Here is a 72,089-nt window from a genome sequence, read left to right as displayed (position 1 = left end):
TATTTAAAAAGTGTGATTGAAATTAATATTTATTTTCTAAAAAAAAAAAGATTATTTATATTTTATTAATTTTGAAAATTTCTATTTTGTATTGAAATAAACCTCTATTTTGTGTTGTCATGATTTTTTTTTAAATATTTGAATTCAGTAAATGTGGAAGGAAAATTTTCTAAAAAAACACAACACACGCATTTGAAAACTTTAGAATTTTTGTTCGAAATTAATATTTTTTTTATCTAATCAATGAATGAATAAAAAGAAAAGATATATCGAAATGTCTTCGTCTTATTCCTTTACAAAAAACAAACAGACAAAAAACAAAAAAAAACAAGGAGAAATAATTAATAGAAAAAGAGAAACGTCATTTAAAGTAAAGGAAAAACTATTTAGAGAAAAGAAAATTATTTAAAGGCAACAGAAGTAATAATTTAATTTAAAGAAAAATAACATTATCAAATATATATATTATTCCTTAATTGGAAATTTATTTTGAGATGAGCATTATATGTTAATTTTATTTTGGACTATTAGTCTCATCTTTATTAGTTGTTGTTTTTTTTAATCTTTTTATTGGTTCACAACGTTTCGGCCAACTTCCTCTGGCCTTCGTCAGGTGGTAACCGCGACGGATAGGAACTTCGAATCTCCTAACAGCATTCTCAGCCATCACTGCCATCCGTAGTTGTTGTCGTCTCACCACATTTTTGACCAATTACCTCTGGCACGCTTTGGGTGGGATTGAAACCGCTATCTTCAGACAATGTTCATCTGGAACTGTAGAGATTCAACGTCTCTATCAACTGCGCCACGGGCCCCGAAGGGCGATCAAGGTTGGATTCTTTGATCTTATAAATCCACATTTATTTATTATCTGATCTTCCATAGTCGGGTCCGTACCGATTGGTATATATATATATTATTCCTTAATTGGAAATTTATTTTGAGATGAGCATTATATGTTAATTTTATTTTTATTTCGGACTATTAGTCTCATCTTTATTAGTTGTTGTTTTTTTAATCTTTTTATTGGAAGTTGGCCGAAACGTTTTTTTAATCTTTTTATTGGAAGTTGGCCGAAACGTTGTGAACCAATAAAAAGATTAAAATTAACATTATTAAAGTTAGGATAGACTATAAATATTTCCAATTCCAGAATCTCGAGCAATATTTACGTATTACTTGGTAAAAAAGAAGAAAGAAGAAAAGAAACGAAGGAACCTGACATTAGCCCAAGTAAGCTTTTCTATCAAAACTGTACTTAGAAGAAATTAATTTTATGTGAGCATTTTTTTTTTTTTTTTTTTTTTTTTACAAAGGCATCACCACATTATCAAGGCCCAGAGGCCACTCAAGGATAAGGGTTAAAGAGTGTACAGTAGAAGTTGGTCAATATAGTAATCATTAGTAATGAAAATTTGGTAAATTTAATAACTTATATGGAACGGCTCATCAAGAACTTATTTACTTTAGACTTGAACAAAACCATATTGTAGTCAGCCGGAAAGCAGGAAAACGGAAGACAATTCCACAGGCGTGCAGTTCTAAGAAAGAAGCTTTGTTCATGGAATCTACGTTTAGGTTTAGGCACAGATAAAGAGTGGGGGAAATTATTGATAGTGTTTACAGCTAGACGAGTGTTTCTTGTGAAAGTTTGGCGAGGGGGGACCATAGATTGAAGCTCAGTTGAACACTTTCCATGAAAATAACGATACATCAGAGACAAACTCGCAACATCTCTTCTGTGAGATAGAGGTTGCAAGGAGGAGAAAAGGACATCTCCTACGAGGCTACGAAGTCTATTTTGAACTCTATCAAGGCAGGACAAGTTCTTTCTAGCAGCTCCTGCCCAGATGTGGCAACAGTATTCCATCCTTGGACGTACCTGGCTCTTATATAGATAGAGAATAGCATCAGCAGTGAGATATCTACTGGATCGATAGAAAGATCCCACCATTTTTCCAGCGGTCTTGGCAACAGATTTGATATACGTGTTCCATTTAAGATCAGGAGTAATGGTCAAGCCCAGAAGCTTGTCAAAACTTGAGGCCTCCTGAAGACGAGAGCCATTCATTTCAATTGATGACAAATGTGGATTAGAATGTTGATGATGTAAAGAGAGAAGCTTGGTTTTAGATGCATTAAAAGTAACCAGCCACTCCTTTCCCCATTGTACTACGTACTCAAGATCAGAGGAGAGAGAATTGGAGAGAACTTGCTCGTTTACTGTCTTAGATGTGGTACCATAAATGGTAGTGTCGTCAGCATAAATGTCTACAAATGATGTAAGGATATGATTTGGAAGATCATTAATGTAGATCAGGAAAAGAGTTGGGCCCAGGATGGATCCCTGAGGGACACCGGCATTAATATTGTGAGCTTCTGATTTTTGCCCCTCAACTACTACTCTTATGAATCTATCAGAAAGAAATGATTTAATAATTGAGAAGACTTTTCCAGCTATACCATAGCTAGCGATCTTATGAAGTAAACCTTTATGCCATACCCTATCAAAGGCTTTAGATATGTCAAGAGCAATTGCCCTAGAAAGATTGCCACCGTCGAGAGATTTGCTAATCCTATGCGATATAACTGTAAGGACATCTGCTGTAGATCTAGCAGAACGGAAACCATATTGAGTGTCACTAAGAAGGTTATTTTTGTTGAGATGTTTGATTACTTCTGTATTTAATACAGATTCTAGCAACTTACTCATGACGCACAGGAGACTTATTGGCCTGTACTGAGAGGGGGATGAGCGATCACCTGAATTCTTAAATACAGGGCATACTGATGAGATTTTCCAGGGAGATGGGAAACTATTCTCCTTAAGACAACGTTTAAACAGTTTTGTAAGTATGGGCGCTAGTTCAGGTTGAAGTTTTTTGAGTACTATAATTGGAATACCATCAGGGCCAGTTGCTTTACTGGAATCAAGGTTTTTGATTAGCTTGGCAACATCACGTACAGATATACGTATATCACATAGCGTGTTTTCTGATACAAGAGGAAATATTGGGGGTTGGCGGTCTTGGTCGCAAAGGGTAGAATTAGCTGCAAAGTTCTTGACAAAGAGTTTGGCTTTGTCTGATGCTGACGAGATTACCTCAGATCCATTGATAATAGTTGGGATGGAGCACACGCTTCTGTTCAGGATTCTGTTTGCTATTTGCCAAAACTGGTGGGAACCAAGCCGCTGCTCAGCTACTTTGGACTTAACAGATTGAGCATACAACTCTCTTGCGTTCCTTATTACTTTCTTACAATGGTTGCTGGCAGTCCTGAAAACGGCTTTAGTTTCCATACATCTATTACGTTTGAAGCAGTGGAAAAAGTGATTTCTGTGCGCAATGGCAGCAGCACATTCTGGAGAGAACCATGGCTGGCTGTTAGGTTTTTGCTGAAATTTTTTAGAGGGTATGAAATGGTCAATACCTACAATTAACCATTCAGTTAGGTCTAATACTATAGAGGACACATCCTTTTTAAACATGGAATGCAGAGGTAGATCAGATATAAATGTACGGAAGCTATCCCAGTCAGCCTTAGTGTATCGATATACTGTACGATGAAGAGGTACGTCTGCATGCGCAGAAAGAAGTAAAAACATGAATGAACATTTCGCGTTTCAACTTGCCGATAGATATCTGTACGCGTTATTTATAAACCCAATAATTTTACTCGTTATGAACCATCCTTGTTGTATGATTACTACTTCCTGTTAATTTCAGTGTTATGTGATCAGTAGTTTAAGAGTTTATCTGTTAAATATTTACACACACACATACGTCTACTGTTTTATTTAGATAGATAGATGACTAGATTAAACCATTTATTGATATTCCTCCGGGCAACGCCGGAACAAGAGTAATGAATAAAACAAATATTTAAAAAAGATGACAACCGCCGGATGCCGAAACCCGGGATTGAACCAGGGACCTTTAGATCTTCAGTCTAACGCTCTCCCAACTGAGCTATTTCGGCCGTCGAATATGTCATTTTCTGAAACCTTTATAAAACTATTTTGTGCTCGCATGTCCTGGCTATTTTATAATCAGTTAACTGTAACTTGATTCTGTCTATTGACAATCGCGCTCTTTCTCTATTCTCTCTCACCATCCTCTTTATCTCTTTCTATTCTTCTCTCTTTTAAGTAGAATATATATATAAAAAAAAAGAACAACTAAAAACAAATGTGACACGTTGAGTCAACTGTTTAGCACGAGTTGGAAAAATATGGAATAAATGAGTTAATAAGCCATACAATAAAAATACAAAGTAAAAAATTTGACATTCTGTTAGCAGTATGCTTCTCTCTTCTTGTCCCCCTCTCTTTCTCTCTCTCTCTCTCTTTATATATATATATATATATATATATATATATATATATATATATTACACACACACACACACACACACACACACACACATATATATATCTTTCTTTTATAATGTACTAGAAACTTTGCTTCTGTGTGTGTGAGTTCGTTCCCTATGGACTTCGAAACAGCTGGTCCGAGCGGCGATTTTTATGAAATTTCACACAAATGTACTTTATGTATCTGGCAGTGTGCTTAGATAGTTTTTTTTTTATCAGAATGTCTTCGATATATATATATATATATATATATATATATATATATATATATATATATATATATATTATATCTTCTACTTTTATATATAAGGAACTTCGTGTGTGTGCGTGTGCGTGCGTGTGTGTGTGCGTGTGCACGTGCGTGTGTGTGTGTGTGCATGAGTTCGTTCCGTATGGACTTCAAAATGACTGGGCCAATTTTTATGAAATTTCACACGAAGGTGCTTAATGGGACTGGAAGTATTCTTGGATAGTGTTTTTTTTTTATCAGAATATCTTTGATAAGTATTGATAAGCGATAATCCAAATAAGCTGATGATTTTGACCAAAGTTAATATTTTACACAGCCGCAGCCGCATATCATCAACATCACTAGTGCATTCAAGAAATTTTATTACCACACAAACCGAAAGGCCCGACATATAAAATCAACAGTAGGTTCTTTGATATGACAGTGGTGCGTTTGAAATGAGTGTTTCTGTTTAAAGCACAATTGCATAATCATACTTGCTTTTTGCATTTTAAACTTTAAGTCATCATATAAAAAGTAATTTTATAAAAAGAACAGTAGGTTCTCTACAGTGCAATATAAACTACAATGTATTGTGGTGTAAGTCACAGGAGGCATGCGAACATTCCTGCCGTTGCACTGCGATGGGTCCCCAACTAGAGCAGGTAATCAATTGATTTGATTGGAGAATGGGTGATATCACTGATGTCGATGACAATAAAAATATGGGAGTGTGAAACATTCGTTGATCATCATTTAATCTCGGGCAACGTCAGTTCTCTCTGCTAGTATATATATATATATATATATATATATATATATATATATATATATATATATATATATATATATTACTTGAAATATATTAATAGTATTATAAAAAAACAAATTATTTTTTCAAAAGTGCCCAACACGTTTGTGGAGCTTTTATAAATAAAATTATATAAACGTTAAGCACGTCTTCCCAGACGCGTAGGTTCGTCCTAATACTTATAAGAAAAAGGGGTCAACTTTTGCGAAAATGCAACATTTCAGATAATGGAACATTAGTGTCTGTAGGTATAAAAAGAATTGTTTATATATATATATATATATATATATATATATATATATATACTAGCAGGCAGCCCGGTATTACCCGGTCATAAAATACGCTTAAATATGATATTTTGATTAATGCAGATTTTGTATTTATTATTATGCTAGCAGTTCAGCCCGGCTTTGCTCGAGCTCTGTGTACTGTTCATAACTGTATGGCATATGTATATAATAAAAAGTGTGAATATGTACGGTAATGCATTTTTATATAATAGACTTCCTTAACTACCATAGAGAAAAGTTAGTAGAGATTGCAGAAGTTAAAAAATTTAAAACTCTGACCCCAATTTTGACCCCTTAACATTTATTATTTTGGGCTCCAATCAAATTTAGATGTTTGACCTATATCCACGTAACCTACATCTAAAATTTCAAATGTTTAGACCAAAAATTGGGGAGGAGATTGGTAGAGTCTGCAAAGGTCAACTATTTCAACCATGACCTCTTGACATCGAAACTTCCGCCCCAAAACTGATTAAATTGCATGTCTGAGTACCCTTTATGTAAAGTTTCAAATGTTTAGACTAAAAATTGGCTTTATAGTTTGCTAGAGATCGCAAAGGTCAAATCTTTTGAACTTTGACCTCTTGCCATCAATCTTTTCGGTCAAAAACCGATTAAAAAGCTTACCCTATGTCTGAATACACTTTATGTAAAATTTCAAATGTTGAAACCGAAAATCAACTGAGTAATTTCGTAGAGACCGCAAAGATCAAACCGTTGAACTTTGACCTCTTAACAGCAAAATTTCTGGCCGAAACACAATTAAAAAGATTTTCCCAAATCTCAATACCCCTTTTGTCAAATTTCGAGCCTGTAGACCAAAAATTGACGGAGTTATTTGGTAGGGAAATGTACACAGACAGACAGACATATGCACACAGCGACATTTTCACTTTTATAGATATACTAGCATGGGTGCCCAGCGTTGCCCGGGTGTTTGGAGGTATGTGTTGAGCAAAAAGAAAAAAAAGTGGTAGTAGGAAGTCAGGCTCAAACTCGTACCACGAAGGCGGAAAAGAATGGGGAAAAACGTGACGTCTTTGCTGTTACGACCACCAGAAATGACGTAGGTTTAAGGCTAGACAATCGAAAAGAGGGGATGACTTTCGAAAATATCGGCGAAAAAAGCGACCCCTCCCTGTAGAAAAGTGCCCAGTTGAGGGTGAAGAAATTACTGTTTTTAGCCAATTTTTTGGTATTTGTCGAGCATCAAAATGATACTGATCTTGTGAAAATCCGTCACCTCTGTCGAAAGTTTTAGGCAGACATGAAAACATACATACATACATTTATATATTGGTAGCTCAAACTGATTAAAAAGCTTGCCCTTTCTCTGAATACCTTTTATGTAAAATTTCAAAATGTTTAGACCAGAAATTGTCTGAGTAATTTGGTAGAGAACACAGAGGTGAAATATTTTTAACTTTGACCCCTATTATGATCCCTAACATTTATTATTTGGGCTCAAATCAAGTTATTAAGTTAGATCCATATCTAAAATTCCAAGTGTTTAGACCCAAAATTGTCGGAGGAAGACACACAGACAGACACTTTCACTTGTATATATATACTAGCATGGGTGCCCGGCGTTGCCCGGGTGTTTGGAGGTGTATGCTGAGCAAAAAAAAAAAAAAGGGTAAATTTTTTTAACTGTGACCCCTATTATGACCTCTTAAAATTTATTGTTTTGGGTTCAAATCGAGTTATTAAGTCCAAGGAACCTATATCTAAAATTTCAAGTGTTTAAACCCAAAATTGTCGGAGGAGTTTGGTAGAGTTCTCAAAGGTCAAATTGTTGAACTTTGGCCCCTTAACAGCGAAATTTCTGGCCGAAAACCGATCACATAGATTTTCCTGAATCTCAGTACCCTGTATATCAAATTTCGTGTCTGTAGAATTAACAGTTATTGTTTCGGAAAATGTACACAGACACACAGACAGGCAGACACACACACACACACACACGTTCACTTTTATAGATATATAGATAGATTATATTGGACCCAAATATAAAGTAGTGATTAAAAAAGTTATAAAAAAAATGAGACTTGTGTGCCACCATCGAGAATCGAAACGTTTAGCTCATAATTTATTTTTTCCTTTGACGTTAATCCCTGACCTATGAAGACGTCTTTGCTGCATGAACCAATAGCTATTACGTTACACATATGTATATTCGTAATGCCATCGTTCGACCTTCACCTGGCAAATTTCATTTTTTTAATTTTCACACTTTTGTACCAATTTTCCCCGGCTAAGACACAAATATAAAGTTTCGTATGAGTTTGAATACCCTATGTATTACGTTTCATGTCTGTAGACAAAAACTGACAGAGGAGTTTGGTAGGCATAAATTTTAAACAAATATATATACGCATACATAAATATATATAGAAAGAGGTTTGTGTTTACTAAAAGCTTTTTACATAAATATGACGCAAATATAAATCATGTAGAATATCTGTATGAATATAATTACACATAATAGTTAACTAAAGATGATCATTCCATAAGAAAACCGAAAAAAACTAATAGGGAATTGGTCCTGGATATGACCTAAAACTATATCCGATGGTGAGGCCCCACCTTGCGGGCCTTGGGGAGTGTGGAGCCACCCTTTAATTGCCATTGCTCCCAGGTCCACTCTGACCCGGAGTGGTAGTACCTGTTAGGGTCCCAACTAGGGGTTAAATAGAATCTGACCTAAAAATATATATATATTCCATTAAAAATCGTTCCTCAAAATAACCAGATTCGGCATTTAATAACCTGAAAAAGGTTGATATGCCGTAAAACAAAACCAACCAATCAACTAATAGGGAATTAATTAAAATGAATGTTTAAAAGAATATGCAAATTAGCTAGATTTTTTGCAGATGAATGTATGAATGTAGTTCCACGAACCATATACAACAAAGTCGTATTTATTTTTTTAAATAAATAGAAAAAGATTTTTAATATGAATATCAATACACACAAAAAATTTATAGGAGTATATATATATATATATATATGTGTGTGTGTGTGTGTGTGTGTGTGTGTGTGTGTGTGTGTGTGTGTGTGTGTGTGTGTAATTTAATTACTTGGGGTTGTGATTACAAATGAATAAATGATATAAGTTCTAATTTAGATAGCTTGATAGTGCAATACTACAGCTATATATTTTTTCTTTAAACGTTAATAGGGATAGATACACAATTATTTATTCGTTTTCAGAAACTTTTTCTTTATTGGTCACAACATTGCTTACAAGTGTTTCAGTCCCCTTTCCAAAAATGAATAAATACGTGTGTGTCTATCTATATTTACGCGGGATCTTTAAAGAAAAAAAAAATAATATATATATATATATATATATATACTAGCAAGACCAGTTAACCGGTGTTGCCCGGGGGAAGCCTGCCTCCCTCTCGCAAAAAAGTAAACTATGGTTGTTGTTGGTGGCTACTGCCGTTCCTGAACAATTGCGGACACTGGCGATTAGTGATGGTTTTGGGGCGATAACATGCAGGTAGTGTTTGAATTTTAAAAAAATTAAGGAATACATAAATCAGTATAAATTAATAAAAGTACGAAAAATGGTCCATTAGAATAATAATAATGGAAAGTAAAGTTATAATAACACCCTAGATTTAATCATATGAATTTCATCGTCATCATCATCATCATCATCATCATCATCATCATCATCATCGCAAGTGACCTGCCCCTGGAGGTGTGGTGGGCGTTTTCCCTTTCTTTTAATTTATTTTACATTTAAACGGAATAAAATAAAATAAAACAAACGAAAAATATTATTAAACAAGATTTGAACAAAATAAAATTAAAAAACAAACGAAAACATTATTAAACATTTATTTTACATTTGTACGGAATAGAATAAATTTCTTTTACATATGAACGGAATAAAATAGACAAAAATCCAAGGGCAGGTCACTCTCGAAGAAAAGAAAAATGGACCAATCAGATTAAAGGGTCACTTTATGAGGAAGGAGAGGCCTCCATTTTTATTTTTCAATTTATATGACGGCGATAAGGTAAACAAAATGACTGGCTTCGATATTTTATTTCACGCTTACAATGGTTAATTTTTTAAACAAAAAATACTATTTAGCGCAAAATAATTCGTTTGGCAATAGTGCTCATCCTCAAATTATTCTCTTGAATTTGTAACGCTAAACCTGGATTCCACCCTGTTGCGTCTCCTATTGAGCTCAGGCTAAGTTGTTGAAACCCCAAATTTTATTTTCTATTGGTTATATACTTTACTTCCTTCCCACGTTCCCTCTTCATCCTTATTGATACATACAAATGTATACTTTTCTCTTCAGCTATGATTTAAATAGTATTAATACTGTAGGGATATTCTTTGTTTATTGTTGGAATTAATTTAATCCTGAAAAAAAGTTAGATTCTAACAAATGAGAATGCGGTAATAATTCTGTAGCTAAGTTCTGAAAAAGAAATATGGCGACAGCTTTTGTGAGAGAGAACATGACAAATGTATATAATATTGAGAGTAATTTTACTGGTCGGGTGAAAATGGCATATAATACAACAAGAAAAAGGTGAATGTCCAGAAACGAGGAAGATTGTTAGGTTTACGAAAACGTGTTTCGCGGGAACTTATCTCACACTCCTCAGTCATAAATAGCCTCCTTGATAAAATCGTCAAACGGATATATTTACTGATGACACTACGCTCTATACGGACACGAGGGAAAAGCGAAAGAACACGTATTAAATGACAGGGCTGACATATTATTGGAATTCCTCCAGTCTATAGTGCAATGAATATGTGGTGACTTCTATTACCAAACTCTTTTGTCTCATCGTCGAAATGTTGTATCCCTGTGCCCGTTTTACAAGTATTTTAATGGAATGTGCTCCGACGAACTCGACGCACTTGTACACCCTCGATGTAAGTACCCCCGACAAACTGATAAGCTAGAAAATCCTATTGCTACTAGATGCAGAAAATTGGGAGGTGGTTATTAATTAAAAAATAGTAAGTAGTAAAAATACCACACATCTAAAACCAAAATAGTTTTAAGTTTCCTAGAAAATTATTTCTAGAATTCTGGCTCTTTTCGTGTGGACCTACATATATTCTGCCTCTTGGCCTGTCGAAATGTAAGTGGAAATTTAAGGAAGAATTCTTGCTGCTGTCAGGAGCTGCGCCGAGATGTAGTCACTGGTCAATCTGGTAGTGGTGAAAAAGTGGGATGGCTTTCTGTGACTGCCATCGGGGGTTTTGTCACCGAAGTTCAGCCCTTGTCCTGTTGGGGTCGGAAAAAGGTCGGGACGCAACGTGCGAGGGTTTTTATGGGCTGGCTCACGTGACCCCCTTAAGAGAGGAGAAGTTGGAATTCCTGCTAGCAAATTCGGGGGCCTTTAAAGAACAATGGCAACAACTAATCCGTGAGGGAACGGAGAGACATAAATAAATGGTGCTGCTTGAAGAAGTAGGTCCAGCAGACGAGCCTCGTTCTGAAAAATCTGAACAGTTAGGTCATGTGACACCGGTGCTTCTATCATTATTGGCCGTTTGCATGATGGATATAGAAAGGATGAGCCACTTGTAATAAATGTTCGAAATTTTAATTTTTTCTTTTTACAATTCTTTGAATTGTTTTGTTTTTTGTTGTTGTTTTTGTTGTTGTTTTTTTTGTTGATTTTTTTGTTTTTTTTTGGTGATTTTTTGTTGTTGTTGTTTTTTGTTTTTTACTTTTAGCTGAACTTGCTTTTATATTTCACTATTTCGGTTTTTAGTAATAAATGCTTCTCCACATTAAAAACTGACCTTGTGTCTAACTCTGCCCTCGTGGGGAGAGAAGTAAATAGGAAGTAATACGGCGGCTAAAAAACGTTTTTCGACCCAATGAAAACATTACAATACATTTAAACCCTGAAGAATTTCTGTCCTGCGTCCTTGTTCTTCTAAGTTAACAACTAGCCACTACTTGTGTTTGAAACTTTTTAAAAAGCGCTTTGAAATAGTAAAAACACTAAAGTTTTTTTCCGTTTGTTATTTTTTTTGGAAGGGGGCGTTGAGGCGCCCCAATTATCTCAAAGAACCAGCTATGTAAACACTTTGCAATATTTTTCAATAATTATTTACAAAAAAAATTTTTTTTTATGTTTACAATCAATTTTTATTTAAAATTAAAAAAATATTTTCTAAAATATATTTTTTTTTAATATACGTTTACATTTTGTTTTTAAGTAAAATTAAGAAATTAATTTTAAAAACATTGCTTATATCCATCTTCATTCGAAAGGGTTACTTTTTGGTAGCTTCACCGGTTGTTAACTTGAATTTTCCAAATACTAGAACAAGGCTCATCTGCGGGACCTACTTCTTTAAGCTGCACCAAATAAATTTCAACGTTTTGTTTTATAGTTAGTTTTACTGCCTTTCACTGTCTATAATCACACACACACGCGTTCACTTTTATAGATAGATAGATAGATAGATAGAGAAAGAGAGTGTTTGCGTAAGAAATAGAGAGTATGTATGTACTAGATTAATATATATATATATATATATATATATATATATATATATATAGATAGATAGATAGATAGATAGATAGATAGATAGATTGCCTGTGTGTGTGTGTGTGTGTGTGTGTGTGTGTGTGTGTGTGTGTGTGTGTGTGTGTGTGTGTGTGTTTTATACTTCATACTGTCACCGCTCATCAAAGCCCGGAGGCCATTCAAGGATAAGGGTTAATTCGTACCGTTATGGAAATTTGATAATTTATTTGAAAGGACGACTCTTCAAGGACCTGTTCACGTCAGACTTGAAGCAACCATGTCATAGTCAACGGGGAAACGCATCCGTGATATTGGTTTTCACAGACGAGCAGCTCTAGGAAAAAATTCTGCTCATGGAATTTTAGCTTCGATTTTGGCACAGATAGAAAGCGAGGGGAATTGTGGATAGTTGTTGTAGCTAGTCGAGTGTTTGCCGTGAAAAACTTACAGTGGGGAACCATTGAGTGAAGCTCAGTCGAGCATTTGACATGAAAATAATGATAGATTACAGATAGGCTCGCAACGTCTCTTCTATGAGAAAGAGGCTGCAGAGAAGAGAAAAGGACATCATCTACCAGACTTTGAAGTTGGTTTTGTACCCTGTTGAGGCAGGAGAGGATGCTCGGAGCAACTCCTCTCCAAATGTGGAAACAGTACCCCATCTTCGGACATACTCGGCTCTTTAGTAAATAGAGGATTGCATTGGCAAGTAGATATCTACTGGAACGGTCGAATGATCCAACCATTTTTGATGCGCTCCATTCCAGATCCAAAATAAAAGTCCGTCCCAGAAGCTTGTCAAAATACAGTGCTTCTTCAAGACGAAAGTCATTCATTTTAATCGGTGCCAGATGGAGGTCAAAGTGTTGATGATAGAAAGAGGCTGCAGAGAGGAGAAAAGGATATCATCTATCAGTGTTAGCGTGAATGACTTAGCGAAGGAAGCCATGTGAGATTGATATATCTTCTATCTATATACCAATAAATTTGTTTTTAGTTGTTGTTTTCTTGTGTGTTGATATTCATATTAAAACCCCTTTTTCTATTTATTTAAATATTTATTTAAGAAGAAAAATCACAAATTTTACAGAATTTTAGGGTTAAAATTATATAAAACAGGCAACTAATTCTTTTTAAATGTGGCATGAGGCCAAAAAGGGTGTGGGGGGAAGATGGGTGTCGGGGGTCGTCCACTTGTCTATTCCCTATCACTAGTTGCAATCACCACAATACCGCATTCACTCTAGGGGTTGGATCTACTTAAAGCCCCAGATGACAATATGTACAATTTTTTTTTTTTTTTTTTTTTTTAACAATAAAATTATATACAATGGCTTTTTTTTTTTTACTTTATATTTACAATGAAATAATGACAAAATGGAAATTGTGATGTGTATGATATATATGCGGATGAAATTGTGATGTGTATGATATATGCGGATGATGGGCGGGGATAATGAGAGCCTTAAAAACACCCCAAAATAAAGAAAAATAACAGTAATAAAAAATAAATGAACCAAATAAAACGTTAAACGGTGAATGTGTTAGTATTGACCCACCCTTACCTATTTGATTTTGAAATGCTTCCTGTTTTCCGGTATCGGCCGAAAACAAGGGAGCACTTCCTAAGAGGGAGTGGGCACAGCTACGGACAAAATAAAGGGGGGGGGAAGGGATATTCGGTGACCTCCAAGAAAAATAACATCGGGACGGGTTGGGACTAAAATAAATTAATCAGGACTGGGCTTCTTTGGAGGTATCCTAACACCTAAAAATAAAAATTGGGGACATGGAACTCATTTATACCAACTAGCTAAGGGACTGATCCACTACGGGATTATCTTGATCTGGTCTGGGGGTTGCTTTTACGGTCGGCGTGTGCCATGCCTAGGCAGGGAACACGTACTCAAGCTTGTTTCGTACAAACGCACATAAACTAGCGGTGTGAATCCACCTCCTACTAAACTGTGAGCGAGATAATCTCCTTCTATCGCATCTGATTTTGATTTTAAGTTGGTGTTTAAAATACAAAATCAGATCCCGATGAGAAGGTGGCTCCCCCCCACGCCCTATCTCTATGCGTGAAACCCACACTACCAGTCTAGCTACGGCCAAGGTCGCTAGGAACACCATTCGTTCCTCCCTAGGCCACAAGGGATCTGCGTTGTAGACAACGGATGCTAAATCCAGGATCGTCACCTGATCGGGGACGATGCGAGCCGTGACCTCACTGACATACTCCCAGAATTCACGGAGCTTGGAACAAGTATAAAAAGCATGTTCTACGGTTTCTAAGCTATCTTCGTCGCACCGTGGACAAAAGGGACTAAATACCATACCAATTCTAAACAATATGTCATTGAGGGGTAGAGCGTTTCTAACCAATCGCCAGGTCAGGGAAAATTCGGAATTGTTAAGGTATCCCCGGCCTGGCGCCCAATTCCACAGAGAGTGAACCTCCCCCTCCGACAGCTGCAGCCGCTCCCCAAGCGGGTCCGAAGCGGTCCCCACCACTAATCCCCGATATAATGCCCTTCTAGGCTGTGCAAGGTCCAAGGACCCTGGCATCGCTCTAAGCGCATTTCGGCATTCGTTGAAGAATCTTGATTGCCCTCTCGGCCTTCTTTGGCATTCAATTAAATGATTGGGGATAAGGTCGGGAAAAGCTGCACCGACCGCGGGACCCCAATCAGACTCCTCAATCAGAGTTCTACCCAGGAACACCAACCTTTCGGCATTTTTGTGGCTAGCCAGGTCGGGCATCCCCAGGCCCCCATCTTCAAGACGTTGAGTGCAGACCTGTCTACGGACAAGCGGCCGTCGCTCATTCCACAACAGTAAGAAAAGCGCACGCGTTAAGGCCGCCATGCGGACCGCAGGCAGAGGAAGTACAGCCAATCGGTAAAGGATCAGCGGAAACACATAAGTGGCGCATGCCTCCGCCCTACCTTTAAGGGACAATCCCCTTCGAAGCCAAACCCTGACAGACGCTTCGACCTTGCTCTGTACTTCCGACCAGTTCTTATCTAGACATAGACCGGGTCCAAACCAAACACCCAGAATACGGACCGGGCCATCCGTCCAGACAAATGCGCCAGGCAAAGCATTCGAGCCCCGCCAAGCGGCCAACCTCAGGCCAACGGATTTGCTGAGATTGACTACGGCCCCTGTAACTTGTTCATAACGCTTGAGAGCCTTAATCACCGTAATAATATCAACGACGCTCGAAACAAATACGGTGACATCATCGGCAAACGCGGAAACCCTGGCTCGCGCACCGCCAGGAAGAGCAATTCCGCGCAGGGCCGGTCCAGCCACCCTGGTCCTCACTTTCCTAAGGAATGGTTCCAACGCGAGGACATACAGCAAGGGCGACAACGGACACCCCTGTCACACCGACCGAGAAACCGCGAACGGCGCCGACCGCACCCCGTTGACCTGCACAACTGCCGTCGGCCGAGCGTACAAAATGGAAATCCATCTGCAGAAGCCGGATCCAAATCCGGCGGTCTCTAAAACAGCCATCAGGAAACGATGATCCACCCTATCAAACGCCTTGGACTGATCCAAATTAATCAGCGCAGCTTCAGTGTCGTCTTCTAAATTTTCTATGACTGTACGTATCAAATGCAAATTATTTTGAATTGATCTTCCCTTCACAGCGTAATTCTGATTCGGTTCGACCAAGTCAGCGATAACAATCTGCAAACGATTCGCCAGCACTCGGGCCAGGATTTTTAAATCCGTATTCAGCAACGTGATTGGCCTAAAATCATCTATCCCCCCAACATGTGTGTCGTTCTTCTTCAGAAGTGTGACCACTCCTTTGGTAACCTGACTCGGGATAGATCCCGTGTCAAACCAGTGGTTAAACACACCCGTCAGAATCGGAACAAACATGTGCGACATCCTCAAGTAAAGTTCGTAGGGTAGTCCATCCAGTCCTGGTGATCTGTTATAGGCGACCTGCTTCATAGCAGCTATGACCTCACACTCTGTAACCCGACCATCGCAACCAGCCGCTCGGGCCGCCTCCAGGCGGGGCGAGCCAGCCAAATAGTTGCCAAACTCCTGGACGCGGAGCCTGGACAGCTGCGCAAAGAGATCTTCAAAGTGCACTCGAAACCGCTCGCAAATCCCCCGAGCCGACACTAAGGAGTCCCCTTCCGGGCTCTGAATTTTACGAATGTAGTTATCCGATTTGCGCCCGAGCGAATAGACTCGTTCGGCTTTGTCAACATTCACAGCTTCATTGGGCATCTTTTTAATTCTAGCCCTAACTACCTGGCCCTGATATCGCTCGCTAGCCAAACGACTCAGATCCGCCTTAGCTAACCCTATTTCTAGGGAATCCCCCCCAGCCACCGCCCGGGATAGTCTATCCTCTAGATGCTTCTCTGCCTTGGCCCTATCTAGCGCGAGGCGTTGGCCATATTTGACAGAGAAGTCTCTAATGCTAGATTTGGCGTTTACCCACCACTTACTCCCGGTAACCGCCCCCACTAATCCCTTCTGTATGTGTTTAGTTAGCCTTTCTCGAAAGTCACCTATCTCCAGTAGGGAGGTATTTAACTTCCAGTACCCAGCTAACTTGGGGTTGCTATCTAAGTCTAACCTGGCCACAAGTAGTTTGTGGTCAGAGTGGCCTAACCAGTGGAACGTGGGACAAGATATGTATTCTATGTTGTCTCTTCTAACTAACAACCGATCCAAGTAAGTACTTGAAGCGGAAGGCCTGCTAGAGAGCCACGTCCACGTCTCCCGCCCCGGGTGATCCACCCGATACCTGTCTACCAGATCGCATCTAGCCATCAGGTCCGACAGACTGGTTTCACACCCATCCGTCCCGCTAGTCCCGCCCACCTTATCTGCCCTGGGGTCAAGGATGGCATTCCAATCACCCACTAGTATTAACCGTTCCGAACCCCCGAGAAACACCTCCAACCGCCGGAAAAAGGAAACCCGCTCCCGTACGCAATTGGGCGCATACACCACGACGACTCGAAATGCTCTATTTGCCACGGAAACATCGGCCACGATCAGTCTACCATCAGCATCCGCGTGAACAACACTAACCGTTGCAGAAAGGGTGCGCCTAACTAACAAGGAAACTCCCCTACTTTGACTATCACCGTATGTTGAAAAGACATCATAATGCCCCTCCAGCACCCGATGATCGTCAACGCAATCGTAGTGAGTCTCCTGTAACGCAGCTACATCTATATTCATCGACATGAGGTCCCTCAGTACCCTAGCGGCTTTGCTTCGGCACCTCATGCCCCTAACGTTCAAACTACACAAGCTCAAGGACGTGGCCATTGTGTCTAGATATCCGCAACCACCGACCTAAAGTCTTTGCTAGAAAGGGTGCCGCAGGACTGGGCGAGGTAGCCCGAAAGCAACTCGGACGTTACTCGTCCGTCTCGCGCTATACCTCCGACATCCAGGGGAAACGTTAATTTAAGGGCCCTATACAAACAAGGGTGGACGTAAATAGGAACCCTACCTTCGCATCTCGGCGCCAGCTGATCGAGGGAGTCATGCCTCTCTTCCACCAACTTTAAATCTGGAATCGCCCCCCTGGCGTCGTCGATCATATTCCACATGGCCTTCGTGCGTCCAGTTTTTGTATGGCGCACAAAGGTCATGACTAGGGGGGCGTCTGGGAAGTTTTTAGGGTTGGTAACACTTTTCCCGTCGATTATTTTCATTTCTCTAAGCGGCTTAATCAGGCCCCTATGGCGCTGCGTTATATACGTGTCAGCGTGAAGGGGGTCTACTTCGCAAATCCGGTCTCCAGGAAGGTAGGGGAGCTTTTTCGTCTTTTCACTCCTTACAGGAGATACAGAGGCGGCTCTTCTACCGCTGTTGGTTTTTGTCGCCGGCTTCTCCCGGGACAACGAGCGGGCACCGGTTGGGGGGGTATCGAAAAGGGATGGGGATTTTGGTTCAGCCGATGAGGTTAGGGTAGGGGTTTTGGGTGGCTGCACCGTAGAGACAGTCTTCTCTACATTCATAGGGGACGGGGAACGGGACCCTGCCTCCTTGTTTTTTCTCGCCTTCTTTTTAGTTTCCTTTTTCGGCACTTGGTACTCTATCACAGTAGCCGTTTCCTTATCGTGCTCCCATTCTGAGTCAGACAAGGAGACCGGATGCATTCTTTTCTGGCCGCTAACAACTTCTTTAGTGGTAACGTTGGTGGAAGAGACCGTTGACGACACTGTGGGAACCGGCTGACCTTGTACCTCAGGGGGCTGCTCTCTTGTGGAGGGGGTCTTGGTGGTTCTGCCATTCTTCTTTACCACTGTAGTCCAGCCGTCCGACGTTGTTGCTTCTTTGCCCCCTCCGGTTAGCTTCTCAGGGGCTGCTGGTACCACTGCCGCCGGCTTTGCTACTACTACTACTGTCTGTGGGTTTCTTTTCGGACATTCCCGTGCCATATGGCCCTGCTGTTGACAATTCCAACAGTGGGGCCTGCGACCTTCTACTATAATGCTCATCGACCATATGTCGCACCTGAGCATGGGGGGGATGTTTTGTAATCCTTCCTTGTCAACACGCATTTTTAGGTTGTAGTCCCCTACCATAAGGTTACGGGGACCACGGACAGGAATGACGGACTCTACGTCCCCATATTGACTCATAAAGGCCCCTAATTGCTCAGGGCCGAGAATACAGGGGACTCCCAAAATAGACACGTTCGTCCGCGTCTTACTTAAATATTCCAGCTTAAGTCGAATATGTCGCCACGTGTGTTCCGATTTGAAAATATTGGCGGCGTCTTCCTCTTTGGGCAGTAGTAAATCCCACACTGCATAGCTTCTACGGCAGATATAGGTTGCGGGGATATTTAATTCCCCCAGAATTTTCGCCATGTCGTCTTTCGGCACACCGGTTAGCGCTCGTTTCTTTGTGTCTATGGAGACTAACGATATTATTCTCTTTGAAAGTTCTTTCATAGTTTTCGGTTCTACTCTAATAACATTTCCGTCGGTCAAATCCTTATATTTTGTATCGAATAACCGGCGGTAATCCCCGGGAGTTAGTTGCGACTGGGGGCCCCAGTCTTTTACCACTGCCGCCGCGGCCGTCTGCGGTGTTGATATTATCGTTTGTGACACTGTTAACAGCGGTGATTTCTGTCCCGGGGCAATAATAGAACCGGACGAGTCTATTGTTTGTGAACTCCCTGGCAACGTCGGCCACTCTCCCGGCTTCTCCCTTGGGGACGACGGTTTAGGGGTCAGTGCCGGTTCTTTTGTGGCTGTGGCACTAGCTGCCCCATTCTCTCTTTCAGTCTGAGCAGCCCCCTTTCTTTCTCGTTGACGCGACTTTCTCGCTTGTCGTAGTAGCAGTTCTTGTCTGTTGCATTCATCAGCGCTACTGTCGCTGCTACTAAATTCTATGTCGGCTTGCTTCGCGGCGTTCAACTGTTCGTCTAAAAGCGTTAACATGTTAATGGCATCTTCCCTGTCGTCTGGCAACCCGTTCGAAAACGTCTGTTCCGACTCGGTGCTTCTCCATATTGAGATATCTCCAGAGGTTGCTGGTTTAATTCCCGACCCTAGGGGGTCCGTTCTCCCATGGGCGGGAGGGCTGACAGTTAAAGCCCTCTTCCTCGGGTGATTCCACCGAGTCGGAACACCTCTTTCAGCTGGCCTAAATCTACTGCTACTACTATTACTGCCGGGAACAGCAGTACGACTAGTTACGTGAGAGTCGCTGCCTAACGCAAACGATTCCCCTAAATTAGCGGTGCGGGGGACAACACCGAGTTTTGTGCGGGGGTCAACACTAATCCATCCTAGTGGTCTGTCTACTGGGCCTGAACCGCAAATCTCTTTCTTTTGTTGCGGACCAGGATATAATAATACCCTAACTCGCCACAAGATAAATAATGAAACGAATGGAATTGAAGGAAACAAAAACTCAATTGATGGATAAGATAAACGTCGTTTATTTACTGTTGAAAGAATGAATGTTTTAGATATAACATGTGTTCATGTCCGCGCGGGTGTAACCATCGTTTGTAGAAGACTGGTATTGTAGAAGGAAAAAGGAAATGTGTTTTCATCTCACGTTCGGGCCACTATCGTTTGTTCGCGCGTGGGAAGAGAAGTGAGTAATGTAATGGAATGAGAAATGGCAGTCCATCATGTAGACAAAGAAAAGGATAGAGGGTTGACGTCAGTTAGCAGTCAGTTACGCGAAGGTGTTCTCAGGGACCAGTAGTAGATAGAGAGAGAAAGAGTGAGAATGTGTACGTACTGTCTGTTAGCTTTTTGCCCCACATAGTAGCAAGTGGTGTGAGGTACGAGCGTGCGCGTGCATGCCGAAGAGGCACGCTGTCGGTCCGTAGACCGGACAGCTCGAAAGCTAGTCCTAAAAAGAAAGAAACCGCTTATTGCTCTTTCTTTTATACTTGTTTCCAGTGGTCTTTTGCGCATGTGTGGACTGTCATTGAAAGGAAGTGACGTCGTCCATCTGTGTGCGTACGTGTGAGCGTGTGTGAGTACATGTGTACGTTAGCGTTTGTGTATATACACGTGAATGTGAGTGTATGTACGCGAACGTGAATATATGTACGTGTGTGGACGTGGGCGCGTATGTTTGTGTGCGCGTATGTATATGACAAGTAATATAGCTTGAAATGTGATTGTGTTTTTGTGTGAGACTAGAAAAGGCTCGCGCAATATATATATTTATGTATGCGTGTATATATTTTTTTAAAAAAATTTGCCTACCGAACTCCTCTGTCAGTTTTTGGTGTACGTACATGAAACTTAATATATAGGATATTCGAACCAATAAGAAACTTTATATTTGGGTTTTAGCCCGGAAAAATTGGTGCAAAGGTCTGAAAATTAAAAAACTGAAATTTGCCAGGTAAAGGTTAAACAACGACATTACGAATATGCATGCGTAACGTAATATATATATATATATATGTGTGTGTGTGTGTGTGAAATAAGAATTACAGTTAAGTTTACCAAAATAATCCAAGATGGCAAAACTAAAGTGTATTATAAATATTGAAGAGTTAATATTTATAAAGTAATCTCAACCAGATGTAAAAGCTCGATAAAACCAAATAGGAAATAGAGCTTATAATAATACTGCAAACATCAGTCCAAATTTAAATATGGAAAATTTGAAATTACATAGCTATTAAATTAACCTTTCAGAGATATATATTTTTCTATAACATTATCGTTTTTTTCCACATACTTTCTTAGCATTTTATTACTTTGTAATTTTCATTGTAATTCTTTATTTCTTCTTTGTTTGGCCGGTTTTACATCTGCAATCTCCGTTTTATGTTTAAATATTCCTACACATTAAATATATCCATCTACCTACACATTTATATTCTGCATGTATGTTTACTTATATTTCACTATGTGCATTTACTTACATACTTACTTGCCTTATACAAGAATTTGTAGATACCGGCCATCCTCTCCCCTTAATTTTTCCAACTCTTTATTTATTTATTTACTCATCTATTTATTTATATGTATGTATATATATATGTGTGTGTGTGTGTGTATATGTGGGTTTGTTTATTGTATATATATATATATATATATATATATATATATATATATATATGTATATGTGTAATTGTATGTATTCATATATATGTATGTATGTATGTATGTATGTATGTATGTATGTATGTATGTGTGTATGTATGGATGGATGGATGGATGTATATACATGTGTATGTATTTAACTTATCATTATTTCATTTGCTTCCTTTAATAACTCCTGCTGATAATTTAATTCTTAAGTAATGACTTGTATATTTCAGTTGACCCCTTTTTGCTTTTAATTTGGCGCCATTTGAACGTCATCTTGTCTGAGTCATTTTGATATTGGGTTTTCTATTCTAAAATTAACTCAATCACCATTCAATTTATTTTTTCTTCAGCACAGCCTTGATAGTCGTTTTAAATTCTTTTTTCTACGCACATCTTATCTTTCTTTTAATAATATTATTTAAACTCATTCCCTTTTCTTTGCACCCATTTGTGAATTATTCCACGGATTTCGGCCTTTTGGACTACTTCAGATGCTGCACTTCCATTTCTTGTTCTCTTTCGGTGGAGAAGCAGTCCTTCACGACTGAGACCATTTTTTATTTTTCTACCTTTTCTCCACGTTAAAAAACGACCCTGGTGTCTAACTCTGCCCCGTGGGGCGGCATTGTAAATAGGTACTGTAACCTGCCTTTGAACAATCACTTATCTCTCTCTCTCTCTCTCTCTTACCCATGCACACACACACACACACACACACACACACACACACACACACACACACACACACACACATGCTCCTCTTTCTCATTTTCTCTCCTTACACATTTTCCCCTCTCTTTCTCTTCTCTCTTCCTCTTTTCTATCTCTCTCTTTCTCAGAAAAATACCTACTAAAAACAAAAAAATAAAAAATTTTTAAAAAAGAGAGATTTTTTTTACCCGTTGAGTCATCCGTTAATTCTGTGTTAGATTTTTTTAATCCGGGGAAAAAACATGCTTCTAAATCCAGATAACGTTTGTATAGTAAGTTAGTTCAAAACAAACAGCAATAATAATAATTCGTGTAAGGACAAAATCCAAAACACGTCGTTATTATCGCTTAATATCCCGTTATCTTCCTCTCGAGCTATGGGTACAAAAAAGTATCAATACTTGCAATGACATTGTCTATTTTTAAAAATTTAGTTTTATTAACTTTAACAGTTAATAAACAGAAAGAGAGAGTGAGAGGGAGAGAGAGTGTGTGAAAAGAAGGAGAAGAAAGAGAGGGATGGAATAGAGGGGGGAAGAGGGAAGGGGTGTGCACTATAATTAATAAGAAATGGAGTAAGTATGAAAAAGGAAGAGTACAATGCATTCACAAATTCTTTTTAATTTCATCTCCAGAAAGTTAGACACAAGGTCATGTATTTTCTTTCGACTTACAGCCTTGCACTTTTCAAGACTAAGGTCAATAGGTATTTTCTGTCTTTGCAATAAAAAGCTTTCATTCTTGTTAGCAGTCCTTTACATCAAGTGGTTTCATGCCTTGACTCGAGCGATTTCCATAAGAAAAAAGATCCGTGTAACGAACCGGGTTCGAACTTGGCGTACCCAGATTTCTAGTCCACGTAGCTAACCATTAAGCTGTAACACTTAATAAGAGACGTATGACTTTGTTGATACATTGAATATCTTTTTCTTTATAATTCACAGCAAAGAATAAAAATAAATAATTAAAGAGTCAAAGTTCACAATTAGTCTATATTTTTCTCGATATCATCCTTCCTCTCCAGCTATGGGTTAAATCGTATTAATACTTTTGATGACTTTCTATATCTTCAGGCCTTGTCGGTGGGGCATTAGAATACGCCGACTGCCCCCCCCCCTGCAGAGGGTAAAAGTCCCTCAATGGGGGTCCTGGATATGACCTTAAACTATATCCAGTGGTGAGTGAGGCCCCAGCTTGTGGGCTTTGGGGAGTGTGGAGCCACCCTTTAATTACCATTGCTCCCAGGTCCACTCTGACCCGGAGTGGTAGTACCTGTTAGGGTCCCAACTATGGGTTAAATAGAAACCGACGTGAAAACAACAAATATATTCTATTTAAAAAAAAACTTTTCATCAAAATCTTTGGATTCGGCATTAAATAACCCGAAAAGGGTTAATATGCCGTAAAACAAAAACAACCAACCAACTATATCTTCATTATTATTATTATTATTATTATTATTATTATCATCATCATCATCATTATCATCATCATCATTATTATCATCATTATTATCATCATTATTATCATTATTATTATCATTATTATTATCATTATTATTATTATTATTATTATTATTATTAGTAGTAGTAGTAGTAGTAGTAGTAGTAGTAGTAGTAGTAGTAGTAGTTTCGACTGTTATCAAATAGAGACAGAGGAAGATAAGGGTAGAGGAGAGGAGAGGAAGAAAAGGAGGTAGTAGAGGAGGAGGAGGAACGGAGAGCACTATAAAATCAGAGCAGTGAGTAAAAACAGAAGGAGAGAGGATGGGAGCTATGGACAGACGCATGAGTGACTGTTTGTATCTGGGTAAATTGAGGATTTATTTCTTCCTTTATTGACCGGAGAAAAGGCATATTACTATTGAGAACTAATAAACTGCTGTCGTTGCGGCCAGATTTAAAGAGCCAAAGTATTGAAGCGTGGTCCCTGGCTTTGGTAGAGGCAATTTTGGGAAGTCTTTGTGTATAGCAAAGAAACAAACCGACATTTAACGTAAATTGGGATAAAAACTTATGGTTTAACCGAAGGAAGAAAATGGGCACACACACGCGTGAGTGCGCGAACGCACACACACGCATATATATACACACACACACACACACACACACACACACACACACACACACACACACACACACACACGTTCGTTCACTATATAATAGTTAATAATTCCAAATTTGATGAAGAGCAATTTTTTTCTTTATTACTGTTTTTGTATTTAACTTAATTTTTTGAAAAAAAATGTGGGGGAAGTGAGACACGTGCGAGTAAAACCTATACAAATTGTTTATCTAACTAATGTGTAGAAATATTCGTGCCGCCTCAATCCTCATTGGGAGCTCTTCCAATTTAGTTAAAGCCACGGCCCTCCGTATAAAAAGAACTTTGTTAATAAATTGTGAAAACAACGTCTTAAGTCATGAATGAAGCATTGAAGCAATAATAGCAACAGTAAAAGAATGACAACCGCCGGATGCCGAAACCCGGGATTGAACCAGGGACCTTTAGATCTTCAGTCTAACGCTCTCCCAACTGAGCTATTTCGGCTGTCGAGTATTGAAATTCTGAAGCTTATATTAAACTACTTCCATACTAGATTAGCAGTCATTTTCTTGCTATTTTCAATCTGACTTAATCACCCATCTCTGTCTGTCTGCCTGCCTGTCTGTCTGTCTCTCTCTCTCTCTCTCTCTCTCTCTCACTCCCAATATAAAAACAAACACACACGCGCGCCCTCTCCCTCTTCTCTCACTTCTTTATCTTATACTCGCTTTCTCAGAAAAAAATACCTAGTAGAAAAAAAATATGTATACATACAGATTTTTTTTTGGTAAATATAGGGTTACGTTACAACAGAACACCGACCACTCTAATTTGTTTTTTTAGGGGTAATCGAGATCGCTGACAACGAATCTGATACTCAAACCGGGGGGGGGGGGGGCAAATTTACTGTTTGCATGGTATTAACCCCTGAACCCATGAACTACTTTCCAACATTTTACACGTAGGCACCGCCAAAAATGGCCGCAAAATCAAGTTGTTGTTGTTTTTTAAAACTAAATTACATTTATTAAAATCCATTATTTCTGAGTAACTTTTTTTTCCAGAAAGATAAAACCCTGAATTTTATCATATAGAAAACAGAATAATGTAAAACTTTTTCTACTATTTTTAATTCAATTTTAAATGTTAACTTTTCCCAAAAAGTTAACAATTGATATTTTTTGTCTTGCATAAAAAACGTACTTAAATATTAAAAAAAAAAGGGTTTTTGAAATAATTTATTTATTCATTTATTGTCTAACTAAGATTTAGGATGATTTTCTAAGAGAATATGCAAAAATATTATAATATAAGTACCTGAATTTCAAATAATTCCACTTATTCATATAGGTAACCAGATATTTCGCGTCGCCGTAGAGTTCATATCGACTCTGTTTACGTTTTCTTTTGATGAGACGAAAACTATGGAAGACCAAACAGGCCAAAAAAACTTATTTTTCAGTGACGAAAATTTCAATGTATTATTAAGCTGAGGCTGGCCAGTACCAGATGGGTGACCATTTGTATGAGTTTGGTTTTTAATGTGTATGTGTGTGGGGGCCAGGCTCTCCAAAATGGGGGGAGGGGGCAATTTAAAGCAGAATAAGAAAAAATTATTTCAGCGCGTTTGGTCCACCGTAGTCGAAAGGCGGCAAACGTTTTCAAACGAGATCGAAAAAAATGATGCTATTTTTAACACAAAGGGCACAATATTTATCGAATTTTTTTTTTTGGTATCGATTATTCAAAGCATGCCCTGTTTAATAATGGTCATGCATTATTCGGCTCGCTAAAAGAAAATTGTTAATTTATTTATCCAAAATTTTAAAATGGCTTTTTTCGTATAAATATAAAAAAATTTTTTTTTTGTTTTGCTTAACTTAAATTAATTATTTTACTTAACATATTCACCGAATTTCACACTTTAAAACTCAAAAGCGGGATAATAAAACACAATCGAAGTTCTGATATTCAGACGTCAAAATAAGGTATGCAAACAATTTTTTTTTTTTTTTTTTTAATCTATAATTCTGTCCCTTACAACAACACAATATGTTTTGTTCAGTTTCAGATGATTATTTTAAGCATATTTGTTCCCACTTCAAAACAAGGGGGGGGGTTTGTAAGCAAAAATATATATATATATAAATATCGTTTATGAAAAATAAGTACACTGTTATAAAGTTTATTCTTCTCCTAATAATCGCTGAAAATTTCGTATTGATCGGATAATTACCTGATTTTTGGTATATTTTTAAAAAGACGGTCCGTCAAAAAGTACTGACCTGCCCCCCCCCCCCAGTTTTGGCGGTGCCTACACGCGCGTGCGCGCGACAGCATAAACGACGGCTTGCTTTTCACCTAGCAAACTGCCTTCTCACATGGCGTACCAATCTTCCGCGGAAAATTTAAAATTAGATGAAAAAGAAATAAAGCAAGAAAAGAAAAACACACCAAGTTGTGGGTGAGGGTGGGGGGGTATGTAATCTAATTATTTTTTTTTCCAGAACATAGAATTTTCTAATTTTTAAAAATACATTATAGCACTTTTGGGGTGGAAAATTTAAAATTAGCTGAAAAAGAAATAAAACAAGAAAAGGAAAGCACTCCAAGTTGGGGGGGGGGGTGATTTAATTGCTTCTTTTTTTTTTTTTTTTTTTTCCTGAAACATAGAATTTTCAAAATTTCACAAAGTAACGCAACGCACTGACATTTACCGATTAGAACGGTAAATGTCGGTGCGTTACTTACGGAAAAACGGTTAACTAAACTGCAGAAGCAGTGAAGAAGCCACATAAGCTCTATAATCCCGCAAAAAAAGAACGAAAAACATAAAAATGTTTGGTGCTTATTTTTTTGTAAACCGAATTAAAAATTACGTGAGACAAAAAAAAAGAAAAAAAAGGTCCTTCAATTTGTTGTACTTTTCTTTAATTGTAAGTCATAAAAAAATGTCAGTCCGTAATTTTTTCCACCCAAAAAGTGCTATAATGTACTTTTTGAAAATTTGAAAATTATATGTTCCAGGGAAAAAAAAACAAAAACAATTAAATTACCTCCCTCCCCGACTTGGAGTGCTTTTCTTTTCTTGTTTTATTTCTTTTTCAGCTAATTTCAAAATTTCCGCGGAAGAATGGTATGCCATGTGAGAAGGCAGTTTGCTAGGTGAAGCATAAGCAAGCCGTCGTTTATGCTGCCGTGCACGCGCGTAGCGTAAACGGAAGCTGTAAAATGTCGGAAAGTAATTCGTGGGTTCAGGTGTTAATACCATGCAAACAGTAAATTTGCCCCCCCCCCGGTTTGAGTATCAGATTCGTTGTCAGCGACCTCGATTACCTATAAAAAAACATATTAGAGTGGTCGGTGTTCTGTTGTAACGTAACCCTATATTTACCTTTTTTTTTTACTCGTTCAGTCATCCAATTGAGGTCGTGTTAGATTGTTTGAATCCGGAAAAAAAACTTGTTTCTAAAATCAGATAATGCTTGCATAGCCAGATTAAAACTGACAAAACAAAAAAAAAAAACAATGATAATAATAATTGAAAAGAAAACATTCAAAATTTTTTGTTATTCTCGCTAAATACACCACCTCTTCCTCTCCATCTATGGGTTAAATAGTGTTGATACTTGTGTTAACATTATCTATTTTTGGTAAATTTTTAAGAGGTGCTCCAGCGTATTATAAACACCCCAACCTCCCCATGTTAAGAACGGCTTTCAGAATAAAAACCGCCAGCCTCGAAAGCCGTTCATAACATATGGAGGTTGGGGTTGTTTATACTACGTTGGGGTAGGTCGTAAAAAATACCCTATTTGGTAGAGTTAGTTTTATTGCGTTCTACTGTTAATAAACAGAGAGAGAGAGAGAGAGAGAGAGAGAGAGAGAGAGAGAGACAGACAGACAGACAGACAGACAGACAGACAGACAGACAGAGGGGGTATGAGGAAGAAGGAAAGGGGAGCAATGCATTAAATAAGAGTAGGAGTAAGAGTGAAAGAGGGTGAAAACAATGCACTGACAAATTTTTTTTAATCTTCTCTCCAGGAAGTTAGACACAAGGCCATCTGTTTTCCGTTTACCTTCGGCCTTGCTCTTTTCATGGTTGTTAGCTCTTTACAACAAGTGCCGTCATACCCTGTCTCGAGCGAAAATAAAAAGTTCTGTGGAACGAACAGGATTCGAACTTGACATAGCCAGATTTCAAGTTCATGCTGCAAAGCATTTAGCAGCAACACTTAATAAGAGATGAGCGAATTGGTCAGTAAATTGAATATTTTTTCCTTTTTTTATAATTCACAGCAAAGAATCACATTTTTTTTCTTTTTACAAGGAGGTCACCACTTATCAAGGCCCGGAAGCTACTCAGGGATAAGGGTTATTGCATGTACAGTATGTTGTACGTTAGTGTTGAGATTTCATAAAGTGTTTACTTAAGGGGGCGGTTCATCAGGAATTTGTTTACGTTGGATTTGAAGACATCCAAGTTGTATTCAGGTAGGAAACAGGCAGACGGAACAGAGTTCCACTGGCGTGCTGTTCTAAGAAAGAAGCTCTGTTCATGGAATCTACATTTTGATTTAGGCACAGATAGAGAGTGGGAAAAATTTTTGACAGTGGCTTCAGCTAGACGGGTGTTTTTCGTAAAAGATTGGCGAGGGGGGACCAGAGTTGGAGCTCAGACGAGCACTTGCCATGGAAATAACGGTAAAACAAAGACAGGCTCGCAACATCTCTTCTGTGGGAGAGAAGTTGCAGGGAAGAGAAAAGGGCATCCCCTCACTAAGCCACGAAGTCTATTTTGTACTCTGTCAAGGCATGATAGGCTATTTTTAGCAGCTCCTGCCCAGATATGGCAGCAGTATTCCATCCTTGGACGTACTTGGCTTTTATATAGATAGAGAATTGCATCAGTAGTGAGATATCTTCTGGAACGGTAGAAGGAACCCACCATCTTTCCAGCTACCCTGGCAACAGACTTGATGTACGTGTTCCATTTCATATCAGGAGTAAAGGTCAAGCCCAGAAGCTTGTCAAAACATTGAGCTTCTCCTAGGCGAGAGCCATCCATTTCAATTGAGGCCAGATGGGGATTAGAGCGTTGATGGTGTAAAGATAGGAGCTTGGTTTTAGATGCATTAAAGGTAACCAGCCACGTCTTCCCCCACTGAACTACACGCTCGAGATCAGAGGAGAGAGAGAATCAGAGAGAACTTTATCATTTACAGCCTTTGATGTGTTGCCGTATATGGTCGTGTCATCAGCATAGATGTCAACGAATGATTTAAGTATGTGTTTAGGGAGATCATTGATGTAGATCAGGAAGAGAGTTGGGCCCAGGATGGACCCCTGAGGGACTCCAGCATTAATACTGCAGGCCTCTGATTTTTGTCCATTGACCACTACTCTTATGAGCCTATTAGAGAGAAATGATTTAATGATTGAGAAAACATTTCCAGTTATACCGTAGCTGGAAATCTTGTGAAGTAGGCCTTTATGCCATACCTTGTCGAAGACCTTTGATATGTCAAGAGCAATTGCTCTAGAAAGGTAGCCTTTGTCAAGAGATTCGCTAATCCTATGAGATATAACCGTTAGCACATCTGCGGTAGATCTTGCAGAACGGAAACCATATTGCGTGTCACTAAGGAGGTTATTCCTGCTAAGGTGGTTGACTACTTCTCTATTTAGTATGGATTCCAGCAACTTACTCATGACACACAGGAGACTTATAGGTCTGTACTGAGAGGGAGAGGACTTATCACCTGAATTCTTAAATACAGGGCATACTGATGAGGTTTTCCAGGGTGTTGGAAAGCACTTCTCCTTAAGGCAATTCTTAAACAATTTTGTAAATATGGGGGCAAGTTCAGGTTGAAGCTTTTTTAACACTATAATTGGGATGCCGTCAGGGCCAGTTGCTTTACTGGAATCAAGGGTCTTGATTAGCTTGGTGACCTCACACACAGATATTTGCATATTACCTAGCATGTTTTGTGTTATAGGAGGAAATATGGGGAGTTGATGGCCTTCGTCGCATAGGGTAGAATTAGCTGCAAAGTTCTTTGCAAATAGTTTGGCCTTGTCTGATGCTGATGAAATGACCTCTGGTCCATTGATAATGGTTGGGATAGAACGCACACTTTTGTCCAGGATCCTATTTGTTATTTGCCAAAACTGGTGGGAACCAAGCCGCTGATCAGCTACTTTGGATTTAATAGACTGGGCATATAGCTCTCTTGCATTTTTTATTACTCTTTTACAGTGGTTGCTGGCATTCCTGAAAGCAGCTTTAGTCTCAGTGCATCTATTTCGTTGGTAGTTATGGGAAAAGTGATTTCTGTGCACAATGGCAGCAGCACATTCCGGGGAAAACCATGGCTGACGGTTAGGTTTTTGTTGGAATTTTTTAGATGGTATGAATCGGTCTATGCCTACAATTAACTATTCGGTTAGGTCTGATACTATAGAGGACACATCCTTTTTACGCATGGAATGGAGAGGTAGATCAGATATGAATGTACGGAGGCTATCCCAGTCAGCCATGGAGTATCGGTATACAGTATGGTGGAGGGGTACGTCTGGGGACTTATTACATTTCATTTTTATCTTAACTTATACAACGGAGTGGTTGGAGTAAATAAATAAAGAGTTAAAATCCACAATTAGTGTTTATTTTTTTCTCCATATCCTCTCTTTCCAGCTATGGGTTAAAAAGTATTAATACTAACGATTACATCGTCAGTTTTATTATTAGTTTTATTATCTCCGACTGTTATTAAAAATAGACAGGCGAGGATAAGGAGGAGAGGGGGACAAAAGAACTATATAAAATCATAGCTTGTGGATAAAAACAGAATGAGAGAGGGTGAGAGCTATAGACAGACACATGATAAGAGATGAGTGACTGTTTGTGTCTGAGCGGTAATTCTTTTTTGGCACACCAGGACGCCAGCTCGCCAAAAAGTACGCCACGCGCCAAATTTCATTCTGTCGTAAAAACAACTTTCTACAGAAAAAAAAATCCTTATTTTTACATTTTTATCTCGCGAATAAACATAAAATTATATATTAAAAACCGCGTTTATTATTTTTAAAATCAAACAGCGGAGTTGAAGTTAATGTTTTCGATTGTAAAACAAAACTATTTTTTTTTTATAAATCTCTGTTTGGCGTACCACTGAATAATTTTTTTTAAAGAATAAAATTGAATAAAGTTTATTTTTACTAGATTGTTGAGACATTTACCACGCGAATAAGCACAAAAATATATATGAAAATACGCGTTTATTATTTTTAAAAAATCTAAATTTTACACCGGGTAAAAGTCAGTTTCGTTTAAGAAAAAAAGGAAAAAGAAGCCACCTTCATACGCGGTGCATAATTTTGATTTTTTTTTTTAAATGATAAACGCGGTTTTTCATATATATTTTTATGCTTATTTGCTGGGTAAATGTCTAAACATTCTTGTAAAAATGAACTTTATTCAATTTTATTCTTTATAAAGAATAGTTCATCAGTACGCCACACAGAAATTTATAAAAAAAATAGTTTTGTTTTACAATCGAAAACATTGACTTCAACTCCGTTGTTTGATTTTTAAAATAATAAACGCGATTTTTAATATAAATGTAAAAATAATAAAAATGTAAAAATTAGTTGTTTTTATGACGAAATGAAATTTGGCGCGTGGCGTACTTTTTGGCGAGCTGGCGTCCTGGCGTGCCAAAAAAGAATTACCCGTGTCTGAGTAAATTGAGGATTTATTTCTTCCTATTATCTTTTATTGGCCGAAGAAAGGGTATATTACTATTGAAAACTAATAGACTACCGTGATTACAACCAGACTTAAAGAGGTAAAGTTTATGTAGTTTGGTCACTGGCTTTGATAGAGGCTATTTTGGGAAGTCTTTGTGTATAGCAAAGAACCGCACCTACATTTAACGTAAATTGGAGTAAATTCTTATAGTTTTAGTAAAGGAAGTGAGACACCTGCGAGTAAAATCTATACAAATTGTTTATCTAACTAATGTGTAGAAATATTAGTGCCTCCTCAATCCTCATAAGTACCACTTCCAATTTAGTTGAAGTCACGGCCCTCCGTATAAAAAGAACTTTGCTAATAAATTGTGAAAACAACGCCTTAACATAGGTATGGGCTAAAATAAACGAATAAGGATAGGGAGACCTAGTTTTGAAAGCCGATTTATTATAATTTTTTTGTAGGTTTCCGAATATTTTTTGATTGTATCTGATAGATAAGGGACTAAACTTAATTTCCCAAAGAAAAAAAAAAAAATATATGTGTACACCTGAAAAAAAAAGTTATGAAAAATGTTTTCACGGCGAGCTAACCAATTCAGCTAAATTTTTAAGTTAAAGAAATTCATTGTAAATATCCTTTTAGAGATAAATATTATTTTTCTGGGTCTATTTAAAAAATAATTAATAAAGTAAAATCCTAATATATTGAATTAAATTTAAAAAAAAAAAAAAACACCTTGTTTGCACTAAAAATAGCTAAATTAGACCCAAAACCGAGTGTGTTTGCTGTTCACAAAACCACAACAAACCATACTTTTGGAAATACGGAATATACGGAGGCCCAAAAATCTGAGACATTTGAAAGGCTGTCTGAGAATGACGGAAGGAAGGAGGATGCTGGGTTTCTTTTTTCCCCCTGACGGGCATCCGAACATTTCTATTGTAAATGTTTGTATAAATTTTACCATTTTTTAATTTAATTATTTTTCTATGTTCCTGTTTTTAAATTAGTTTTTTTTATATATATTATTGGCCAATATTATATAAAAATTATGGTACGCCGATAGTTTCACATTCTTGCGAGCACAGAAATTATTAAAATCTTGCATATAAAAATTATACGAAATCTGTAATTCAAAAAACAAGTAGAAATATTTTTGCGATCATTATTTATTTATTTATTTATTTTATTTTTTATTTATTTTTGCGTGAAAATATTAAAGAAACAATGCTTAATTCAATGGTAATATCGGTAGTTCGATAAATTCATTTTTCTTCGAGTTATATCGAATTCATTAATATGGACTTTAGGGGCCTTTTTCGTAATGTTCCTATGAATTTATTTTTTGTTACAAATTACGATGCTTTATTTATATAAAAAAAGCAAAAATAAATTCTTGCATTTTTATATTTACTACTGAAAACTATAATTTTAGCAAAGGTATTTTTGTTTAAAAAAAATAATACATTTCCACTAAGAATTAAATAAAAATAAAAATACGTAGTTCATTATATTCCGCGATAATAATTTGATAAATACTGTAAATTTTATTAAAATTGGTTAATTTCCTGATTTTTAGTGTATTTTTAAGTAAAGGGAGGGTCAAAATGTTTATACGTTTTAAGCGTCGGCATTCATTTTGCCCGTACCTATCTTAAGCAGTTAAGAATGAAGCAATAATAACAACATTAAAAGAATGACAACCGCCGGATGCCGAAACCAGGGATTGAACCGGGGACCTTTAGTCTAACGCTGTCTCAACTGAGTTATTTCGGCTGTCGAGTATGTTAGCTTCTGGAGCCTATATTAAAGAACTTCGATACTAGATTAGCAGTCATTTTCTTGCTATTTTTAACCTGGCTATGAACATTCACCCATTTCTCTCTTTTCTCTCTCACTCCCAATATAAAAACAAACACGCGATTCTCTTACTAAAAACGGTGTAATGGATGTGTAGAAATTTAAGAACCTCAATCCTAATTGGGAACTCTTCACACGTAGTTAAAGTCACAGTCCTCTGTATTAAAATACCATTTTTTAATAAACATCGTAACAAGAAGCTCCGAATGAAGCAAATAACAGGATTAAAAGATGACAACCGCCGGATGCCGAAACCCGGGATTGAACCAGGGACCTTTAGATCTTCAGTCTAACGCTCTCCCAACTGAGCTATTTCGGCTGTCGAGTACGTTAGCTTCTTAAGGCTATATTAAAGTACTTCGATACTAGATTAGCAGTCATTTTCTTGCTATTTTCAACCTGACTATGAACATTCACCCATTTCTCTTTCTCTCTCTCACTCCCAATATAAAAACAAACAAACACACGAGCCTCTCTTGCCTTCTCTCTCTCTCTCTCTCTCTCTCTCTCTCTCTCTCTCTCTCTCTCCTTTCTCTTTCAGTATCTTTCTTAGTAAAAAAATACCTAGTAGAAAAATAAAAAAATTACAGATACTTTTTTACTCGTCGTCCAGTCATCCATTGTGGTCATGTTAGAGTGATTAAATCCGGAAAAAAAAACTTACTTCTAAAATAAGATAACGCTTGCATAGTCATATTAAAAAAACAACAACAATAATTATAATTGAAAAGAAACATTCAAAATTTGTTGTTATTCTCGCTAAATACTCCGTCTCTCCTTCTTCGCCAGCAATGGGTTTAATAGTATTAATACCAGTTGTGATATTTTCTACTTTTTAGGGTTAGTTTTATTGCCTTCTACTGTTAATAAACGGGGAGAGGGGGATGGGTGTGAGTATAGGGGAAGAAAAAATTTAACTGAATATTAAAATTTTTTTGACGGAAGGAGATGCGTGGGCGTAAATACTAAAAACAGTGTATATCTAATGTATGAGTAGAAATGTTAGAGTCTCAATCTTCATTGGGAACTCTTCACGCGTACTTAAAGTCACGGTCCTCTGTATTAAAATAACTTTTTTTTAATAAATTGCGAAAACAACGTCGTAACAAGAAGCTCCGAATAAAGCAAATAACAAGATTAAAAGATGACAACCGCCGGATGCCGAAACCCGGGATTGAACCAGGGACCTTTAGATCTTCAGTCTAACGCTCTCCCAACTGAGCTATTTCGGCTGTCGAGTACGTTAGCTTCTGAAGCCTATATTAAAGTACTTCCATACAAGATTAGCAGTCATTTTCTTGCTATTTTTAACCTGACTGTAAACATTCACCTATTTCTCTCTTTCTCTCTCTCACTCCCAATATAAAAACAAACACACGCGCCTCTCTTGCCTTCTCTCTCTTGCCTTCTCTCTCTCTCTCTCTCTCTCTCTCTTCTCTCTCTCTCTCTCTCTCTCTTGCTCTCTCCATTCTCTTTCACTGTCTTTCTTAGTAAAAAAATACCTAGTAGAAAAATAAAATATATAAATTACAGATTTTTTTTTACTCGTCCAGTCAATTGGTCATGTTAGAGTGATTCAATCCGGAATAAAAAAAACTTACTTCTAAAATAAGATAACGCTTGCGTAGTCATATTATATATATTATATATAATTGAAAAAAACAACATTCAAAATTTGTTGTTATTCTCGCTAAATACTCTGTCTCTTCCTCTCCAGCAATGGGTTTAATAATATTTATACCTGTTTCGATATTCTCTTCTTTTTAGAGTGAGTTTAATTTTCGTATACAGTTAATAAACAGAGAGAGTGGGGATGGGTATGGAGAGAGGGAAAGAAGAAGGGAAGTGGCAGGCACTGTATTGTATTGTGTAGGAATAAGAGTGCAAGAGGATGAAAACTATGCACTGACATTCTTTATAATCTCCTCTCCAGGAAGTTAGACACAAGATCATCTGTTTATCCATATCATCCCCTCTTTCAAGCTATGAGTTAAATGGTATTAATAATTTGGTTTTATTAGTTTTATTACCTTCGACTGTTATTAGAAAGGGACCGAGAAGACTTAGAAGTAGAAAGAAGGACGGAGAGGCGGCGGGAGACGTTAAGCAAAGCACTGTATAAAATCAGCGTGGTCCCTGGCTTTGGTAGCGACCATTTTGGGAAGTCTTTGTATATAGCAAAGAACCACACCGACATTAAAGGTATATTGAGGTAAAAACTTATTGTTTCAGCGGAGGATAAAAATTCACACACTGACACACACACACACACACACACACACACACACACACACACACACACACACACACACACACACACACACATGCACATACACACACACACACACACACACACACACACAGAGAAACGTTCGTTCACTGTATAATAGGTAATGACATTAAATTTGATGAAGAGCAATTCTTTAATAATTTTTTTTTTTTTTTTTTGTATTTAACTGAATATTAAAATTATTTTGACGGAAGGAAGATGCATGGGAATAAAAACTAAAAACAGTGTATATCTAATGTATGTGTAGACAGGTTTGATACTCAATCTTCATTGGGAACTCTGCAAGCGTACTTCTAGTCACGGTCCTCTGTATTAAAATAACTTTTTTAATAAATCGTGAAAACAACGTCGTAACAAGAAGCTACGAATGAAGAAATTACAAGATTAAAAGATGACAACCGCCGGATGCCGAAACCCGGGATTGAACCAGGGACCTTTAGATCTTCAGTCTAACGCTCTCCCAACTGAGCTATTTCGGCTGTCGAGTACGTTAGCATCTGAAGCCTGTATTAAAGTACTTCGATACTAGATTAGCAGTCATTTTCTTGCTAATTTAAACCTGACTGTAAACATTCACCTATTTCTCTCTTTCTCTCTCTCACTCCCAATATAAAAACAAACACACGCGCCTCTCTTGCCTTCTCTCTCTTGCCTTCTCTCTCTCTCTCTCTCTCTCTCTCTCTCTCTCTCTCTCTCACTCTCTCTTGCTCTCTCCATTCTCTTTCACTGTCTTTCTTAGTAAAAAAATACCTAGTAGAAAAATAAAAAAAAATAAATTACAGATTTTTTTTACTCGTCCAGTCATCCACTTGGTCATGTTAGAGTGATTGATTCCGGAAAACAACTTACTTCTAAAATAAGATAACGCTTGCATAGTCATATTAACACAAACAACAATAATTATAATTGAAAAGAAACATTCAACACTTGTTGTTATTCTCGCTTAATACTCCGTCTCTTCCTCTCCAGCAATAGCTTTAATAGTATTACTACCTGTTACGTTATTCTCTACTTTTTAGAGTTAGTTTTATTGTCGTCTACTGTTAATAAACAGAGAGAGGGGGGATGGGTATGGGGAGAGGGCAAGAAGAAGTGAAGGGGGAAGCACTGTATTGTATTGTGTAGGAATAAGAGTGCAAGAGGATGAAAACTATGCACTGACATTCTTTATAATCTCCTCTCCAGGAAGTTAGACACAAGATCATCTGTTTTCCTTTTACCTACAGATTTGGCCATTTCAAGACTAAGGTCAATAGGTATTTTCTGCCAGTACAAACTTAGATTTCAGGAAAATAATTTGGTGGAACGAACAGGATACGAACTTGGCAAACTCAGATTTCAAGTACATGCTGTCAACCATTTAGCAGCAACACTTAATAAGAGATGAGTGACTTGTTCAGTAAATTGAATATTTTTTCTATTTTTTTCTTATTAATTCACAGCAAAGTATAAAAATAAAAAAAATAAAGAGTTAAAATACACAATTAATCTTTATTTTTGATCCATATCATCCCCTCTTTCAAGCTATGAGTTAAATGGTATTAATAATTTGGTTTTATTAGTTTTATTACCTTCGACTGTTATTAGAAAGAGACTGAAAAGACTTAGGAGTAGAAAGAAGGACGTCGAGGCGGCGGGAGACGTTAAGCATTGTATAAAATCAGCGTGGTCCCTGGCTTTGGTAGAGACCATTTTAGGAAGTCTTTGTATATAGCAAAGAACCACACCGACATTAAACGTATATTGAGGTAAAAACTTATTGTTTTAGCGGAGGATAAAAAATCACACACTGACACACACACACACACACACACACGAACAAACATGCACACACACACACGCACAGAAACGTTCGTTCACTATATAATAGGTAATGGCATTAAATTTGATGAAGAGCAATTCTTTAATAATGTTTTTTTTTTTTGTATTTAACTGAATATTAAAATTATTTTGACGGAAGGGAGATGCGTGGGAGTAATAACTACATACAGTGTATATCTAATGTATGTGTAGAAATGTTAGTCTCAATCTTTATTGTGAACTTTTCACGCGTAATTAAAGTCACGGTCCTCTGTATTAAAATAACTTTTTTAATAAACTGTGAAAACAACGTCGCAACAAGAAGCTACGAATGAAGCAAATTACAAGATTAACCGCCGGATGCCGAAACCCGGGATTGAACCAGGGACCTTTAGATCTTCAGTCTAACGCTCTCCCAACTGAGCTATTTCGGCTGTCGAGTACATTAGGTTTTGAAGCCTATATTAAAGTACTTCGATACTAGATTAGCAGTCATTATTTTCTTGCTATTTTTAACCTGACTATGAACATTCACCTATTTCTCTCTTTTCTCTCTCTCACTCCCAATATAAAAACAAACACACGCGCCTCTCTTGCCTTTTATCTCTCTCTCTCTCTCTCTCTCTCTCTCTCTCTCTCTCTCTGTCTCTCTCTTTTGCTCTCTCCATTCTCTTTCACTGTCTTTCTTAGTAAAACATACCTCGTAGAAAAATAAAAAATATAAATTACAGATTTTTTTTACTCGTCCAGTCATCCAATTGGTCATGTTAGAGTGATTGAATCCGTAATAAAAAAAACTTACTTCTAAAATAAGATAACGCTTGCATAGTCATATTAAAACAAACAACAATAATTATAATTGAAAAGAAACATTCAAAATTTGTTGTTATTCTCGCTAAATACTCCGTCTCTTCTTCGCCAGCAATGGGTTTAATAGTATTAATACCTGTTGTGATATTCTCTACTTTTTAGAGTTAGTTTTATTGCCTTCTGCTGTTAATAAACAGGGAGAGAGGGATGGGTATGGGGAGAGGGGAAGAAGAAGGGAAGGGGGACGCACTGTATTGTATTGTGTAGGAATAAGAGTGCAAGAGGGTGAAAACTATGCACTGACATTCAGTAATTTGAATATTTTTTTCTATTTTTTTCTTCATAAGAAAGAATATATGAGAAACGAATAAAAATGAAAAAATAATAAAGAGTTAAAATCCACAATTAGTCTTTATCTTTTATCCATATCATCCCCGTCTTTCAAGCTATGTGTTAAATGGTATCAATAATTTGGTTTTATTATTAGTTTTATTGCCTTCGACTGTTATTAGTAAGAGACCGAGAAGACTTAGGAGTAGAAAGAAGGACGGCGAGGGGGCGGGCGGCGTTAAGCACTGTATAAAATCAGCGTGGTCCCTGGCTTTGGTAGAGACCACTTTCGGAAGTCTTTGTATATAGCAAAGAACCACACCGACATTAAACGTATATTGATGTAAAAACTTATTGTTTTAGCGAAGGAAGAAAATTCACACACACACACACACACACACACACACACACACACACACACAAACGTTTGTTCACTATATAATAGGTAATGACATTAAATTTAATGAAGAGCAATTCTTTTCTTTAATAATGTTGTTTTTTTGTTTTTTTTTTTGTATTAAACTGAATATTAAAATCTTATTGACGGAAGGAAGATGCGTGGGCGTAAATACTAAAAACAGTGTATATCTAATGTATGTGTAGAAATGTTAGAATCTCAATCTTCATTGGGAACGCTTCAAGCGTAGTTAAAGTCACGGTCCTCTGTATTAAAATAACTTTTTTAATAAACTGTGAAAACAACGTCGCAACAAGAAGCTCCGAATGAAGCAAATAACAAGATTAAAAGATGACAACCGCCGGATGCCGAAACCCGGGATTGAACCAGGGACCTTTAGATCTTCAGTCTAACGCTCTCCCAACTGAGCTATTTCGGCTGTCGAGTACATAAGGGTTTTAAGCCTATATTAAAGTACTTCGATACTAGATTAGCAGTCATTTTCTTGCTATTTTCAACCTGACTATAAACATTCACCCATTTCTCTCTGTTCTCTCTCACTCCCAATATAAAAACAAACACACGCGCCTCTCTTGCCTTTTATCTCTCTCTCTCTCTCTCTCTCTCCCCCTCTCTCTCTCTCTCTCTCTCCTTTCTCTTTCACTGTCTTTCTTAGTAAAACATACCTCGTAGAAAAATAAAAAATATAAATACCAGATTTTTTTTACTCGTCCAGTAATCCAATTGGCCATATTAGAGTGATTGAATCCGGAATAAAAAAAAACTTACTTCTAAAATAAGATAACGCTTGCATAGTCATTAAAACAAACAACAATAATTATCATTGAGAAGAAACATTCAAAATTTGTTGTTATTCTCGCTAAATACTCCGTCTCTTCTTCGCCAGCAATGGGTTTAATAGTATTAATACCTGTTGTGATATTCTCTACTTTTTAGGGTTAGTTTTATTGCCTTCTACAGTTAATAAACATGGAGAGGGGGATGGGTATGAGTATAGGGGAAGAAAAAGGAAGGGGGAGGCACTGTATTGTATTGTGTAGGAATAAGAGTGCAAGAGGGTGAAAACTATGCACTGACATTCAGTAATTTAAATATTTTTTTCTATTTTTTTCTTCATAAGAAAGAATATATGAGAAAAGAATTAAAATGAAAAAAAATAAAGAGTTAAAATCCACAATTAGTCTTTATCTTTTATCCATATCATCCCCTCTTTCAAGCTATGAGTTAAATGGTATCAATAATTGGGTTTTATTATTAGTTTTATTGCCTTCGACTGTTATTAGAAAGAGACCGAGAAGACTGAGGAGTAGAAAGAAGGACGGCGAGGGGGCGGGGAGCGTTAAGCACTGTATAAAATCAGCGTGGTCCCTGGCTTTGGTAGAGACCACTTTCGGAAGTCTTTGTATATAGCAAAGAACCACACCGACATTAAACGTATATTGAGGTAAAAACTTATTGTTTTAGCGAAGGAAGAAAATTCACACACACACACACACACACACACACACACACACACACACACACAAACGTTTGTTCACTATATAATAGGTAATGGCATTAAATTTGATTAAGAGCAATTCTTTAATGATGTTTTTTTTTTTTGTATTAAACTGAATATTAAAATCTTATTGACGGAAGGGAGATGCATGGGAGTAAAAACTAAAAACAGTGTATATCTAATGTATGTGTAGAAATGTTAGAATCTCAATCTTCATTGGGAACACTTCAAGCGTAGTTAAAGTTACGGTCCTCTGTATTAAAATACCATTTTTTAATAAATTGTGAAAACAACGTCGTAACAAGAAGCTACGAATGAAGCAAGTAACAAGATTAAAAGATGACAACCGCCGGATGCCGAAACCCGGGATTGAACCAGGGACCTTTAGATCTTCAGTCTAACGCTCTCCCAACTGAGCTATTTCGGCTGTCGAGTACGTTAGTTTCTGAAGTTTAAAGTACTTCGATACTAGATTAGCAGTCATTTTCTTACTATTTTTAATCCGACTATTAACATTCACCCATTTCTCTCTTTCTCTCTCTCACTCCCAATATAAAAACAAACACACGCGACTCTCTTGCCTTTTCTCTCTCTCTCTCTCTCCTTTCTCTTTCACTGTCTTTCTTAGTAAAAAATACCTAGTAGAAAAATAAAAAAAATAAATTACAGATTTTTTTTACTCGTCCAGTCATCCAATTGGTTATGTTAGGGTGATTCAATCCGTAATAAAAAAAACTTACTTCTAAAATAAGATAACGCTTGCATAGTCATATTAAAACAAACAACAATAATTATAATTGAAAAAAACATTCAAAATTTGTTGTTATTCTCGCTAAATACTCCGTCTCTTCCTCTCCAGCAATGGGTTTAAGAGTATTAATACCTGTTACGATATTCTCTACTTTTTAGAGTTAGTTTTATTGTCGTCGGGTATGGGGAGAGGGTAAGAGGAAGGGAAGGGGAGGCACTGTATTGTATTTTGTAGGAATAAGAGTGCAAGAGGATGAAAACTATGCACTGACATTCTTTATAATCTCCTCTCCAGGAAGTTAGACAAAATCTCATCTGTTTTCCTTTTACCTTATGGCCTGCCGGTATTTATTAAAAAGGATTAGGGGTAGTTAAGGATTCCATAGAGGCCACAGCCAGGAATACCTGAAATGAATAACGTTGGAAGTGCGTATATTCTGACTCCATATAAACACAGACAAATATTGAAGGTTGAGAACCGATTTTGTTTACTACCAACAACTTGTATTAGGAGAGGCAAAGTGTTCGTAGGATGGAATATGATTTAACAAAGGAGATGAAAGTTCGTAAAATGTGTGTAGGTATGTAGGAATTGACAAGTAATGAATGTTCGTAAAACGTAACTTATCTTTTAGACGAAAGGGAGGCTTAGGGTAGGCTGGTCATCCTGCTCTCGGTGATGCGTGTCCTGGCTTGTAAATGGAAAGCGAGTGACTTCTTCATCAGCGCTAGCAGCCCGGCGTCTTCGTCGTCTTTCTCCTCCTCCTCTTCTTTGGTTTGTGTGAATTAGGCATCGTGTAGACTTGAAGGCGTTTGGCCTATAACATGAGAGCGTAGTCGGGTTCAATTAACTGGTGCCTCATTTCTTTTTTCTTTTTCTTCTGCATTTCTTTAGGTCGGATGGGAGAACGTCCGTGCGTTCACTGACGCAGCTGGGCGAAAATCTCCTGTTCCCTCCTCTCGGTTCCCTCAAATACCTCGTTTCTATAGTGGCAAACTGGCTCCCAGCGACTGTGATATTTGAGGTGTTTATTTTAGGCGCGGAGCTCTGTCATTGGTGGATAATTATTTTGTGGTTATCTAATTTTTTTTCTTCCAAAGCGGAAGCGATGCGTGCAGCCATGTGCAAACGACGATTTTTTTTATTTTGTCTCTCATGGTGGATGCGTTAACATCCGATTGGCGGCCAATTCTCATCATATTCCCACAACTTACGGATTTGGCCATTTCTAGACTAAGGTCAATAGGTATTTTCTGCCTGTGCAATAATCAACCTTCGTAGGTGTTAGCTTTTTACTTCAAATGACGTCATAGCTTGACTCGAGCGGAAAATAATTCGGTGGTACGAACAGGATACGAACTTGGCAAACTCAGATTTCAAGTGCATGCTGTCAACCATTTAGCAGCAACACTTAATAAGAGATGAGTGTCTTGTTCAGTAAATTGAATATTTTTTACTGTTTTTTTTCTTATTAATTCACAGCAAAGAATAAAAATGAAAAAAAAATAAAGAGTTAAAATCCACAATTAGTCTTTATCTTTTATCCATATCATCCCCGTCTTTCAAGCTATGTGTTAAATGGTATTAATAATTTGGTTTTATTATTAGTTTTATTACCTTCGACTGTTATTAGAAAGAGACCGAAAAGACTTAGGAGTAGAAAGAAGGACGGCGAGGGGGCGGGCGGCGTTAAGCACTGTATAAAATCAGCGTGGTCCCTGGCTTTGGTAGAGACCACTTTCGGAAGTCTTTGTATATAGCAAAGAACCACACCGACATTAAACGTATATTGATGTAAAAACTTATTGTTTTAGCGAAGGAAGAAAATTCACACACACACACACACACACACACACACACACACACACAAACGTTTGTTCACTATATAATAGGTAATGACATTAAATTTAATGAAGAGCAATTCTTTTCTTTAATAATGTTTTTTTTTTTTTTTTTTTGTATTAAACTGAATATTAAAATCTTATTGACGGAAGGGAGATGCGTGGGCGTAAATACTAAAAACAGTGTATATCTAATGTATGTGTAGAAATGTTAGAATCTCAATCTTCATTGGGAACGCTTCAAGCGTAGTTAAAGTTACGGTCCTCTGTATTAAAATAACTTTTTTTTAATAAATTGTGAAAACAACGTCGTAACAAGAAGCTCCGAATAAAGCAAATAACAAGATTAAAAGATGACAACCGCCGGATGCCGAAACCCGGGATTGAACCAGGGACCTTTAGATCTTCAGTCTAACGCTCTCCCAACTGAGCTATTTCGGCTGTCGAGTACGGAAGCTTCCTAAGCCTATATTAAACTACTTCCATACTAGATTAGCAGTCATTTTCTTGCTATTTTTAACCTGACTATGATCATTTCATTCACCCATTTCTCTCTTTCTCTCTCTCACTCCCAATATAAAAACAAACAAACACACGCGCCTCTCTTGCCTTCTCCTTCTCTTTCTCTCTTTCTCTCTCTCTCTCTCTCACTCGCTCTCTCCTTTCCCTTTCACTGTCTTTCTTAGTAAAAAAAAAAAAAAAATACCTCGTAGAAAAAGAAAAAAAAAATAAATTACAGATTTTTTTTACTCGTCCAGTTATGCAATTGGTCATGTTAGAGTGATTGAATCCGGGGAAAAAACTTACTTCTAAAATAAGATAACGCTTGCATAGTCATATTAAAACAAACAACAATAATTATAATTCAAAAAAACATTCAAAATTTGTTGTTATTCTCGCTAAATACACCGTCTCTTCCTCTCCAGCAATAGCTTTAATAGTATTAATACCTGTTACGATATTTTCTACTTTTTAGAGTTAGTTTTATTGTCGTCTACGGTTAATAAACAGAGAGAGGGGGGATGGGTATGGGGAGAGGAGAAGAAGAAGGGAAGGGGGACGCACTGTATTGTATTGAGTAGGAATAAAAGTGCAAGAGGATGAAAACTAAGGAAGTTAGACACAAGGTCATCTGTTTTCCTTTTACCTACAGATTTGGCCATTTCAAGACTAAGGTCAATAGGTATTTTCTGCCTGTGCAATAATCAACTTTCATAGGTGTTAGCTCTTTACTTCAAATGACGTCATAGCTTGACTCGAGCGGAAAATAATTTGGTGGAACGAACAGGATACGAACTTGGCAAACTCAGATTTCAAGTACATGCTGTCAACCATTTAGCAGCAACACTTAATAAGAGATGAGTGTCTTGCTCAGTAAATTGAATATTTTTTCTATTTTTTTTCTTATTAATTCACAGCAAAGAATAAAAATAAAAAAATAAAGAGTTAAAATCCACAATTAATCTTTATTTTTTATCCATATCATCCCCTCTTTCAAGCTATGAGTTAAATAGTATTAATAATTTGGTTTTATTATTAGTTTCGACTGTTATTAGAAAAAGACCGAAAAGACTTAGGAGTAAAAGAAGAACGGCGAGGAGGCGGGAGACGTTAAGCACTGTATATAATCAGCGTGGTCCCTGGCTTTGGTAGAGACCATTTTGAGAAGTCATTGTTTATAGCAAAGAACCACACCGACATTAAACGTATATTGAGGTAAAAACTTATTGTTTTAGCGAAGGAAGAAAATTCACACTCACACACACACACACACACACACACACACACACACACACACACACACACACACACACACACAAACGTTCGTTCACTATATAATAGTGAATGACATTATATTTGATGAAGAGCAATTCTTTAATAATGTTTTTTATTTTGTATTTAACTGAATATTAAAATTTTTTTGACGGAAGGGAGATGCGTGGGAGTAATAACTAAATACAGTGTATATCTAATGTCTGTGTAGAAATGTTAGTCTCAATCTTTATTGTGAACTCTTCAAGCGTAGTTAAAATCACGGTCCTCTGTATTAAAATAACTTTTTTAATAAACTGTGAAAACAACGTCGCAACATGAAGCTACGAAAGCGAAAGCGATGCGTGGAGCCATGTGCAAACGACGATTTTTTTTTATTTTGTCTCTCATGGTGGATGTGTTAACATCCGATTGGCGGCCAATTCTCATCATATTCCCACAACTTACGGATTTGGCCATTTCTAGACTAAGGTCAATAGGTATTTTCTGCCTGTGCAATAATCAACCTTCGTAGGTGTTAGCTCTTTACTTCAAATGACATCATAGCTTGACTCGAGCGGAAAATAATTCGGTGGACCGAACAGGATACGAACTTGGCAAACTCAGATTTCAAGTGCATGCTGTCAACCATTTAGCAGCAACACTTAATAAGAGATGAGTGTCTTGTTCAGTAAATTGAATATTTTTTACTGTTTTTTTCTTATTAATTCACAGCAAAGAATAAAAATACAATAAATAAAGAGTTAAAATCCACAATTAATCTTTATTTTTCATCCATATCATCCCCTCTTTAAAGCTATGAGTTAAATGGTATTAATAATTTGGTTTTATTAGTTTTATTACCTTCGACTGTTATTAGAAAGAGACCGAGAAGACTTAGGAGTAGAAAGAAGGACGGCGAGGGGGCGGGGGACGTTAAGCATTGTATAAAATCAGCGTGGACCCTGGCCTTGGTAGAGACGATTTTGGGAAGTCTTTGTATATAGCAAAGAACCACACCGACATTAAACGTATAATGAGGTAAAAACTAATTGTTTTAGCGAAGGAAGAAAAGTCACACACACACACACACACACACACACACACACACAGACACACACACACACACACATACACACACACACACAGCCAAAAATATTTTTGACGGAAGGGAGATGCATGGGAGTAAAAACTAAAAACAGTGTATATCTAATGTATGTGTAGAAACGTTTGAGACTCAATCCTCATTGGGAACTCTTCACGCGTAGTTAAAGTCACGGTCCTCTGTATTAAAATAACTTTTTTAATAAATTGTGAAAACAACGTCGTAACAAGAAGCTACGAATGAAGCAAATAACAAGATTAAAAGATGACAACCGCCGGATGCCGAAACCCGGGATTGAACCAGGGACCTTTAGATCTTCAGTCTAACGCTCTCCCAACTGAGCTATTTCGGCTGTCGAGTACGTTAGCTTCTGAAGCCTATATTAAAGTACTTCCATACTAGATTAGCAACTGAGCTATTTCGGCTGTCGAGTACGTTAGTGTCTGAAGTTTAAAGTACTACGATACTAGATTAGCAGTCATTTTCTTGCTATTTTTAATCTGACTATGAACATTCACCCATTTCTCTCTTTCTCTCTCTAGCCCCCAATATAAAAACAAACAAACACACGCGCCTTTTTTTCCTTCTCTCTCTCTCTCTCTCTCTCTCTCTCTCTCTCTCTCTCTCTCTCCTTTCTCTTTCAGTATCTTTCTTAGTAAAAATACCTAGTAGAAAAATAAAAAAAATTACAGATTTTTTTTTTTTACTCGTCGTCCAGTCATCCATTGGTCATGTTAGAGTGATTGAATCCGGAAAAAAAAAATTACTCCTAAAATAAGATAACGCTTGCATAGTCATATTAAAACAAACAACAATAATTATAATTGAAAAGAAACATTCAAAATTTGTTGTTATTCTCGCTAAATACTCCGTCTCTTCTTCGCCAGCAATAGGTTTAATAGTATTAATACCTGTTACGATATTCTCTACTTTTTAGAGTTAGTTTTATTGCCTTCTACTGTTAATAAACAGAGAGAGGGGGATGGGTATGGGGAGAGGGGAAGAAGAAGGGAAGTGGCAGGCACTGTATTGTATTGTGTAGGAATAAGAGTGCAAGAGGATGAAAACTATGCACTGACATTCTTTTTAATCTCCTCTCCAGGAAGTTAGACACAAGATCATCTGTTTTCCTTTTACCTACAGATTTGGCCATTTCAAGACTAAGGTCAATAGGTATTTTCTGCCTGGGCAATAATCAACTTTCGTAGGTGTTAGCGCTTTACTTCAGATTTCATTACATGCTGTCAACCATTTAACATCAACACTTAATAAGAGATGAGTGACTTGTTCAGTAAATTGAATTTTTTTTCTTTCTGTTTCTTTCTTTATAATTCACAGCAAAGAATTTAAAAAAAAATAAAGAGTTAAAATCCACAATTAATCTTTATTTTTTTTATCCATATCATTCTCTCTTTCAAACTAGGAGTTAAATGGTATCAACAATTTGGTTTTATTATTAGTTAATAAAACTTCGACTGTTATTAGAAAGAGACCGAGAAGACTTAGGAGTAGAAAGAAGGACGGAGAGGGGGCGGGGGACGTTAAGCACTGTATAAAATCAGCGTGGTCCCTGGTTTTTAAAGATATACTTTTTGGGAAGTCTTTGTATAGCAAAGAACCACGCCGATATTAAACGTATATTGAGGTGAAAACTTATTGTTTTAGCGAAGGAAGAAAATTCACACACACACACACACACACACACACACACACACACACACACACACACACACAAACACAAACGTTCGTTCGCTATATAATAGGTAATGATATAATGAAGAGCAATTCTTTTCTTTAATAATGTTGTTTTTGTTTTGTTTTTTGTATTTAACTGAATATTAAATTTTTTTTGACGGAAGGAAGACGCATGGGAGTAAAAACTAAAAACAGTGTATATCTAATATATGTGTAGAAATGTTAGAGGCTCAATCTTCATTGGGAACTCTTCAAGCGTAGTTAAAGTCACGGTCCTCTGTATTAAAATAACTTAATCTTTTTCTTTCTTTCTGTCTTTTTCTATTCTATCTTCTTCTATTCTATCTATATAAATAAAATGAACTCATTTTTTCCAGTCTGATTTTGACATTAATAGGATTAAAAATCAAGATATTTCATGCAAATATAATATGCACAAACGGCAGAACAATATCTGAGGTGTGTTATAGGCTTATTATTTCTCAAATTCCTCGATAATCTTAGATTTCTATACTTTTTCTGCTGAGAAGTCACGGCCAAAATCGGTTAAGATCAATGGAAGTGGTAAAATATTTTCTCTCTAATAAATTCCTACTCCCCCTGCCAACACTTAACACCGTTTGGGGATCGTTCACAAGGAACAGTTGAGAAGAGAACACCGGTTTGGCTTCGTAGTTCTTTCATGTGAAGTTATTTAAAATCACTAAACTAAGCTGCAGTGCTCTGTGGCGTAGTGGTTAGCGTGCTGGACAATTCACATTATATTTTCACGTTCGCGCCTATCTACCGTAGTCGTTTTTTTTTTTTTTTTTCCTAAACAACTGGAATGGACTTTCTTGGTGGCCGAACTGTGAACGTTGAAGATGTTTGTTTTTTTTTTTTTTGTTTTTTTTCACACTTTATTTTCCTACTTTTACTCATGACTCCGGGTTTGATCCTTCCTACTTACCTACCATAACATTTTTTAAACCCCCCCCCCCCGTCCCGGAAACAAACACTCGGGCAACGCCGGGTACCCTCGCTAGTTAATTAATAAATTGCGAAAACAACGTCGCAACAAGAAGCTACGAATGAAGCAAATAACAAGATTAAAAGATGACAACCGCCGGCTGCCGAAACCCGGGATTGAACCAGGGACCTTTAGATCTTCAGTCTAACGCTCTCCCAACTGAGCTATTTCGGCTGTCGAGTACGTTAGTTTCTGAAGTTTAAAGTACTTCGATACTAGATTAGCAGTCATTTTCTTACTATTTTTAATCCGACTATTAACATTCACCCATTTCTCTCTTTCTCTCTCTCACTCCCAATATAAAAACAAACACACGCGCCTCTCTTGCCTTCTCTCTCTTGCCTTCTCTCTCTCTCTCTCTCTCTCTCTCTCTTGCTCTCTCCATTCTCTTTCACTGTCTTTCTTAGTAAAAAAATACCTAGTAGAAAAATAAAAAAAAATAAATTACAGATTTTTTTTACTCGTCCAGTCATCCAATTGGTCACGTTAGAGTGATTGATTCCGGAAAAAAACTTACTTCTAAAATAAGATAACGCTTGCATAGTCATATTAACACAAACAACAATAATTATAATTGAAAAAAAACATTCAACACTTGTTATTCTCGCTAAATACTCCGTCTCTTCCTCTCCAGCAATAGCTTTAATAGTATTACTACCTGTTACGTTATTCTCTACTTTTTAGAGTTAGTTTTATTGTCGTCTACTGTTAATAAACAGAGAGAGGGGGATGGGTATGGGGAGAGGGGAAGAAGAAGGGAAGGGGGACGCACTGTATTGCATTGTGTAGGAATAAGAGTGCAAGAGGATGAAAACTATGCACTGACATTCTTTTTAATCTCCTCTCCAGGAAGTTAAACACAAGATCATCTGTTTTCCTATTACCTACAGATTTGGCCATTTCAAGACTAAGGTCAATAGGTATTTTCTGCCAGTACAAACTTAGATTTAAGGTAAATAATTTGGTGGAACGAACAGGATACGAACTTGGCAAACTCAGATTTCAAGTACATGCTGTCAACCATTTAGCAGCAACACTTAATAAGAGATGAGTGACTTGTTCTGTAAATTGAATATTTTTTCTATTTTTTTCTTATTAATTCACAGCAAAGAATAAAAAAAAAAAATAAAGAGTTAAAATCCACAATTAATCTTTATTTTTTATCCATATCATCCCCTCTTTCAAGCTATGAGTTAAATGGTATTAATAATTTGGTTTTATTAGTTTTATTACCTTCGACTGTTATTAGAAAGAGACTGAAAAGACTTAGGAGTAGAAAGAAGGACGGCGAGGGAGCGGGAGACGTTAAGCACTGTATAAAATCAGCGTGGTCCCTGGCTTTGGTAGAGACCATTTTGGGAAGTCTTTGTATATAGCAAAGAACCACACCGACATTAAACGTATATTGAGGTAAAAACATTGTTTTAGCGGAGGATAAAAAAATCACACACTGACACACACACACACACACACACACACACACACACACACACACACACACACACACACACGCGCGCGCGCACAGAAACGTTCGTTCACTATATAATAGTGAATGACATTATATTTGATGAAGAGCAATTCTTTAATAATGTTTTTTATTTTGTATTTAACTGAATATTAAAATTTTTTTGACGGAAGGGAGATGCGTGGGAGTAAAAACTAAATACAGTGTATATCTAATGTATGTGTAGAAATGTTAGCCTCAATCTTCATTGTGAACTCTTCAAGCGTAGTTAAAATCACGGTCCTCTGTATTAAAATAACTTTTTTAATAAACTGTGAAAACAACGTCGCAACAAGAAGCTACGAGTGAAGCAAATAACAAGATTAAAAGATGACAACCGCCGGATGCCGAAACCCGGGATTGAACCAGGGACCTTTAGATCTTCAGTCTAACGCTCTCCCAACTGAGCTATTTCGGCTGTCGAGTACATAAGCTTTTGAAGCCTATATTAAATTACTTCGTACTAGATTAGCAGTCATTTTCTTGCTATTTTTAACCTGACTATAAACATTCACCCATTTCTCTCTTTTCTCTCTCACTCCCAATATAAAAACAAACAAACACACGCGCCTCTCTTGCCTTCTCTCTCTCTCTCTCTCTCTCTCTCTCTCTCTTTCTCTCTCCTTTCCTTTTCACTGTCTTTCTTAGTAAAACATACCTCGTAGAAAAACAAAAAATATAAATTACAGATTTTTTTTACTCTTCCAGTCATCTATTGTGGTCATGTTAGAGTGATTGAATCCGGAATAAAAAAAACTTACTTCTAAAATAAGATAACGCTTGCATAGTCATATTAAAACAAACAACAATAATTATAATTGAAAAGAAACATTCAAAATTTGTTGTTATTCTCGCTAAATACTCCGTCTCTTCTTCGCCAGCAATGGGTTTAATAGTATTAATACCTGTTACGATATTCTCTACTTTTTAGGGTTAGTTTTATTGCCTTCTACTGTTAATAAACAGGGAGAGGGGGATGGGTATGAGTATAGGGGAAGAAAAAGGAAGGGGGAGGCACTGTATTGTATTGTGTAGGAGTAAGAGTGCAAGAGGGCGAAAACTATGCACTGACATTCAGTAATTTAAATATTTTTTTCTATTTTTTTCTTCCTAAGAAAGAATATATGAGAAAAGAATATAAATGAAAAAAAATAAAGAGTTAAAATCCACAATTAGTCTTTATTTTTTATCCATATCATCCCCTCTTTCAAGCTATGAGTTAAATGGTATTAATAATTTGGTTTTATTATTAGTTTTATTGCCTTCGACTGTTATTAGTAAGAGACCGAGAGACTTAGAATTAGAAAGAAGGACGGCGAGGGGGCGGGGGACGTTAAGCACTGTATAAAATCAGCGTGGTCCCTGGCTTTGGTAGAGACCACTTTCGGAAGTCTTTGTATATAGCAAAGAACCACACCGACATTGAACGTATATTGAGGTAAACACTTATTGTTTTACGAAGGAAGAAAATTCACACACACACACACACACACAAACGTTTGTTCACTATATAATAGGTAATGACACTAATGTATGTGTAGAAATGTTAGAATCTCAATCTTCATTGGGAACGCTTCAAGCGTAGTTAAAGTCACGGTCCTCTGTATTAAAATAACTTTTTTAATAAATTGTGAAAACAACGTCGTAACAAGAAGCTACGAATGAAGGAAATAACAAGATTAAAAGATGACAACCGCCGGATGCCGAAACCCGGGATTGAACCAGGGACCTTTAGATCTTCAGTCTAACGCTCTCCCAACTGAGCTATTTCGGCTGTCGAGTACGTTAGTTTCTGAAGTTTAAAGTACTTCGATACTAGATTAGCAGTCATTTTCTTGCTATTTTTAATCCGACTATGAACATTCACCCATTTCTCTCTTTCTCTCTCTCACTCCCAATATAAAAACAAACACACGCGACTCTCTTGCCTTTTCTCTCTCTCTCTCTCTCCCTCCCTCCCTCTCTCTCTCTCTCTCTCTCTCTCTATCCTTTCCCTTTCACTGTCTTTCTTAGTAAAAAATACCTAATAGAAAAATAAAAAAAATAAATTACAGATTTTTTTACTCGTCCAGTCATCCAATCGGTCATGTTAGGGTGATTCAATCCGTAATAAAAAAAAAACTTACTTCTAAAATAAGATAACGCTTGCATAGTCATATTAAAACAAACAACAATAATTATAATTGAAAAGAAACATTCAAAATTTGTTGTTATTCTCGCTAAATACTCCGTCTCTTCTTCGCCAGCAATAGGTTTAATAGTATTAATACCAGTTACGATATTCTCTACTTTTTAGAGTTAGTTTTATTGCCTTCTACTGTTGATAAACAGAGAGGAGGGGATGGGTATAGGGAGAGGGGAAGAAGAAGGGAAGGGGGAGGCACTGTATTGTATTGTGTAGGAATAAGAGTGCAAGAGGATGAAAACTATGCACTGACATTCTTTTTAATCTCCTCTCCAGGAAGTTAAACACAAGGTCATCTGTTTTCCTTTTCCTACAGATTTGGCCATTTCAAGACTAAGGTCAATAGGTATTTTCTGCCTGGGCAATAATCAACTTTCGTAGGTGTTAGCTCTTTACTTCAGATTTCATTACATGCTGTCAACCATTTAACATCAACACTTAATAAGAGATGAGTGACTTGTTCAGTAAATTGAATATTTTTTTTCTGTTTCTTTCTTTATAATTCACAGCAAAGAATTTTAAAAAAATAAAGAGTTAAAATCCACAATTAATCTTTATTTTTTTTATCCATATCATTCTCTCTTTCAAACTAGGAGTTAAATGGTATCAACAATTTGGTTTTATTATTAGTTAATAAAACTTCGACTGTTATTAGAAAGAGACCGAGAAGACTTAGGAGTAGAAAGAAGGACGGAGAGGGGGCGGGGGACGTTAAGCACTGTATAAAATCAGCGTGGTCCCTGGCTTTGGTAGAGACAATTTTGGGAAGTCTTTGTATATAGCAAAGAACCACACCGACATTAAACGTATATTGAGGTAAAAACATTGTTTTAGCGGAGGATAAAAAATCACACACTGACACACACACACACACACACACACACACGCACAGAAACGTTCGTTCACTATATAATAGTGAATTACATTATATTTGATGAAGAGCAATTCTTTAATAATGTTTTTTATTTTGTATTTAACTGAATATTAAAAATTTTTTGACGGAAGGGAGATGCGTGGGAGTAAAAACTAAATACAATGTATATCTAATGTATGTGTAGAAATGTTAGTCTCAATCTTCATTGTGAACTCTTCAAGCGTAGTTAAAGTCACGGTCCTCTGTATTAAAATAACTTTTTTAATAAACTGTGAAAACAACGTCGCAACAAGAAGCTACGAGTGAAGCAAATAACAAGATTAAAAGATGACAACGGCCGGATGCCGAAACCCGGGATTGAACCAGGGACCTTTAGATCTTCAGTCTAACGCTCTCCCAACTGAGCTATTTCGGCTGTCGAGTACGTTAGCATCTGAAGCCTTTATTAAAGTACTTCGATACTAGATTAGCAGTCATTTTCTTGCTATTTTTAACCTGACTATAAACATTCACCCATTTCTCTCTTTTCTCTCTCACTCCCAATATAAAAACAAACAAACACACGCGCCTCTCTTGCCTTCTCTCTCTCTCTCTCTCTCTCCCCCTCTCTCTCTCTCTCTCTCTCTCTATCCTTTCCCTTTCACTGTATTTCTTAGTAAAAAATACCTAGTAGAAAAATAAAAAAAATAAATTACAGATTTTTTTTACTCGTCCAGTCATCCAATTGGTCATGTTAGGGTGATTCAATCCGTAATAAAAAGAAAAACTTACTTCTAAAATAAGATAACGCTTGCATAGTCATATTAAAACAAACAACAATAATTATAATTGAAAAAAACATTCAAAATTTGTTGTTATTCTCGCTAAATACTCCGTCTCTTCCTCTCCAGCAATGGGTTTAATAGTATTAATACCTGTTCCGATATTCTCTACTTTTTAGAGTTAGTTTTATTGTCGTCGGGTATAGGGAGAGGGTAAGAAGAAGGGAAGGGGAGGCACTGTATTGTATTGTGTAGGAATAAGAGTGCAAGAGGATGAAAACTATGCACTGACATTCTTTATAATCTCCTCTCCAGGAAGTTAGACACAATGTCATCTGTTTTCCTTTTACCTTATGGTCTGCCGGTATTTATTAAAAAGGATTAGGAGTAGTTAAGGATTCCATAGAGGCCACAGCCAGGAATACCTGAAATGAATAACGTTGGAAGTGTGTAGATTCTGACTCCATATAAACACAGACAAATATTGAAGGTTGAGAACCGATTTTGTTTACTACCAACAACTTGTATTAGGAGAGGCAAAGTGTTCGTAGGATGGAATATGATTTAACAAAGGAGATGAAAGTTCGTAAAATGTGTGTAGGTATGTAGGAATTGACAAGTAATGAATGTTCGTAAAACGTAACTTATCTTTTAGACGAAAGGGAGGCTAAGGGTAGGCTGGTCATCCTGCTCTCGGTGATGCGTGTCCTAGCTTGTAACTGGAAAGCGAGTGACTTTTTCATTAGCGCTAGCAGCCCGGCGTCTTCGTCGTCTTTCTCCTCCTCCTCCTCCTCTTCTTTGGTTTGTGTGAATTAGGCATCGTGTAGACTTGAAGGCGTTTGGCCTATAACATGAGAGCGTAGTCGGGTTCAATTCACTGGTGCCTCATTTCTTTTTCTTCTTCATTTCTTTAGGTCGGGTGGGATAACGTCCGTGCGTTCACTGACGCAGCTGGGCGAAAATCTCCTGTTCCCTCCTCTCGGTTCCCTCAAATACCTCGTTTCTATAGTGGCAAACTGGCTCCCAGCGACTGTGATATTTGAGGTGTATATTTTAGGCGCGGAGCTCTGTCATTGGTGGATAATTATTTTGTGGTTATTTAATTTTTTTTCTTCCTAAGCGGAAGCGATGCGTGGAGCCATGTGCAAACGACGATTTTTTTTTTTATTTTGTCTCTCATGGTGGATGCGTTAACATCCGATTGGCGGCCAATTCTCATCATATTCCCACAACTTACGGATTTGGCCATTTCTAGACTAAGGTCAATAGGTATTTTCTGCCTGTGCAATAATCAACCTTCGTAGGTGTTAGCTTTTTACTTCAAATGACATCATAGCTTGACTCGAGCGGAAAATAATTCGGTGGAACGAACAGGATACGAACTTGGCAAACTCAGATTTCAAGTGCATGCTGTCAACCATTTAGCAGCAACACTTAATAAGAGATGAGTGTATTGTTCAGTAAATTGAATATTTTTTACTGTTTTTTTTTCTTATTAATTCACAGCAAAGAATAAAAATACAATAAATAAATAGTTAAAATCCACAATTAATCTTTATTTTTTATCCATATCATCCCCTCTTTCAAGCTATGAGTAAAATGGTATTAATAATTTGGTTTTATTAGTTTTATTACCTTCGACTGTTATTAGAAAGAGACCGAGAAGACTTGGGAGTAGAAAGAAGGACGGCGAGGGGGCGGGGGACGTTAAGCACTGTATAAAATCAGCGTGGTCCCTGGCTTTGGTAGAGACCATTTTGGGAAGTCTTTGTATACAGCAAAGAACCACACCGACATTAAACGTATACTGAGGTAAAAACTAATTGTTTAAGCGAAGGAAGAAAATTCACACACACACACACACACACACACACACACACACACATACACACACACACAAATATTTTTGACGGAAGGGAGATGCATGGGAGTAAAAACTAAAAACAGTGTATATCTAATGTATGAGTAGAAATGTTAGAGTCTCAATCTTCATTGGGAACTCTTCACGCGTACTTAAAGTCACGGTCCTCTGTATTAAAATAACTTTTTTAATAAATTGTGAAAACAACGTCGTAACAAGAAGCTACGAATGAAGCAAATAACAAGATTAAAAGATGACAACCGCCGGATGCCGAAACCCGGGATTGAACCAGGGACCTTTAGATCTTCAGTCTAACGCTCTCCCAACTGAGCTATTTCGGCTGTCGAGTACCTTAGCTTCTGAAGCCTATATTAAAGTACTTCCATACTAGATTAGCAACTGAGCTATTTCGGCTGTCGAGTACGTTAGTTTCTGAAGTTTAAAGTACTTCGATACTAGATTAGCAGTCATTTTCTTGCTATTTTTAATCTGACTATGAACATTCACCCATTTCTCTCTTTCTCTCTCTAGCCCCCAATATAAAAACAAACAAACACACGCGCCTCTCTTGCCTTCTCTCTCTCTCTCTCTCTCTCTCTCTCTCTCTCTCTCCTTTCTCTTTCAGTATCTTTCTTAGTAAAAATACCTAGTAGAAAAATAAACAAAATTACAGATTTTTTTTTTTACTCGTCGTCCAGTCATCCATTGTGGTCATGTTAGAGTGATTGAATCCGGAAAAAAAAATTACTCCTAAAATAAGATAACGCTTGCATAGTCATATTAAAACAAACAACAATAATTATAATTGAAAAGAAACATTCAAAATTTGTTGTTATTCTCGCTAAATACTCCGTCTCTTCTTCGCCAGCAATGGGTTTAATAGTATTAATACCTGTTGTGATATTCTCTACTTTTTAGAGTTAGTTTTATTGCCTTCTGCTGTTAATAAACAGGGAGAGAGGGATGGGTATGGGGAGAGGGGAAGAAGAAGGGAAGGGGGACGCACTGTATTGTATTGTGTAGGAATAAGAGTGCAAGAGGATGAAAACTATGCACTGACATTCTTTATAATCTCCTCTCCAGGAAGTTAAACACAAGGTCATCTGTTTTCCTTTTACCTGCAGATTTGGCCATTTCAAGACTAAGGTCAATAGGCATTTTCTGCCTGTGCAATAATCAACTTTCGTAGGTGTTAGCTCTTTACTTCAGATTTCATTACATGCTGTCAACCATTTAACATCAACACTTAATAAGAGATGAGTGACTTGTTCAGTAAATTGAATATTTTTTTTCTGTTTCTTTCTTTATAATTCACAGCAAAGAATTTAAAAAAAATAAAGAGTTAAAATCCACAATTAATCTTTATTTTTTTTATCCATATCATTCTTTCTTTCAAGCTATGTGTTAAATGGTATTAATAATTTGGTTTTATTATTAGTTAATAAAACTTCGACTGTTATTAGAAAGAGACCGAGAAGACTTAGGAGTAGAAAGAAGGACGGAGAGGGGGCGGGGTACGTTAAGCACTGTATAAAATCAGCGTGGTCCCTGGTTTTGAAAGAGACACTTTTTGGGAAGTCTTTGTATAGCAAAGAACCACGCCGATATTAAACGTTTATTGAGGTGAAAACTTATTGTTTTAGCGAAGGAAGAAAATTCACATACACACACACACACAGAGACACAGACACAGACACACACACACACACACACACACACACACACACACACACACACACACACAAACGTTCGTTCACTATATAATAGGTAATGATATAATGAAGAGCAATTCTTTTCTTTAATAATGTTGTTTTTTTTGTATTTAACTGAATATTAAAATTTTTTGGACGGAAGGAGATGCGTGGGAGTAAAAACTAAAAACGGTGCATATCTAATGTATGTGTAGAAATGTTAGAGGCTCAGTCTTCATTGGGAACTCTTCAAGCGTAGTTAAAGTTACGGTCCTCTGTATTAAAATAACTTAATTAATTAATAAATTGCGAAAACAACGTTGCAACAAGAAGCTACGAATGAAGCAAATAACAAGATTAAAAGATGACAACCGCCGGATGCCGAAACCGGGGACCTGTAGATCTTCAGTCTAACGCTCTCCCAACTGAGCTATTTCGGCTGTCAAGTAAGTTAGCTTCTTAAGCCTATATTAAACTAATTCGATACTAAATTTGCAGTTATTTTCTTACTATTTTCAACCTAACTATGAACCATCACCTATCGCTCTCTTTCTCTCTCTCACTCCTAACAAACCCACATGCGCGACTATCTCTTGCTTTTTTTCTTCTTCTCATCTCCCCCCTTTCTCGTCCACTCTCTTTCTCAGTAAAAAAAAAAAAAAAAAAAAAAACTAGTAAAAGAAAAAAGGAGGTTCTTTTTACTCTTCCAGTCATCCATTGAAGTCCTCTTAGATTGCTTGAATCTGGAAAAAAAAAAAGACTTGCTTCTAAAATCAGATAACGCTTCCATAGTCAGATTAAAACAAACAACAAAAATAATTATTAATGAAAAGACAACATCCAATATTTATCGTTATTATCACTTAATACATGCTTAATAATCTCTGCCTCTCCAGCTATTGATTAAATAGTATTCATTACTGTGGTGACATTCTCTACTTTTTAGAGTTAGTTTTATTGCCTTCTTCTGTTAATAAACACAGAGAGAGAGAGAGAGAGAGAGAGAGAGAGAGAGAGAGAGAGAGAGAGATAGTGGGTAGAGAGAAAGGGCGAGGGAGGGGGAGAAGAAGGGAAGGTGTGAGCACTGTATTAAATAAGAGTAGGAGTAAGAGTGAGGCAGTGTGAGAGCAATGCATGTCAGATTTTATACTAATCTTCCTTTTCAATAAGTTAGACACAAGGTCATGTGTTTTCCTTCTACCGACAACTTTGGTCTTTTTATAACTAAGGTCATTTTCTGTCTTTGGAATAATCAGCTTTCGTAGGTGTTAGCTTTTTACATCAAATGGCGTTATACCTTGTCTCGAGCGAAAAATAATTCTGTGGAACGAACAGGATTCGAACTTGGCAAACGCAGATTTCAAGTCCATGCTGCTAACCATTTAGCTGCAACATTTAGTGAAAAAAAAAACAAAAAAACGCTGATTCTTATATTGAAAATGTCATATCAATGAACAAACACAATATTATGATTCAAACTAGTAGTTCCTAATCACACTCTCATATGCAATAAATTTTAGGAACGTACTCACAAATTGATGTCGGTCAGGCATGTGCCTTATTCTTTTCGCAATTTAAAGTCTTTTAAAAAATTACACTCCTTCCAAATACGTGCAAACTGTAGCCATGTAAATAGTCTTCAGAACTACGCCTCGTCGCGTCCCAGTATTCTGTTGCCGGGTATTCTTCTTTGAAGGAGACTCGTCAAAATTCCATCTCAGTGCCGGGCAATGAAACCACATCCAATATCCATGCTGCCTGGAATCCAAAAGAGGCCGAATTTCACGCTGGGTTCATGGTATCATCAAGGAGCTAGCATTGCTGTTCTTCAAATTAAAGGGAGTTTCGTACAAACCCAAAATATACGAAACTAAGAATCATAAGATACAAAATACAGAAAATCAAATATAAGAACTGGAATAGAAATATAAATGTAAACAGGGGGATACACTATTCGTACAAAAAATTCCAACATATCTTTTATTGGCCGAAGAAAAGGAATATTTGCTACGGAGAACTAAAAAACTACTGTGATTAAAGTCAGATTTAAAGACGTAAAGAATGTGTAGCGTGGTCCCTGGTTATGGTAGAGACCATTTTGGAAGTCTTGGTGTATAGCAAAGAACCACACCGACATTCAACGTAAATTGGGATAAATTCTTATTGTTTTAGCGAAGGTAGAAAAAGACACGCACACACACACACACACACACACACACACACACACACACACACATACCCATACACACACATACACAAACAAACAAACAAACAAACGTTCATCCTCTATACAATATGTAATGACTCAACATTTGATGAAGAGCAATTCTTTTCTTTACAAACTTTTTCGTATTTAACTTACTTTCTAAGTTTTTTTTTTGTGAGACACGCACGAGTAAAAACTAAAGACAGTGTTTATCTAACAATTGTGTAGAAATATTAGTGCCTCAATCTTCATTGGGAACTTCTTCAATGATTGTAAGTCACAGCCCTATATTAAAAGATTTTTTTTTAATAAATTGTAAAATCAATGTTAATCTCTCCGAACGAGAAGAAACAATGAATAAAACAGATAAACATATTAAAAGATGGCAACCGCCGGATGCCGAAACCCGGGATTGAACCAGGGACCTTTAGATCTTCAGTCTAACGCTCTCCCAACTGAGCTATTTCGGCTGCCGAGTACATTAGCTTCGGAAGCCTTTATTAAAGTACTGCTATACTAAATTAGCAGTCATTTTGTTGTTATTTTTATCACTTTATCGTCACCTGCCGATGAACAATCACCCATCTGTCTCTTTCTCTCTTTCACTCCAAAACACTAACGCACACACGCGCGCTCTTCTCCCCCCTCTCTTTCTCTCTCTCGCCTTTTCTCACTCTCCCACATATTCACCCGCTCTCTCCTCATCATCTCCCCCCTCTCTCTCTCTCTCACTCTATTTGTTAGAAAAAAGATACCTATTGAGAAAATATATATACAGATTTTTTTTTTTTGTTCGTCCAGTCATCCATTAAGGTCATGTTAGATTGTTTGAATCTAGAAAAAAAAAACATTCTTCTAAAAAGAGAGAGAGAAGGGGTGAGGAAGAGAGAGAGAGAGGGGGGAACAGGGATGGGGTGAGGAAAGAGGGGGGAGGGTAAGGCACTGCAACTAATAAGAGCTGAAGTAAGAGTGAAAGAGGGTGAGAGAGCAATGCCAATGCACTGATGTTTTTTTAAAATCTCCCCTTCAGGAAGTTAAACACAAGGTCATATGTTTTCCTTTTACCTACAGCCTTGCTCTTTTCAAGACTAAGGTAAATAGGCATTTTCTGTCTTTGCAATAATCAGCTTTCGTTTTCGATATCTCTTTATTATAAAGATATAAAGACTTTATATCAAGTGGCTTCATGCCTTGTCTCGAGCGATGTCTATAAAAACATTACGTGGAACAAACTGGATTCGAACTCGGCGTACTCAGATTTCAAGTCCATGATGCAAAGCATTTAGCCGCAACGGCGCACAGCAGCATTTAAGAGATGAGCCACTTGGTCAATAAATTGAATATTTATTTCTATTTTTTTTTTATAATTCACAGCAAGGTATAAAAATAAATAAATAAATAGTTAAAATTGCACAATTAGTCTTTATTTTCTCGATGTCATATTTCCTTTCCAGCTATGAGTTGATGCTGTACTTATATTTGTAACTTTGTGATATAAAGTGGGGGATTATTTTTCTGTATTAAATTAATGTAAAATGATCACCCACTTTACAACCAGTCAGTTTCAAAGCCATTCAGGTCATTCTCCAGATAATTCAAGTTGTTTTTTGAAGGATTCCAGTTATTTTTTAAGCATTCAAATCATTCTTAAGGTCATTTAATTAATGCTTAAGTTCATTAAAGTCATTCTAAGTCATTTACTTTTTATTTATTTAAGTCATTTCAGCCCATTTTTTCGGTCATTTTAGTTTATCTTTAAGAATTTCATGTCAATCCTACATTCACGCATTCATTCATTACACGAGAGCAGGCGACTAATGGCTATCGGCCTTGTTTTTATTAGTTTCATTACCTTCGACAGAGGAGGGTAAGGAGGAGAGGGGTGGGAATTGAGGAGAAGGAGAAGAAGAAAGGTAAGCACTGTACAAAATCAGACCGCATGGGTAAAAAACAGAATGAGAGAGGGTGAGAGCTATAGACAGACACTAGATAAGAGATGAGTGTGTGTTTGTGTGTGAGTAAATTTAGAATTTATTTTTTCCTTTTATCTTTTATTGACCAAAGACCACGAATATTGCTATTGAGACCTAACAGACTACCGTGATTAGGGCCAGATTTAAAGTTGGTAAATGTATGTGTAGTGTGCTTCCTGACTTTGGGAGAGGCCATTTTGGGAAGTCTTCGTGTTTAACAACTGTTTAGCAAATAACCACACCGACATTTAACGTAAATTGGGGTAAAAACTTATTGATTAAACGAAAGAAGAAAATTAACACACACACACACACACACACACAGAAACATTCGGCTACAATATAATGGGTTATTTGAAAAATACACGTGCGAGAGTGTTTATTTAACGTTTGCGTATTTTCATCAAGAAGTTCCAATGTTGCTAAAGTCACAACCATCCGTATGAAAAGAAATTGTGAAAACAACGCAAATAGGTATTAACGAAAAGAAACAATGATTGTTAAAAAAAAAAAACTGACAACCGCCGGATGCCGAAACCCGGGATTGAACCAGGAACCTTTAGATCTTCAGTCTAACGCTCTCCCAACTGAGCTATTTCGGCTGCCGAGTTACTGGGATTCTTTACCGTTTATTTACAATTTTATACTAAATTGGCGGTCATTTTATTGCTATTTTTATCAATTTACGGTAACTAACTTGCCTATGAAAATTACTCCCTTCCAATTTCTCTGTCTCTTTTTTCTTTCTCCATCTCTCTATCTCTCACACACACACACACACACACACTCTCTCTCTCTCTCTCTCTCTCTCTCTCTCAAAAACATATCTCGTAAAAAATTGAGATTTTGCAACCCGTTGAGTCATCCTTGAGGTCGGGTTCGAGTATTTGAATTAAGACAAGACTTAAAGTAAATAAATGGTAAATTTTTATTTAGTATTTTCCTTTTAAATGACGACTGTTAAAGATTTTCGTGTACACCGAAAACGATTATCGCATTTAAATTTTCCACAAATCAGTAGATTTCCAGATATTAAGCAATGTAATTCAGTATGTTAAAAGTGGTAGGCATTGCTGTACGTGCAAGCGCGCATATTTCATAATATTTAACTAATTTCGACATGGCAATTAAGTAGGTAACATTGTTGTTAGTTGAATTTGACATAAAAATTAAGCAGATACCATTTGTTTTTTTTTAATGGAAATTCAATTTTTCGACTTTTGATTTTGCCCTGATACCAAAGAAGCGCCAATACATAAAAAAAAAAAAAAATAGGCGCAGGTATTTAGCATTGCGGCAAGGAGACGGGTTGAAACATTGTAGACAGTGCGAGACTTATTAAGTAAGAGAGTCTTTTTATACCCTGTTCAAGAGGACGATACTAGTGGATGATGAACTAGTCTAGATGAGGCAACAATACTTCATTTGGGGTTAATGGTGATTAGATTATAGCTAATCTAAATAATTAAAATGGGTGGAAAAAAAGAAAAAAAACTTAATCACAGTATTTGAAAAATTTCGGACAGTCCTCTAACCATATTGATTAAGAACCACCAAATTTGGATTCATCAAATATGAAAAATGAACCACCAAATTTAGATTTATCAAATAGGAAAAATGAACCTCCAAATTTGGATTTATCAAATATGAAAAATGGACCACCAGATTTTGATTTATCAAATATGAAAAATGAACCACCAAATTTGGATTTATCAAATATGAAAAATGATCCACCAAATTTGGATTTATCAAATATGAAAAGTGAACCACCAAATTTGGATTTATCAAATAGGAAAAATGAACCACCAAATTTAGATTTATCAAATAGGAAAAATGAACCACCAAATTTGGATTTATCAAATATGAAAAATGAACCACCAGATTTTGATTTATCAAATATGAAAAATGAACCACCAAATTTGGATTTAGCAAATATGAAAAGTGAACCACCAAATTTTGATTTATCAAATATGAAAAATGAACCGCCAAATTTGGATTTATCAAATATGAAAAATGAACCACCAAATTTGGATGTATCAAATATGAAAAATGAACCACCAAATTTAGATTTATCAAATATGAAAACTGATCCACCAAATTTGGATTTATCAAATATGAAAAATGAACCACAAAATTTGGATTTATCAAATATGAAAAATGAACAACCAAATTTGGATTCATCAAATATGAAAAATGAACCACCAAATTTGGATTTATCAAATATGAAAAATGAACAACCAAATTTGGATTTATCAAATATGAAAAATGAACCACCAAATTTGGATTTATCAAATATGAAAAATGAACCACCAAATTTGGATTTATCAAATATGAAAAGTGAACCACCAAATTTGGATTTATCAAATATTAAAAATGAACCTACAAATTTGGATTTATCAAATATGAAAAATTAACCACCAAATTTGGATTTATCAAATATGAAAAGTGAACCACCAAATTTGGATTTATCAAATATGAAAAATGAACCACCAAATTTGGATTTATCAAATATGAAAAATGAACCACCAAATTTGGATTTATCAAATATGAAAAGTGAACCACCAAATTTGGATTCATCAAATATGAAAAATGAACCACCAAATTTGGATTTATCAAATATGAAAAATGAACCACCAAATTTGGATTTATCAAATATGAAAAATGAACCACCAAATTTGGATTTATCAAATATGAAAAGTGAACCACCAAATTTGGATTTATCAAATATTAAAAATGAACCTCCAAATTTGGATTTATCAAATATGAAAAATGAACCACCAAATTTGGATTTAGCAAATATGAAAAGTGAACCACCAAATTTGGATTTATCAAATATGAAAAATGAACCACCAAATTTGGATTTATCAAATATGAAAAATGAACCACCAAATTTGGATTTATCAAATATGAAAAGTGAACCACCAGATTTTGATTTATCAAATATTAAAAATGAACCTCCAAATTTGGATTTATCAAATATGAAAAATTAACCACCAAATTTGGATTTAGCAAATATGAAAAGTGAACCACCAAATTTGGATTTATCAAATATGAAAAATGAACCACCAAATTTGGATTTATCAAATATGAAAAATGAACCACCAAATTTGGATTTATCAAATATGAAAAGTGAACCACCAAATTTGGATTCATCAAATATGAAAAATGAACCACCAAATTTGGATTTATCAAATATTAAAAATGAACCACCAAATTTGGATTTATCAAATATGAAAAATGAACCACCAAATTTGGATTTATCAAATATGCTGGTGTTTTAATATTGTTTATCTTGCTGGCTTCTGCTGATTCATGTATTTCGTTGTTATGCTGTATGATAGTTATCTGAAGATGATCTGAAATATATCAGGCATGACGAACCTGACAAAATGCACGATGTCAGATGGTTAACACGGGCAAAAAGAATGCTAAGACTTTTATGTCTCAGCAGCCGACACCTGAAAATGTTTGTTTTTCACAATTTAAACTGTATTATTTATTAACCAATCTGGAAGGTTTCAATATTGCTTCCCTGAAACTTCTGAAAATTAAAAAAAAAATTAATCGCAATTTAAAAAGTTCATTGATTTTTTCCTTTCGACATATCCAAAGGCTATCTTTATATATTTCGACGAATACGTTGGAATTCACTTATTTTTTACACAAGACGAAAAGGAAGAATAAAGAAATAAAGAAATAATTTTTTTGCGTAAAAATTCTAAAATAGAAATGTGAATCAGACTATACACTAAGACATTTTATTTGGATTTTATTTGGACTTTATTAATCACGCTTCATTGTTTCAACTTATGAGTTTCTATTCTTTTTTTTTTCTTACATTTTCACCTCAAACAAGGCACATTGCCACTTTGATGTAGGGGGCTACTATTATGAACACAGACTACAGGAGTACTAGGTAGGGAGTTGGGCAGCAAGATCTCGGTTCACGTTACACTTGAACTTCTGCATGTCAGTACAGTTGGGGAAGCAGGAACCTGCAAGGGAATTTCAAAGTCTAGTGGTTCTGGGGAAGAAACTACTGGAGTAGAAGGCTCTCTTACATCTAGGGATCTCAACTGTGAAGGGGTGGGATTTTGCTGCTTGTCGGGTTTGTCGGGGTATTTACGTAGAGGGGGTACAAGTGTTTGCAGTTCGTCGGAACATTCACTGTTAAATTACTTGTAGAACAGGGAGAGGGATGTTATATTTCGTCGATGGGACAGAGGCTGAAGCTTGGATGACAGTTCAGGACCTATTAGGTTGACGACTCTCTTTTGAATCTTGTCTAAGAGTGAGAGACTAGTAGCAGATGCACCAGCTCAAATATGACAACAATACTCCATACATGGGCGAATGGTGGCCTTATAGAGGTACAGGATACTTTCGGGCATTAGTAGCTTTCTAGCATGGTAGAGAGAACCTACCTTTTTTCGCAGCGGTCCTGGCAATTCTCTCAATGTAGTTTTTCCAACTCATGTTTCCTGTGAACGTTAGGCTAAGGAGTTTAAAAGATGCGCTTTCAGATAAAGAGTCTTTGGTCATTTCTATTGGTGGTAGAGAAGGTTTCTTGAAGTTACTGAAGGAAACAAGTTTAATCTCGGCAGCATTGAATGTGACCACCAATTTTTGTCCCCATTCCACTACAGATTGGAGGTCATCCTCTAGTGTTTCTGCCATTTCTTTAGATATGCATACATTTGTTTTATAATATCTCGTTGTTTTCTTGTAAAATTTAAGGCAGGTTTAATTAAATTCCGTTGATGGTAACGTACACTGTTAAAGTATATGGTTTCATATTAAAGATGAGAACCTTAAACATAAATCAATCAAAAAACATTGTTTTTTTTTAAATGTTAGCACCCATAACCAAGCTTAGAAGAACGGTGTTTTTTTTTTATTCACCTCAGCCTAGTATGTAGGTATGTGTCTATTACTTAAGTCCATTTGTGTGTCGTACAAGTAGCCATGCTTAATCCTTGAAATGCCGTCCTATTGGGTTATGAACCACAAAATTTGGAAATTATCAAATACTAACGTTGCCCAGGTGTTTGGAGGTGTGTGTGAAAACTCCGGGGTGGGGGTTAAAAAAAAAAATTTTGGTAGATAAGTATGAGGATCAAACCCGAACCCTTGAGGCAAAGTTTTAAATTAAAGTGTGAAAAAAAAAAAAAAAATGTGCGACGTTAACCATTGCCCCACAGCGAGATGCTAACGGAATCACGTTTGAATTTATTTAATTACTTGGATTTGGCAGATGCCCGTTTTAATGAGGTCAAGTTTGACTGCGGGATGGTATTTCATTTACTGCAGGAACGTTTTTTTTTTTTTATTATTTTCTTAAGATGTTATAGGAAAAAGACTAACCCACATGCGGCGAGCAACAAATGTTGAATATTTATCTTCCCGAAATCGAGCAAATTAAATAGACAGGCGAGCTTCGTTGTTAACTGTGAGATATTATGATTTATATGTGATATAAAAAGTTTTTAAAAGTTGTGAAGCGAGCGACCGATTCTCTGAAAAAAGCCTTTTGTAGACATACAGAACAAGCGAACACACATACAAAAATACATACATTTTCGCTTTTATATTTATAGATGCCTTGTGTTGTAATATTGTTTAACTTGCTGGTTTCTTCTGATTTATGTAAATGTGACGATCCTAGGAATTGATAAAGTATTGTTTGATAACAATTGTTAGTTGGACGTTAGCAGAAAAGGAAGACATTATCTCGTTCTGACATTTGAAACTTATTTTATTGACTCATCTTCATTAACATGTTAATAAAAGGAAATGAAAAAAAATGCGTTAGTAAATAAATGCGCCTTTGCGTACGGACGAAAACAAAAAAGGAAAGAATGCATTCTGTGGGACTCTCTACCGTTTACCAGCTGATACAATTTGATTGTCTTCAAGTCCAACGTAAACAAGTTCTTGATGAACTAAGTAATCCAATTTACAAAATGTCCACTACTTATGATTACTACGCTATAATCCCATTGACTAATGTATACCCATAAACCCTTATCCTCGAGTGGCCTCCTGGCCTTGATATGTGGTGACTCCTTTGTAAAAAAAAAAAAAAGCAAAAAAAAAAAAAAGCCCAAGTAATATGAAACGAATATCTTGTTAGTAGGAAAGACAGAAGAGTTCATATATGAAGGATATGATGAATATCTTGTTTGCAAGGCAAGGAAAAGAGTTCATACATGAGAATGCTTTTTACGTAGAATCAGGCCATGTGTGTGTGTGTGTGTGTGTGTGTGTGTGTGTGTGTGTGTGTGTGTGTGTACGCACACGCGCGTGTACTATATTATTTGGTCCACATGCATTGGTCGTAGCCACCTTGAAATATTGGGTCTGGTCTGGTCTGCGCTACCAGAATTTGTCTTCTCTCTTTGAGGGGTTAGAGTATTGCTAACCGCTAGCGGCGCCCTTACCGGGAATGTCGTCAGCTGCCCAGGCACTTTTTGTAGGTCAGAGTTCCCTTTCTTTGAAGCACTGACTTCTCAATCCCACGTTCCGACGATGGTGATTAAGTTCTTGAAGTGCAAAGAGAACTAAAAATTATTCCAATGTGACTAAAGTCGGTGTCATAAAAAAAGAAATTTGTTAAGAAATCGTGAAAACAACGTAAACACGTTTTAAAGGTAAGAAACGATGATAACTATGTTAATAAAAAAAAAAAAAAAACTGACAACCGCCGGATGCCGAAACCCGGGACCTTTAGATCTTCAGTCTAACGCTCTCCCAACTGAGCTATTTCGGCTGTCGAGAACAATAATTTCTGAAGCTTTTATTAAATGGGTTCAAACATTTTATCAATCTATCGTAGTCTATTTATGAGCAATCTTAATCTCTCTCCCCCCCCTCTGTCTGTCTCTCTCTCTCTCTTGCACACACACACACACACACACACACACACACACACTTAAAAAAAAGCTTAAATTTTTACTTGGTTTCCACCTTAATATTTTCCTTTAAAATAACGATTACATTGGTTTTCGGGTATGCTGAAAACGAATCTCGCATTTAAATTTCCACAAATAAGTAATTTTCCAGATATTAAGCAATGTAATTCCTTATGCTAAAGTGGTGGCCATTGTTGTACGCGCATGCAAGCGCATATTTTTAGCGCATATATATTTTTTAACATAAGGAATTACATTGTTTATTATTCGGAAAATTGCTTATTTGAGGAAATTTGAATGCAATATTTGTTTTCATATAAGAGCACTTTGGTGTAACAAAACGAAACAGCGGTCAGAAGGGTACTTGTACAGTTTAATCAAGACATTTAGAAAATGAAAATATTGAAAAAAAAAAGTTATATTGTACGTATCCGTTATGGAATTAAGTTCTCCGGAAAAAAAAATTCACTTAATTTCATCAAGTAGGTTTTTATTTACAGCGAAAAAAAAAACAATTTGTTATTATAGCGAGCAAAAGGTTCGATTTTTTAGAAAGAAAAACTAGTGATAAAGATGGGGAAGGATTCTCGGCGCTTTATATTGAGTTATCTCCCCGTGGCGTGCTAAAAATTTAATGCACTCTCATAAAAACGTGTTTTTCCGCTGTAAAAAAAGAAAAACTACTCGATCAAATTTTTTTTTTTCGGAGATCTTCAGTCCAAAACGAATACGTACAATATAACCTTTTTTTTTTTTTTTTTTTTTTCGATATATTCATTTTTTAATGTCTTGATTAAACTGTACAAGTACCGTCAGAAGCATATTTATGAAATTTATTGGGTGCGTTTTTACCAGAATTTTCTTTAGTTTTTTTTTTCAATTATTTTTTAACGATTATCGATCTTCCCCATATGACCGTCTAAATGTCTAATGTCAGTTATTTTTCTTGTTCTAACTTAAAACTCGGCACTATTTGTGTTTCAAAGCAAATGAACGCTTAAAAATAGGTAAAATTTTAGAAAAAACGTGAACTCGAATTAGTAGAAAAAAATAAATTTTTATCTGGTAGATTTCGGTGTGCTAAACAAAAATCTGAAAACCGTATCCGTCGCAAATAAATAGTTTCGGAGATATTAATATTTTTCCAATGGATTATTTTCTTTATAAAATCAGCTACAATGGCGTAAGTCGGCTGATTGCGCATCCGCACAGAGGCCATTTCGCTGAATTCATTTACGCTAAGCATGAGCAGTAGTCACGTGATATTTCACAAGGCGCATGATGTATACATGGCGGACATTTTAAATTACAAGAAATATTTTCATAAAATAAAAAAAAGAAGTTTTTACCTCATTTTATAGTAAAAATAATGCTGTAAGTTTTCACGACCTGTTTACAAAAAACATATCTTTATGTTTTCGTTCTTTTATTTGGGGCTGGGTAATCATATATAGAACTTGTATAACGAGTGTTTCTGCAGTTTAATTAACCGCTTTTTCCGTAAGTAACGTGCCGAAATTTATCGAGCAGAGTAATGATTAACATTCGACAAAAATTCTGTGTTTACATTCTCGGGGCGGCCGCAACACCGCCACCCCCCCCCACTCCGCCCCCGCCAATGTAAACACAGAATTTTTGTGAAATATTAATCATTACTCTGCTCGATAAATTTCGGCACGTTACTTTCGTTACTTGTAAACCGCTCATGAAATTTTTTTTTTTTAGATCAATTAAAAAGCATTAAAAACTACGTAACACAAAAATGAACCACATTTTTTTTAATGCCCGCGAAAAATTCCTCCGCAATTTGACAAGTCATTTTACGCTCGTGTGCGATGTGCACGTGTAGGTGTGTCCGAAACTTCGTGAAAAAGATTGAATAATTCGACCTCCTGTCTTTACAAGCTTATAACTATTCGAAAAATGTAATTCAACCCCTAATTTTTTTTCAATCAAAGGAGCAAGGACTAAGGTTTCATTTAAAAAAAAAAAAAAAAAAAAAAAAAAAAAAAAGACGTGTTTAAAAAAAAGGTTTTAAACTTCTGACTTTACAGGAACTTTCCAAAAAACACTTCTTTTTTTGTTTTAAATTTGAATATATTATTTATTGATCTTTTATCTTCAATTTGTGATATATAAAACTTTGGTCCGTAAATTAATTATTTACCTTATAATAGAAATTTCAAAATGAGGGGCGTGAATTAAAACAAAAACGTTTGTCTAAAATATTATATTCGGTTTATTGGAAAGAGCATAAAATTTCACATTGCCCCTAAAAATATCGTAAAAATAGAATCAATAGAAAAATTTTGATAGATTTTTAAATTTAAAAATTGAAAAATACTGAACTCGTAATGTTATATTCCTAAATACTTAGGAAATAAAGACAAACGTGAGTTACACCGAGTGGTATGTGTAATGGGGTTTATTTATAATACAGAAACGTAAGGCTGCTCGCCTAAGGTAAATAGAAGTACATAGTAACAAGTATGGGGAAGAAAGTCTGATAATCAACACGTAAGACTATCCGTCTTACTGCGACTGCTTGTCTGCCGCTGTCTGCCAAACAGTCCAATATATATATACAGTTTGTAACCGGTGTATAGCCAGTTA

The 72,089-nt window shown here is 36.6% G+C and overlaps 17 non-coding genes across 17 annotated transcripts; all 17 read right to left on the bottom strand.

Annotated features, from left to right (window-relative positions):
* Nucleotides 1-3,908: 3,908 nt before the first annotated feature.
* Nucleotides 3,909-3,981, bottom strand: Trnaf-gaa (transfer RNA phenylalanine (anticodon GAA)). The gene has a single exon. It is a non-coding gene; the product is annotated as a tRNA-Phe (tRNA).
* A 21,036-nt stretch (nucleotides 3,982-25,017) lies between these two features.
* On the bottom strand, nucleotides 25,018-25,090 carry Trnaf-gaa (transfer RNA phenylalanine (anticodon GAA)). The gene has a single exon. It is a non-coding gene; the product is annotated as a tRNA-Phe (tRNA).
* A 9,367-nt stretch (nucleotides 25,091-34,457) lies between these two features.
* Trnaf-gaa (transfer RNA phenylalanine (anticodon GAA)) lies at nucleotides 34,458-34,530 on the bottom strand. The gene has a single exon. It is a non-coding gene; the product is annotated as a tRNA-Phe (tRNA).
* An 840-nt stretch (nucleotides 34,531-35,370) lies between these two features.
* On the bottom strand, nucleotides 35,371-35,443 carry Trnaf-gaa (transfer RNA phenylalanine (anticodon GAA)). Its single transcript has one exon. It is a non-coding gene; the product is annotated as a tRNA-Phe (tRNA).
* A 1,464-nt stretch (nucleotides 35,444-36,907) lies between these two features.
* On the bottom strand, nucleotides 36,908-36,980 carry Trnaf-gaa (transfer RNA phenylalanine (anticodon GAA)). The gene has a single exon. It is a non-coding gene; the product is annotated as a tRNA-Phe (tRNA).
* A 1,682-nt stretch (nucleotides 36,981-38,662) lies between these two features.
* Trnaf-gaa (transfer RNA phenylalanine (anticodon GAA)) lies at nucleotides 38,663-38,735 on the bottom strand. Its single transcript has one exon. It is a non-coding gene; the product is annotated as a tRNA-Phe (tRNA).
* A 1,469-nt stretch (nucleotides 38,736-40,204) lies between these two features.
* Nucleotides 40,205-40,277, bottom strand: Trnaf-gaa (transfer RNA phenylalanine (anticodon GAA)). Its single transcript has one exon. It is a non-coding gene; the product is annotated as a tRNA-Phe (tRNA).
* A 1,434-nt stretch (nucleotides 40,278-41,711) lies between these two features.
* On the bottom strand, nucleotides 41,712-41,784 carry Trnaf-gaa (transfer RNA phenylalanine (anticodon GAA)). Its single transcript has one exon. It is a non-coding gene; the product is annotated as a tRNA-Phe (tRNA).
* Nucleotides 41,785-44,317: 2,533 nt separating this feature from the next.
* Nucleotides 44,318-44,390, bottom strand: Trnaf-gaa (transfer RNA phenylalanine (anticodon GAA)). The gene has a single exon. It is a non-coding gene; the product is annotated as a tRNA-Phe (tRNA).
* Nucleotides 44,391-47,085: 2,695 nt separating this feature from the next.
* On the bottom strand, nucleotides 47,086-47,158 carry Trnaf-gaa (transfer RNA phenylalanine (anticodon GAA)). The gene has a single exon. It is a non-coding gene; the product is annotated as a tRNA-Phe (tRNA).
* A 2,453-nt stretch (nucleotides 47,159-49,611) lies between these two features.
* On the bottom strand, nucleotides 49,612-49,684 carry Trnaf-gaa (transfer RNA phenylalanine (anticodon GAA)). Its single transcript has one exon. It is a non-coding gene; the product is annotated as a tRNA-Phe (tRNA).
* Nucleotides 49,685-51,359: 1,675 nt separating this feature from the next.
* Nucleotides 51,360-51,432, bottom strand: Trnaf-gaa (transfer RNA phenylalanine (anticodon GAA)). Its single transcript has one exon. It is a non-coding gene; the product is annotated as a tRNA-Phe (tRNA).
* A 1,283-nt stretch (nucleotides 51,433-52,715) lies between these two features.
* On the bottom strand, nucleotides 52,716-52,788 carry Trnaf-gaa (transfer RNA phenylalanine (anticodon GAA)). The gene has a single exon. It is a non-coding gene; the product is annotated as a tRNA-Phe (tRNA).
* Nucleotides 52,789-54,415: 1,627 nt separating this feature from the next.
* Trnaf-gaa (transfer RNA phenylalanine (anticodon GAA)) lies at nucleotides 54,416-54,488 on the bottom strand. Its single transcript has one exon. It is a non-coding gene; the product is annotated as a tRNA-Phe (tRNA).
* Nucleotides 54,489-56,963: 2,475 nt separating this feature from the next.
* Nucleotides 56,964-57,036, bottom strand: Trnaf-gaa (transfer RNA phenylalanine (anticodon GAA)). Its single transcript has one exon. It is a non-coding gene; the product is annotated as a tRNA-Phe (tRNA).
* Nucleotides 57,037-60,989: 3,953 nt separating this feature from the next.
* Trnaf-gaa (transfer RNA phenylalanine (anticodon GAA)) lies at nucleotides 60,990-61,062 on the bottom strand. Its single transcript has one exon. It is a non-coding gene; the product is annotated as a tRNA-Phe (tRNA).
* A 2,032-nt stretch (nucleotides 61,063-63,094) lies between these two features.
* On the bottom strand, nucleotides 63,095-63,167 carry Trnaf-gaa (transfer RNA phenylalanine (anticodon GAA)). The gene has a single exon. It is a non-coding gene; the product is annotated as a tRNA-Phe (tRNA).
* Between the last annotated feature and the right edge of the window lie 8,922 nt (nucleotides 63,168-72,089).

The sequence above is a fragment of the Euprymna scolopes genome, chromosome 18, assembly GCF_053919585.1.
Source record: "Euprymna scolopes isolate OS-2025 chromosome 18, ASM5391958v1, whole genome shotgun sequence".
In the NCBI taxonomy this organism is placed as follows: domain Eukaryota; kingdom Metazoa; phylum Mollusca; class Cephalopoda; order Sepiida; family Sepiolidae; genus Euprymna; species Euprymna scolopes.
This window is presented reverse-complemented; position numbering and strand designations above follow the sequence as displayed.